At 31.8% G+C, this 72089-nt stretch overlaps 4 protein-coding genes across 5 annotated transcripts; 3 read left to right on the top strand and 1 right to left on the bottom strand.

Moving 5' to 3' along the window:
- Window positions 1-16421: 16421 nt before the first annotated feature.
- On the top strand, window positions 16422-18270 carry LOC107950507 (transcription factor bHLH18). Its single transcript, XM_016885362.2, has 4 exons — window positions 16422-16577; window positions 16654-17139; window positions 17216-17593; window positions 17689-18270. Exons 1-4 carry the CDS (start codon window positions 16542-16544, stop codon window positions 17761-17763), a joined length of 975 nt encoding a protein of 324 aa, XP_016740851.2. The 5' UTR covers window positions 16422-16541; the 3' UTR covers window positions 17764-18270.
- Window positions 18271-33043: 14773 nt separating this feature from the next.
- On the top strand, window positions 33044-36803 carry LOC107950510 (leucine-rich repeat receptor-like serine/threonine-protein kinase BAM1). The gene is given in 3 exon segments (XM_016885365.2): window positions 33044-35882; window positions 36196-36522; window positions 36525-36803. Coding segments are annotated over 3 exon segments (3045 nt in total). The 5' UTR covers window positions 33044-33277; the 3' UTR covers window positions 36638-36803.
- A 10801-nt stretch (window positions 36804-47604) lies between these two features.
- Window positions 47605-51421, top strand: LOC107950508 (leucine-rich repeat receptor-like serine/threonine-protein kinase BAM1). Of its 2 annotated transcripts, XM_016885364.2 has the most exons (3): window positions 47725-50488; window positions 50798-51277; window positions 51370-51421. In XM_016885364.2, the coding sequence occupies exons 1-2, from the start codon at window positions 47887-47889 to the stop codon at window positions 51274-51276; spliced, it is 3081 nt and encodes a 1026-aa protein (XP_016740853.2). In that variant the 5' UTR covers window positions 47725-47886; the 3' UTR covers window position 51277; window positions 51370-51421. The 2 variants fall into 2 exon arrangements, with proteins under 2 accessions (XP_016740852.2, XP_016740853.2); XM_016885363.2 differs by having other exon boundaries at window positions 47605-50488; window positions 50798-51421.
- A 9914-nt stretch (window positions 51422-61335) lies between these two features.
- On the bottom strand, window positions 61336-64300 carry LOC107950511 (malate dehydrogenase, glyoxysomal). Its single transcript, XM_016885366.2, has 8 exons — window positions 63751-64300; window positions 63095-63409; window positions 62686-62775; window positions 62518-62601; window positions 62084-62119; window positions 61869-61958; window positions 61669-61763; window positions 61336-61594 (listed from the first exon to the last, which is right to left on the bottom strand). Exons 1-8 carry the CDS (start codon window positions 64045-64047, stop codon window positions 61522-61524), a joined length of 1080 nt encoding a protein of 359 aa, XP_016740855.1. The 5' UTR covers window positions 64048-64300; the 3' UTR covers window positions 61336-61521.
- Window positions 64301-72089: the final 7789 nt, after the last annotated feature.

The raw sequence follows: 72089 nt of genomic DNA, 5'->3' as shown, positions 1-72089 counted from the left end.
GTATCGAATTTATATATGAAGCTTGAATTGTGGTTCATATGTATACTTGATATTTTGATTTTAATTCAATTGTATACATTTAAGTAAACGAATACATACATTTATCTTCATATTGAATTAGTATAATTGTTTGTGTATACAAGTTCAAAAATTTTCACCCACATGTCATAATCTAATATATATTTAATGCTTAAAACAATCTGATTATCGTTAATGACACGCTATTTTCTTTGAATTTATGCCTAAAGTAGACCAAGTTTTGTCTTCATTAATATATTAATTAAATAATTAAGAAATGCAGATCTTCATAATCCCCACTAAGTCATTCCATGGCAGATTAATTAAGAGATGGACAAAGAAAGAGATTGTATTAATAAAGAAAATTTTAGAGCAAAAAAGTTATCATTTTCATTTAGGAGACAACTCACCTACATTAATATTTTATTTAATTTTCAGTGTCATTATTTTATGAAATATTGTTCTCCACTGCATTAACAATTTTAATACAAAATGATTTGTGTTCCTCGATTGTCCAATTAAATCAAGAAAAAAACAAGTTAAAGGCCCACTACTTCTTTCATTTTGATGTCACTGCTTAGCTTATAATCTTACAACATAAAAGCCGCCCGCCGTCAGATTATTCTCGGTATAATTTGGTAAATTCAAGTTTAATCTAATCGGTAGCAATAAAATTTTTTTGGTCAAATTCTGCTATTAGTCTCGAAATATGTATAAGTTGTAGATTTAGTTCATATTCTTCAATTTTAGATAGTCTCTCAGATTCTCTCAACCCTTTCCCTTCCCCTCCGGTCGAAGCCCAGAAACCGACGAAGAGGGCCATCGTGGCGCCGCCGTGTAAGGCAGCCAGACGCTGAGGTAAGCCCCGTTTTCTCTCTTTTTTATATATATTTAATATATTTAGTTTTTAGGCAAAAGAAAAAAAGAAAAAAATAATAAAAAAACTAAAATAAACAGTCTCGAAAAGAAAAAAAATAATCTCTGCCTATTCTTTTTGTTTTCTTGAATCTCTTTTTTTATTTCACCGGAAAGAAAAACCTCATTTACAATCAATTTATCATGGCTTTTATAGCCATTTTACAACGTTTTTTAATTAATTTGTTGTCACTTCTTGCAGGCAAGTGGGTGAAGCAGGTGGTGGCAGGTGCGGCGCAGCAGTGGTGGTGGCAGACGTGCGGCGGCCAGGGGTCAGAAGACCCTAGGTGCGGCGCACCTAGGGTTAGGTTTTCTTTTTTGTTTTTTTTTTTTTGAAAATGGGTTAGGGTTTTTGGGCTGCTGGTTTTTTACTTTTTTTGGGTCTGTTATTCTGGGTTTAGGACATTTGGTTTAGTTTGGCACTGGGCTCGGATAAAATTTGGCCACTACAGTTGCCCCTCTTTGCTCATTGTCATGTAACGAGAATAGAGCAAAGACTTTAAAAGGGTCAATTTTTTCTGGTCTTGCCGAGTCTCGACTTGTTTTGGTGTCTTTCTTCTTCAGGTAACTTCATTCCAATCCACTGCGTCTTGTTGCTTCGATCCACTTCACTGCAACTTCAGAGAGATACAACTTGTAGCTTCAATCTACTCCGTCGCAACTTCAGGGGACGAGATTTGTGGTTTTTAGTCTGCTCCACTACAACTTCAGGGAGATAAAACTTGTTATGGTAGATTTAATCCGACCTACTACAACTTTAGAGGTATAGGATTCATCGTTTTAATCCACTCCACTGCAACTTCAAGGAGATAGGATTAGTTGTCTTCAATTTGCTCCACTGTAACTTTAGAGAGATAAGACTTGTAATTTTAATAAGCTCCACTGCAACTTTAGGGAGATAAGATTGGTATATTCAACCTGCTCCACTGCAACTTCAAGGAGATAAGGTTTACTCTGATCTGCTCTACTACAACTTCAGAGAGATAAGGTTTGATATGATCTGCTCTACTACAACTTCAGAGAGATAATATCTGCAATTTATAGTTATAAGATCTGTAATTTGTAACCTGTTCTACTGCAACTTTAGAGAGATAAGGTTTGCGGCTTTAATCTGCTCCACTGCAACTTCAAGAAGATAAGATTTGTAGCCCGTCTTCAATCTGCCCCACTACAACTTCAAGAATATAAGATTTGTAGCTCCAACCTACTCCATTGCAACTTCAGGGAGATAAGGTTTGATATGATCTGCTCTACCGCAACTTCAGATAGATAAGATTTGTTATTTACAACTTCAATTTGTTCCACTATAACTTCAAGAAAATAAGATTCACTATCTTCAGTCTGCTCCACTATAACTTCACAGAGATAAGACTTGTATCTTCAACCTACTCCACTGTAACTTCAGGGAGATAAGGTTTGCTATGATAGATTTAATCCGACCTACTGCAACCTCAGAGGTAAAGGATTTATCATTTTAATCCGCTCCACTGCAACTTCAGGGAGATAGGATTAATAGCTTCAATCTGCGCCACTGCAACTTCAAGGATATAAGATTGGTATCTTTAACCTGTTCCACTGCAACTTCAGAAAGATAAAATTTTATATGATCTACACTATTGCAACTTCAGAGAGATAAGATATGTTATTTATAGCTTCAATCTATTCTACTGTAACTTCTGGGAAATAAGATTCGCTATCTTCAGTCTGCTCCACTACAACTTCAGGGAGATAAGACTAGTGGCTTCAAATTGCTCCACTACATCTTCAGGGAGATAAGATTCACTAGGATGACTTCAATTCATCCCACTACAACTTTAGGGGTATAAGATTAGTGGCTTCAATCTGCTTCACTGCAACTTCAGGGAGATAAGATTCGCCATGATAACTTCAATTCATCCCACTGCAACTTTAGGGGTATAGGATTTGTGGTTTTACTGACCTGTTCTCTAGGGAACATGACCTGTATAATCCATTTTATGGACCTATTTATGCCTAGTGATTAGGATGTCATGATTAGAATGAACCAAATGCTCCTAACTAGATTTGTATGAATAATATTTGCATGAATGCAAAATGTCATTTTTCAAGAATGATCCCTTTTTAGTGCTTAGGTTGTCATTGCTCGTTGTTCATCAAGGTTCTATCATTTATGTGTTACCATGCCTTCTTGTTCAGCTGGTATCTTTAATAGAAAATCTAAAGAAATAGTCACAATTTAGACTATTCTTTCTCAAATGTTTCAAACCCTTAAGTTTGGTTAGTTCTAAAAAATAGTCATGTTTCAAGTCCTTATACTATTTAGAAGCTTTCAAAGTAATGTGCAGAACTCCTTTTGCTTGAATATTATCAGTCCATTAATCATTATTTCAATGAAAAATACTTGAAAAAGATTATCACAATGGACAAGATAAAATTTTATTGAGAACAAAGCTCGAAATGAATAAATTAATCAAGATAGCAAATTTTGCTAAGATACAAAATGAATAAGATAAAAACAGGTGCCCCAGATATCGTACCATGATCTTCTCTACCCAAAACTTCTCGAGGACCCTTTGAACTTGATACGTGTTTAGAAGTCCTAGAAGACTTTGTTGATGCCCCAAGATGTAGCATTCTTCTTTCTTATTAATTCGGAGAGGACACGACTACCACGTGCCCCCACCTTTGATCGAAAATTTGAATTGTCTATTTCTAGGTTTTCAACTCAAAATTCATTTGGCCTCAAGGTGCCATTTGCAGGTTTTCACCTTGACCTCTCCTTTTTGTTTTTCTTTTTTTTTTTCTTTTTTTTATAAAATATTTTTTGATTGAATCTGACTAATAAGATTAGGCAAGTCCTTGTTATCCCTCCCGGTCAAAATTAACACTTTTTCAGATAAGACCTTCCACATAAGGTCCTTCCCAGTTTGGCATCCACTTTCTTCTGAAGTCTTTCTATATGGAAAGGATTTTCTTCGATACCAGGTCCCCTTCATGGAATTCTCTGGGGCGAACATTTTTGTCATAAGCTCGCATTATTCATTTTGGTACATTTAACCATGAGGATAATTTTCAACCTCTTTTCTTCAATCAGGTTTACTTGATCATATTGAGATTTGATCCATTTTACTTCATCCATCTTCAACTCATCTGACACACGGTGAGAAGGAATTTTAACTTCAACGGGCACAATTGCCTCCATTCTGTAAATCACTAAAAAAGGCATTACCCCAATGGGGGTCCTGACAAACATTTGATAAACATAGATGGTAATTTCTCATACCAATCTTTATGAGTCTTAATTATTTCTCCATGATTTTCTTCTTCTTCTTCTTATTTGCCTCTACTACACCGTTCATCTTGGGGTGATATAGCGTTTAACCTTGAACAGACTGCAAACTTTTGATATCGTGCTGTTGTTCAAATTTAATGCATTGTCAGATATAATCTTTTTTGGCATTCCATTCCGATATATGATTTCCTTTTTCAAGAGTTTACTGATTGTTAACTTTGTGATATTGACATATAAAACAACTTCTACCTACTTGGTGAAGTAATCGACGACCACAAAAATGAATCGATAACCGCAAAAAGCTTTTGGCAAGATCGGCCCAATGACATCCATGCCTCACATGGAGAAAAGTCATAGATTCCATTGATTCTTTGTAAGGTAGGATCTGTTTCTCATTTTATTATATCATCCTTAACAAATCAGAAGATAAGCTACAGTCTCGGTCATCTTTAAAGTCCTAAGGTTCCTCTAGACACATACCTTGTTTAAAAGGAGGTTTTGAGTTAATAGTAGTGTCGTTCATATGATTGATATTTGGAGACCTATTATAGGGACGAAGGAAGATCCAAAAATCAAAAGAATCTAAGAATATTTATTTGTATGGTATGATTATGAATGAAATAGAAACAATAAAAGAATATTTGCTCGAAGTGAGAAACAAAGATGCATTTTATTGAAATAAAGATGTTAGACATAAGCCTATCTCACAAACAGATTCTTATTGCTCCTAGGCTTAAAGTAATAAGCGAGTTTTGGACATTACTCTAAATTAGGTCTAAAAAGTTCAGAGATCTCTTCTACAGTCCAATTGTTCAGAACACTTCCAGGTTTATAAGAGCAAATGCCAGATAAATTTTTTTCCCTAATTCCTTCTTCGGATATGGCGTTGATGTTCAGATTTTCCACTATTATTTCCATGCCTCTAACCTCTTTAAAGAATTCCAACTCTTTTGATTAATTAGGGTATTTTGTGAAACTTAATGCATATGATGAAATGTAATGCAAATGAATGGAATGGATGCAAAAAAAGAGACAATTCTGATTCAATTCTATTAGAACAACTTTACTAGAAAAAAATCTATTTACATAAAGTGGATATATATATACGGCTCTGCCCTCATACTCCAAGCGAAGACATCGATCATTTTCTTCATATCCAGATGTTAAGATCAAATCTCACAAATTTTCCAATGGGTGCCTCTATTAGCTCCTTTTTGCTTGATCCAAGCCACGACCCATGGTTCACTTATCCTCGTCATGCTCTTTAGCTTCTTTAAGAAAGTTGGAACGTTGGCGGCTCTCGAATAATTCTTTGTCAGCTTGAATCCTCGAGCAACGAAACAAAGTCCTCATTCATCGGACTATCACCCTTCCCTCGTTACGTTTTCTCAGACCATATTCAGGCGAATCTCTCTATTTAGCAATTGAACGTGAATCAACACCTTTTTTCTATGATGAAAATACAATGCAATCATAACCAAAATAAAACTAACCACGTCAGTACAAAAAATATAAATAAATAACAACTAGAGCACTTATTCAAATAACCACTAGGGGTTTGGCGTGGTTCTACCTAGGGTAGGCTCTTAGGGCCCACTATATGCAGTTCGATTCTAAAGTAAAGGTACCTGAACCGACAGATTCCTCGATCCTCACCCATTATAAGTTTAGATGGACCGAGTTCAATTCAGGGGAATACATTTCTCTATGACTACACGGAGATGAAAATCTCATGAAGACATAGGTACGGATGTATCTCGAAAGCGATCCACCATCCTGTACGGAGGTGAAGAACTCACGAAAGAATAGTTTCTCACTCCCACTTAAAAGGGTATAATCGAACGGTCATGTAATGCAATATGCACATAAAAAATTCAAACCGGTAAAGTGATTAAAAACAAAAATGATGAAGATCATAACAAAAAATGAATGCGATGTAACAAAATGATCGTAATTTTAAACCAAGTTTTCAATTTTTGACAAAAAGACAAAAAGTAATCAACATGTGGCTTGACTCTCTTTTTTAGTCCCTAGTAGAGTCATCAAGCTGTCGAAACCATTTTTTGATAAAGGGGTCGACGTTAATTATGAAAACGAAAACGAATATAGGAGTCGCCACCAATCCTTTTTAATGAGGTGTGATCAGGTCACCTCGAAAAATAGGTATTTCAATAAATGATTTGATTTATTAAAACAATGATTTTGGTGTACAATATTCAGAAAGACAGGTTCAGAATTCGGTTACAAACGATGAAGGATTAGAACCCTTGTTATGCCCAAAATTGGTACCTAGTCAATTAATTAGTGTCTTAGTGTCGAATATTGAACAATTTAAAGAGATTTAAAATACGATCATTTGTTAAAATGTTGAAAATTTCTGAGAAATTGGCGCATTTCACGTTAATGGAGAAAGAGAATTACGTCCCGTAAGTTAGGACGCAATGTCTTGAATTCTCGATACGAGAATAAACACCGAAAAGTTTATTTATTGAAAGGTATTTGATCCTCTCGATTTTTGGAAGAAATCGTACTCCGTAAGTTAGAATACAATTCTTCCTAATTCCCAAGATTGTTTTAAAAGAAAAAATTTACTTTTAAAAACGTTCATTTATTTGGATTTATCGAGAAAATCGAAACTCCGTAAGTTAGGGTACGACCTTTTAGAATCAAAATATGAAGTTTTACTTATTTAAAATAGAAATTTTTTTGACATATCGGGTAAAAAGTAACACGATGTTGTAGTGAAAATGTAAAAAAATGGATTACGTCATTAATATGTACAACAGAATAAATGTAAATACATTAATATGAACAACAATATAAAGAACCGAAATGAAATAAAATAAGCAAGTCAAAAGTAAAAAGACAAATAATAAATATGACAAATTAACAATTTGAAATTAAAGAACTAATATTAAATAAATAAATAAGGTATAAAGCAATTTAAGAATAATGATATTAATAATGACGATTAATAATAATAATAGCAATTAACAATTTAAGATTTTAAAATTATAAAAGAATATATATGAAATAAAAGATAAAATAAAATAAATATATTTAAAGTATTTAGGTACAAAAATATAAAAATATAATAGAAATAATAATGTAAAAATTAATTAATTTAACAATGTGGTAATAATAATAATAAGTATGTAAATAAAGAGGGTAAAATAATAATAGTGATAACAAAAAAAAGGGACTAAATTGAGCTCAAAGACAAAATTTTGGGCAAATCGGTAACAAATAAAGAAAAAAGGACCAAATTGAACTTGCGGATAACGTGGAGGGATTAAAAGGGTAATTTTCCCTTCTCCTCTAAAATGATGTCGTTCAAATAGGGACCAAATTGAAAGTGCAATAAATTGTGGGGTAAAATTAGAAAACTAAAATACTTGATTGAAAAATCATTAAAAAGTAGAAGGGCTAAAAGTGCAATTAGACCTTCCATTAAAAACACGCGGATCCTAGCTACTGGGTCGGGTCAATTTTCGGGTTTGATGTAAAACGGCGTCGTTTTGGGCTTGGCGTCGTTTTGGCTATTGATGCTTAAGCCCAAAACGGCGCTGTATTAAACCCTATATAAATAGCAAAAATAAAACAAAAAAACATATCAACTCCATTTTTTCAAAAAGAATCTGAGAGTCTCTTAGATTCTCTCAACCCTTTCCATTCCCCTCCGGCCGAAGCCCAGAAATCGACGAAGAGGGCCACCGTGTACGGCGGCCAGACACCCAGGTAAGTCTCATTTTCTCTCTTTTTTATATATATATTTAATATATTTAGTTTTTAGGAAAAAGAAAAAAAGAATAATAATAATAATAAACAAAAATAAACAGTCTCGAAAAGAAAAAAAATAACCTCTACATGTTCTTTTTGTTTTCTTGAATCTCTTTTTTTATTTCACCGAAAAATAATCTCCCTTACAATCAATTTATCATGCCTTTTATAGCCATTTTACAAGGTTTTTTAATTCATTTGTTGTCAGTTCTTGCAGGCAAGGGGGTGAAGCATGTGGTGGCAGGTACGGCGCAGCAGTGGCAATGGCAGAAGTGCAGTGGCCAGGGTTCAGAAGACCCTAGGTGCGGTGCACCTAGGGTTAGGTTTTCTTTTTTGTTTTTTTTTTCTGAAAATAGGTTAGGGTTTTTGGGCTGCTAGTTTTTTACTTTTTTTGGGCCTGTTATTTTGGGTTTGGGACATTTGGTTTAATTTGGCACTGGGCCTGGGTAAAATTGGGCCACTACACCGGGGCTATTTACAACTAGCCAATTAAGAATTCTCAGATGGACTAGTACTAGCAAATGCCTCAAAGATGCAGTCATCGATTCTCCCGAGAGGCCACAATTACCGCGAGCAAACACATTAATTTAGTGACGAGGAGTGCATTTTTTCTATGCTACTAATACTTGTACTTGCTCTGTTATTCTACCCAAGCCTGGCTGAAGAAGAGTTATGGGGCATAAAACAAAAAAAATGCTTATTTTATTTGGTTTTGGCCGGTAATACTATATAAAATAGAAAATAGAAAAGTAAATATACGATAAATAATAAATAAAAGGCCACTCCATTTGAGCAAAAGACCCACGCCCAAGTTCCATAGCTTTGGGTCCGCTATCCCGATCATGATTTTCCTACCCCAGAGGGAAAGGTCCTTCCCTTATGGGCCGGTTGTAGGAGAGGAGGGATTCGAACCCCCAACATCGTGGTAATGCATTTCAACGCACTTGAACTTACGTCCTCCTGCACCGACTATAATGTCGATACCAATCGAGTTAAGACTCAATCGGCATTAATTTTTAAATATAAGGAAGCAACATTAAAAAAATAGATGATATGGTTACCAAAATTATTGGATACGATCTCGTTTAGTTTTTTTAATTTTAAAATGTTCTTTTTTTATTTTTTTTAGTCTAAGCGAATACAATGTTTTTATTTCACACAATAAAATAAAATATATATTAAGTTATAAATTTCAGTTCACTCAATCAAGTTATACTTATTTTAAAGTTAATGGAAGCATAATTAAACATTAAAATCCGAACTTGTAATGTTCGTAACTCAAGGCAACACATATTTTAACAAGGTATCAATTTTGAACTTCTACGAGAGTGCTATTATCTTTTGAAAAGAAATGTAATTTATTAGGTGGTCAATCACACCTCGTTAAAAAGATTGATAGCGACTTATATTGTTTTAAATAAAACTCGGTGTTTTAAATTTTACAGTTTTCATGTTTTCTCAAATATCATCAAGTTATCTTTATTTGAAAAATGATTTCGACAGCTTGACGACTCCATTGGAGACATTTTAAAGAGTCGAACCTAAAGTTAAATACGTGTTGCTTTTGATTTCGAATGACCAATTCAATTGATATTTATTTATGATCCTTTCATTTAGGGTGGGTTTGGATAAGCAGTGTGTTTACCTGCGATTAGTGTAAAAACAGTAGTGGTGGCGGGATTAGATATTGTAGCATAAGGAAAAAAGTAAGCTAAACGCATCGCACCGCACCCAATTGCTCATCCAATCCCACCCTTAAAAATTAAACTTGTTTTTCCTTCTTTTTTTTTTGTCATTCATGCATCATTTGTACTTTTCATGTTTCGTACTATAATGCATAAATTTTGCCCGGTCCTTAATGAATAAAAATAATAATAAAAGTCTCGTATTTTACAAAGTCCAAAACGAAATTAGTTGGCCCAGAAGGCAAGGCCCAAAATACAAAAACAGTGGCCCAAATACAGTGGCCCAAAATAGTGGCAAAAACCTTAGGGTTTTGAAAAGATCTTTGCGCCGCAACCATACCCTCCGAATCTCCGTGGATCTTCACTTGCACAGCAAACAAACGCAAAAAAGGAAATAAGATCAAAGATTGAAAATCAAGAAGAAATCAAGCAGATTTTTTTTCCTTTATATATTTTTTTATCATGGCTATAAAAAGGCCATTAAAACACTGTAATAGGGATCACAAAATCAATACAAGAAAAAGGGATATTATTTTCACAGCAAACAGAGAGCAAATCGATCAAAAGGTTGATATTTGCAATTTTATTTTTTTCTATTTCTTATATTTATTTTTTTTATTTTTTTATTCTACATACAAATAAAACACAAAAAAAATAAAAGAGAAAGAAACGACCTGTGTGGTGCCTAGAATTGCCGTGAACGGCCGGAAATTGAAAGGTTTCTCGGAGATTTGGTGTTCTTCCAGTGGTATTTTGAGGGTTTTGGCGCCAAAAATGGATTTAGGGGCTTCGGATGAGCCGGATCTGAAGTTTTCCCCTTTTTTGGCCACCGCAGACGGCGGTGTCGGCGTCGAAGATCGGCTGCCGGTAGGGTGGCCGATGATCAGCCGATGACTGGACTGGAGGCCGGACGAACAGAGCGGGGGGAGAGTTTTTTTGAAAGGTTTCTATTTCTTTTTTTAAAGAAAGGGAGAATGAATTTTTTGAGTTATTTTTGGCTTAAATAGCCTATTTGAAACGACGTCGTTTCAGTAGGCCTCCCCAGGCGCTAAAACGGTGTCGTTTTGGGGAGGCCGACCCGAATCCGACCCGACCCGGCCTAGGATCCGCGTGTTCTTGTACGGAGAGGTAAATTGCACTTTTAGCCCCTCCGCCTTTTAATGTTTTTACAATTGAGTTTGTTTTATTTTTTAAAAATCTGCCCGTTAAATTTATTTTTATTTCAATTCGGCCCAATTTGAACGGTGCCGTTTTAGAGGAGAAGGAAAAATTTCCCTTCCAGTCCCTCTGCATTGTTAGCGTGTTCAATAGGGTCCTTTAAACTTCATTTATTTGCGGATTTCTCCCCTGATTTCCATTTCCAGTTTAATTTAGTCCTTTTTATTTTTTATTTTTTAATTAATTAATTCTAATAATGTAATTACTATTTTTTATTTTTGTAACTTTTATATGTAATTATTTTTTTAAAATATATATATGTATATTTATTTTTTATGTACATAATTATTTTTTTTAAACTGATATTTTTTTCATATTTATATATATACACATATTTATTTTCAATAATGTATTTATTATTTTTAATCTATATATATTTTTTCCCCAACAAATATTCTTTTATATTTATATAAACACGTATATATCTATGTTTTTTTTATTTTCGAAAATGCTTAAATACCTACTTATTTTAACGTATATTTTATAATTTATATGTATATATATTTTCATACTTTTCTTTATTTTCACAAATGCATTATGTATTTTGTTTATATAAATTTTTATAATCTAAATTTTATATATAAATTCATGTGTATTCTTCATAGTTTTAATGTATATGTCATGTACTTTTTATTCTTTATATTTTTTGTTTATTTTTTATTTGTTTATTTATTTGTGTTTTCATTTATATATATATATTATCTTGCTCGTTTATTTGATACTTTGCATGTCATTGACTTTTTTTTTCCTTATGTATATTTGTTTCGTTTATTTGTTTGTTTATATTATTTCTATGCCATTATTATATTTATTATTGTTGTATTTGTTATTGTGACATTCATACATACAATATAACATTATGTCATCTTTTTACTCGAATTTAAAAATAGAACTTTTCAAAATAGAGATAATACTCGTATTTAGGATTTTCAAGAAAATTGAGCCCTAACGTATTGGGTTCCGATTTTCTTCGTTAAATCTAACAATCGAGAATTGCTCTTTGATCAAAAATAAAATGAAAAATCTTGTTGTCAGATTTTAATATGTTGTGTCCTAACACATTGGATGTGACGTATTGATTTCTCGAAACAAAGATTTTAAATATATACATATTAATAAAGGAAATATTCAATGTTTGAGATGTTGAGAAATTGTGCCCTAACGTATTGAGCTCTGGTTTCGTCATAAATCTTAAACAATTAAATAATCTCTTAAATTTTATCACACAAGTCTTTCGGACAAACTCATCTTGAAGAAATAAAATATCGTGCCCTAACGCATTGGGTGTAATGTTTTCTTTTTCAAAATGAGAGAGTCTTAATAAATAATTTAATTTAATTAAGGATTGCATTTTTTTTAACTCTCGACTCTAAGACATTAATTAATCAATTTGGTACTAATTTTTGGGCGTTACGAGGGTGCTAATCCTTTCTCGTACGTAACTGACTCCCGAATTCGTTTTTCTGAAACTCGTAGACCAAGGTCGTTTTTTAGGTGATCCAATCACACCTTAATAAAAGATTGGTGGCTACTCTAATTTTCATCGACAACTAATTTTTGGTTTTTTTCCAAAAATTAAAAATGGTTTCGACACCTACTATTTCAATAAAAGCTTTTGAGTTTTTATTTACACATTGTGCACTTGCATTTTACATACCATAAACTCTATACCTAGGCTCCGTCCATTCAAGTGAGAGCATAAAACGTTACACTTTCGTGAGTAAACTCAATTATCTGCACAGGATAGCGAAATACTTCTGAGATACATACTACTTATGCTTTCATGAGTAAACTCGATCCTCCACATAGGCATAAGAAATTATATCTCCTCGAATTATCTTTAATAACCTTTGTAATCATTCGTGAGGATAATTCAAGTAACCCTCTAAACACAAACCACATATAATGAACCATTTGAGCCTATTAGATCCATGATGAACCTTTGTGAAAATAAGTGCACAAAAGTATTGTTTATTTCATGCTTAATTGTCTATTTTTACATCCTTAATTATGTTTGGTTCGCTACTGACTTAGTCTTTTTTTTCTTTTTCTTTTTTTTGTGCATGCATCATATATGTTATATACTAGGAAAGTGTTGATTTGCGACTGGTTGCTGATATAAGACTTTCGTCACAGAGAAACGAACTTTTACCAAGCTAGAGGCAAGTCCTAGGAGAGGAGATTGATAAAACTTTTAAAAGAGATTAGGGTTTATCGTAATTTTCTGTAAACATAAATTTATTGAAAATAATTAATAATTTTCTATAATTAAATTTAAAATCAAAAACTGTTAAATTAATTTATTAAACCTAATTAATAATTTTAAAATTTATATTTATATTGATATAATTGAGATATATTTGCATATATAATCTATTAAAAATTAAAAAATTAGACTATAAATATATATACTAAAGATCCAATTGAACGATTTGAGCTTTCAATCCGAGTTAGTTTAACATTTACTTACGGAGTTAAGACTATGAAAACTAATTTTTTATTTAAATTTAATAGAAATTTATTTAAGTATAAAATAACTTATATAAGTAAAATGGATTAGAGAACTAACTCATGGACACTTTTAAACTAATTTGTGGATTTGGGAGATATATAGAGGGACCCTGCTCCAGCTAAGAAAAAAAAGTTTTATTAGCCAAATTAACTAATTTATTTGAGGGGCCTATCAATCCAACCATAAAAATACAAACTACAATATCTTACAATTAGATCCCAAATTACAGCAAAGAAAGGGAAATGATTGTCTCACAGTCCCTGAGTAGTCTAATTTAAGACTTAAAATTTCAGATTTTTTTATTTATTTAAGGTTTAGAGTTTTAGAATTTTATAAAAAAGTATTAAATTAATTTAAGAATTATATTAATTATAAAATATGTAAATTACAAGTGAAAAAATACTACCTTAGAAAATAAAACTTAAGAAATTGTGTTGGAGGCTTAGAATCTGTTAAATCAATTATTGAATATGTTGTTTTTATTTGGAAAAAAATTTCTCTTATTGAATATGTTGTTTTTATTTGAAAAAAAATTTCTCTTTCTTTAGTGTTAAAATCAGTTAAATTGGTTAAATAATAAATTCACGTTTCTCAATGCAAATTCTATGTAACCCTAGTTTAGACATGCCAATCAACAATGAGTTTTTTTTAGGACAACAAGATATAGTCGCATATGAAGTTTTGGTAAGATTTTATGAGAATTCTGTGAAACCCTTTTGTGAGAGCTTGGAGTGTAAGCTTTGTATTTGGGGCTTGGGTTTTGTATTCTCATTATACTCTAGTTTTGTTTGCTCCGTTAATGTTAAGCCAATGCCTCCTTTGTCCATGGTTTTTATCCTTTTCGAAGGAATTAAAAATTATAAATACAATCACAATTATAAATACAAACAATACACATCCAAATAAATATTACCAGGACTAATCATTACCAATACTATTAACATGATAAATAAAACATATTTTTTTGACATAATACCTAGAACTATCCATAGCCCCTCCTTAACCCATAAATAAGAGTATAATGCGCTTCAGCACACTCAAACTTATGTCCTCCTACATTGACAACAATGCTCATACCAATCAAACTAAAACTCAATCAATATAAATAAAACATATTTAAATATAAGTAAAAATAAATTTAAAGATTTAAATTAAATAAAATTTGAAGCAAAGAGTTGTATATAATTTGTTTTTCAAATTTCTTTGATCATTATGATTATGGAACATGTGATGTAATTAATAGGACAATAATTAAAGAAATGAAAGGAAGAATAATGGGTTTTGTTTTGCCGGTGTGGAAAGTTGAACCAGCTTTTGACCACTCCTCTGTCTTTTCGTTCCGCCATGGTCGAAGGAACCTTCCTTACCGGTTCTAATTTTTGCATGTGATGTTTGACCATGCTTGAATTTCAACCTTAAAATCTCACGAGTTGCTTATAGGTTTCTAAGCTTTTTAGACCCACAATAAGCATTTGAAATATTTTTTTTTTAACATCATTTTAACTTTTGTTGCGTTACAACACAGTTTACTTGAATTTTTGGTCAGTGTGTTGGGTTCCATTATTTCCAATTTGTAATGCTGGAGACCAATGACAAAACTACCATATTTCCCCCTCTTCTCTAACCATTGCTTGGATTTATATATGATGGTTTAATATATCATTTTGTATCTGCACTTGGTTTTAATGTTTAATTTGGTACTTGAATTTAATGTTCAATTTGGTACTCAAACCAAATGGCATTGTATGGTCCAATAAATGTTTGACACGTTGCTCTAATAAAAAATAACATAGGTACTTAATTGGCATAAAAAAAGCTCAGGTATCAAATTGAATATTAAAATCAAACTTTGGTACTTAATTGAGACAAAAAAAACTCGAGTATCAAATTTAATAAAAAAAATCATGTACCAAATTGGAACCAAAAAACTTAAAAAACCAAACCGAACATTGAAACCAAACTGGAATACCAAATAGTATATTAACCCTATTTGATGTTGCAGGAGTGCATAAATTTTAGGGTAAATTACACCAAATGTCACTAAACTATTAGTAAATTTACATTTTGGCCACTCAACTTCAAAAGGTTACAAAATGGCAACTGAACTATTCGAAGTTTTCATTTAAGTTACTGAACTATTTGAAAGTTTTTATTTAAACCACTGGGTTGTTAAGTTTTTTTTTTTAAAAAAGAAAGTTTGACTAGTAAGTTCTAAACAATGATTTAACGATCAATACAGTAGATTAGTAACCAATTGACGAGTAGAAAAATATTTCTTAGATCCAAGTTGATTGACAGTTAGTGTCGAAAATCAAAGAAGAAAATTATTTGGATGTTGGTTCGTAAATACATGATGTTCAAAGTTATTTCATGAAAAAAAATTATTTGAACTCATGCCCCACAACATATATAACAATTACTAGCAACTATACTACCACTCAAGCTAGTTGCAAGGCATGGACTCAAACTCTACCATGTGCAAATAGTTACATTTCCTTGGTAGGTGCATGATCTATCTTGGCAAAGCACTTCTATTTAGTTGAACCTATCGTCTTAGCCACTTAAGCACTCCATAGATTTATAAGATAACTTTAGTCAAGGATAATATCAATCTGTTAAGGGTTCTATTAGCTACTAGTAAACGATATTTTAAAATTTTCTCCGATTCAATTCCCTTGACAAGTAAAAACCCAATATAACTACCCATAAATTTTTTTTAAAAATCTTAAATTTCCTAACAAAAACAAAAAAAAAATTTATTCCATAACACAAAGAAACCAAGCTAAATATTAAACTAACTTATATGTGAAAAACCCATATGGACAACGGAAAAAGGAAAAAGAAAAAAGGTCAGATGTTGATATTAACATTAAAAAACACCCAAAAAAAAAGAGGAAAAATCCAGAAACAAACCCTCCAAATGAACAGTAAAGAAAACTATAAAACTTTCACACTTAGCAAGAACACCATATATACTACTTAGAACCGCGTACAATATGGTAACACCTGTATATATATAGCTTTCACAAATTAATTAGTTCCACCACTTCCACTCTCCAACTGGGAAACAAAAATAATTCCAGTTTTTAAAGTCATCTTTTCATTTTTCAACTCCAAAAGTTCCAAAAAAAAGGGTTCTTTAATGGAAATTATTTCAAACAAATGGATATCTGAAGTGGTAAAAAAGCGCACTCTTTTCTCTTTCTGCAATTCTTTGATTTTCCCAGATTTTCTTAAGTTGTTTGATTTTGCAGGAAATGGTGGAGGATCCCACGTTTTTCCCACAATTTACAATACCAAACATGGATTATTCATTTGATGATACCAATTTCCAGTCTTTTTCTTCTGAGAGTTATTCATCTTATCCAAATATAAACAATGGTTCCTCCAACATTCAAGCTTTTCATCAAGGGGTCGACGACAACGAGTTCAAAAGGCCAATGAAACAACTCAAGACAGACAATAACTGGAATTTTTCGATCAACGAAAACATCCCACCGCCGCCACCACCACCAAAAGCTTCTTCTTCTTCTTCCCCATCTTCTCATATAATCTCCTTCCATAACTCGAATCCATCACCGGCCGTATCTCAACAATACTATGAGATTACAAAAAAAGTGGGTTCTACGACAAGGACACCATTACATGCTCAAGACCATGTAATTGCCGAAAGGAAACGCCGTGAAAAGCTTAGCCAAAGGTTCATATCACTTTCAGCACTGATTCCAGGCTTGAAAAAGGTAACAAATTTCCATGATTTCATGTTCAAATTTTTGGGTTTTATCTTTTATGCTGAATTGTTGATGTAATATGCAGACAGACAAAGCTTCTGTCCTTGGAGATGCTATAAAGTACATGAAACAACTTCAAGAGGAAGTGGCAACACTTGAAGAACAAGCAGCTAAAAAAGCAACGGAATCAGTGATTTTAGTTAAAAAAAGCCAAATTTATGCAGACGATGAAACATCTTCATCTGATGAGAATTTTGATAGCAACCAAACAAACAACAAGCTGTTCCCTGAGATTGAAGCTAGAGTCTCAGACAAAGATGTGTTGATTCGAATCCATTGTGAGAAGAACAAAGGGTTCATTTCAAACATCATGAACGAAGTCGAAAAGCTTCATCTCTGTGTGTTGAATACTAATGTGTTGCCCTTTGGACAAGCTACTCTTGACATCACCATTGTTGCTCAGGTAATAATAATACTTAACCTCGTTACCGTCGTTCCTCCATTTTTTTTTTTAAAAAAAAAACCCTTGACTTATTTAGACTTTAAAATATTGTGCAGATGGAAGCTGAGTTTTCAATGACAGTGAAGGATCTGGTGAAAAGCTTACGACTGGCTTTGTTGAAGTTCATGTGATGAACAAGGTTGCCACATTGAATAAGGTCTATATAGAGAGTTCTTTTTATAGTTTTTTTTTTGGATCAGTGATGATGTTCTTGTTGGGTTTCTTTTTCCCTTCAAACCTTAAAAGAGAGAAAATACAATAGCCTGTAACCTGCCATTATCACACCATAGCTTGGAGGATCTAGATTTTGGAGCAAAGGGGGGTTTCCTTGTGTTTAATTACTATTTTTTTACGTGGTGTTGACTTATTGACCACGTTTAATTTTTCCCTACTTGGGCTGTATTTGGATTTCTCCATAGCTATTTTAGCTTGAAAAGGCTTTTTGAGGGGTTTTTTGACTGAGAAAGTTAAATAAGTCACCTCTTCTTCTTTCTCTCCATTAAAGTTGGAGACATTTACAGGCAGTTTGTCTTTCTTATTAGGTTTGGTTAAGGTTATGTTTTGAAATGTTGTGTAAACTCTCCTTGTAATACATATATGAAAAAAATACGATTAAACGTTGTTTTTATTATTATAAACTTCATTTATTGATATGAGCAACATTTATTTATATGTATATTTTATAGGGGGAGTAAGTTTTTGGGCACATAGCATTGTTAGTTTAATATGAATTGAACATATGAACACAGGAAATACATTCATACATGTTGGTGGAAGAGTTGAAGGCATTGGTTAAAATGGGACTTTATTTAGACTTATAATCCGTTTCGTTTTCTATTATATTAATTATAGAAAGATGTAAATAAAAAAGTAATTATTAAATGCATAAAAAATCAAAATACAGATATGATAATTTGAAGTATCTAATAAGACCCCACCAAAGATTGTAATCTAGAATTGTTTCTTGCTCTGCTTTGACTTTTTGCCTCTCCCTCATTGTCTCTATCCCTTTCATGTTAATTATTAATTAAGGCAAATATTGTTGATCTGTCTTCTCTTCGTGTTTTCGTAGATTCAAAACCATGCTTTTCGAAGCTTCTGAGGTTTAACAAAGATTAAAAGAAACATCAATGTTTTTGGGTTTTTGTTGATAAATTTAAGCAAGATGTTGAGGAGGTAGATGAAGCCTAAACCGACCAAAATGGAAATAATTTGTAGGCTTGTTGAAATGATAGGTTTTGGTCAAAGTGAGGCAACTAAGGAGGATTAGAGCTCTCCCCAATTTCATTTATGGTCGGTGCATGTTAATATCAAAGCTAAAATGGCAATATTTATTTCATATTAATTTTAAAATTCGACAACTTCTCTCAATTTAGTCCTCTACTCCAATAAATTTGGAGTTCCCCCTTCCCATTTATTCAACATGTCATATATATATATATATATATTTCGTGGCATATACTTATTTTTTATTTGAACTGTATTATAATATAAATTTTTTAAAATTATAATTGAACTATTTTTAATATATTCAATGTATAATATAGTTTTATTTTATGTAAATAATACAAAGTAACATTATTCAAAATAATAACTAATTAATATAATTAATTCTAATATTAATTAAGTGATAATTAAGATGCTTAGAATTCTATTCAGTTATAACTCTGTTTTACAACAATAAAATTAGTACAACGTCTTTAAAATAAAATTAGCACAATTTATTTTTTATGTCAATTTTTTTTAACTAATAAATATAATTATATTTAACTATTTTCCTTATATTTTGTGCTTAGATTTATATTTAGATAATAACTCTATTTTTAAAATTAGCACGACATTTTTAACTAATAATTATAAATTAAACTATAATTATTTTTAAATATGTAATTCTCACAACTTTGACTGCTAACAAATTATCATTATTTTTAAATGTATAATTATCACATCTTCTATTTTATTTTAACTTTTTTATTTCTAAATGTGAATTTAGCAATATAATGGAAAATAAAGATATTTTGGTCGTAAATTAAATTATAAATATTTTTAAATGTATAATTATCACAACTTTTATTTTACTTATTTTTTTATTTTTAAATGTGAATTTAGTAATATGGTAAAAAATAATATCCTTATTAACCAGTTCAAAAAAAATTTCAAATTCGTGTTTTTATATATGTTATAGATAATAAATATTATTATGATGGTGTTTTTGTTTGTTTTAATATGTTTTATATAACCTCTATAAAAATCAATTTAAACCCAAAATAGTTTTTCGTTATAGTGAAAAAACACTTTTGAGATGAGATAAAATAGTTTGTTTAATTTGATATTTAGGTTTTGTTCTTCGTTATAGTGAAAAAAACACTTTTGGGTTAAAAATATTTTTTATCACAAAAGCAACGAAGAACATTGGGTTTTTGCAGTAAAAAATGCGGTCAAAAAGTGTTTTTTCCAACCAAACACAAAAGCTGATATTTAGGTGTTTTTGGCTTTTGACTTTTGTATTTGGAAATAAAAAATATCGTTATTTATATTAACTATTTAAATATCATTTATCATTATATTAAATTATTTAAATCTTATTTATTATTATATTTTATTTTTTAAAAAAATATTTTATAGATCATCAATTTGACAAACAATTTATATTAATTACTTAAAAGGTATTTAAATTTTATATTTCATGTATCATTATATTAAATTATTTAAACATCATATAACTTAATTAATTTTTAAATTTCTACCATAATGTCTAAAAAGGACATTTTAACTTTCAACCGCATTTTTTAGCAATGATGGAGAACACAAACAAATTTTTTTCATGACATTTTCTTTAAAAAATACTTTTCAACCACTACAACAATGAAAATTAACCCTTACGAGGTAAATATAATAATTATTTACTCTACAACGCTCGTCCTACCATATAAAATTACCATTTACCGTTACGTATGTGTATGTTAAAATGTACAAATATGATAATAAAAAATCCCAAGTTATTAGGTTTAGAAGTTAGTATTTTAACTCAATGGTTTCTAGTTTCTAATATAAGAAAATTAAAAGAGAAATTAAATGCTTGAAAATTTTTAGTTCTCTTTTGTTTTTTAGTTTGGAGTTTTGCCTTAAAAAATAGTGTGTAAAAAATTAAAAAATTAATAAAAATTAAATTAAAGTAGATCGAGATAATAAAAATGTGTTAAATATCCATAAAAATAATAATAATGTTAAAGATCATACTTCTATGTTCGGATTAGCAAGTGATAGAGTAAAACATGTCAACTATAAAATAGTAATGAATTTGATAATATCTATTACCAAAAAGAAGTATACATACAAATATATCATGGGAATCCCTTAGTAGACATGGAACCCAAGATCCACATAAACCAAAAGAAAGGCCACCCAAGCCGAGCAGTTTAAGGCTCTATTTGGGCTTGGAATCCTACACTTAACTAAAACTGAGATCATCAACAAAAACAACATGGGTTATGGCTTGTACATAACTTCATACAAACATATTTTCTGAAGCTGGAACTTACGTTTAAAGTGAGATTTTATTATAACACAATCTCGTGAGATTCTTTTTAAGTCAATTATTATAGTTTAAAGATAAAAATGAGAAGATTGTAGTTGTTTGTTCGAGCCACGTCATAAATTAAGAAATTGTGCAGTGACTTAGAATCTATTGAACCGGTTATCGAATACACTACTTTATTCTAGAAATCAATTTCTTATTAAAACCATAGTAGTCAGTATCGTACCAATACTAGTTGCATCGGTTGGTACATATCGTTCTAGTCCAAAACTGGTACTAAATAGTCTATGTTTTGTTCTGGTCAAAATTTCGATGTGCTTCGGCCATTTCGATGCGTTTCAGCCCGTTTCGGTCAATACCGGTGCATACTGATACAAAAAATTGATATTTAATCATTTTAATTTTTCTATAATTATATTTAAAATTAAAAGCTACTAAATTGAATTATTGAACCTAATTAATAATTTTATATTTTATATTTACATATAAATATATTTATATGGATGTAATTGAGATATATCTGCATGCATGTATGTATAACGTATAATTTATTTTTTATCAAAATAATATATAATTTATCAAGAAACTAAAAATAAGAATATATATATAATATATAAAAGCATTGATAAACCTGAAACGGTACACCAAAACATGCCGGGATCAGTACCAAGACAAAAACAATACATCTATCGATACAGTACTGACTACCTTGATTAAAACCAATTGAGTTAGTTAAAAGATAAATAGTATACATATTTTTAAGTAACATAACTTATGTCAACCACGTATGATTTCCTTAAAACAAAGTGAGTAAAGGATTTTTATGGCATTGGTTTCCAGCTCCAATAGCTTTAAACATGGAGCTTTGAAACTTCAATCTCATACTCAATACCTATAACATTTCATGCCCTAATGTCTGATTATCATAAATGGAATGTAAAGAATGTATGAAAGATTGAGATCTTGTAAGGAAAAAAACAGGCAAACATAGCTGAAAAACCAGATCAAGAGAAATCATTATCAGTTTCTTTCTTGCTTTTTGAAGTGAAGTTGTCTGAATGTTTAAAAAAAAACAAACCATTGCAAACAAATACCCTGTCAAGAGCAACCAGGCAAAGAGATAATTCCAAACAATGCCTACATGGTAAAAAAAAAAAGACATCAAAGCCTGCAAAAACAACCTTTGTCTTGTCTTTTGTCAACTTCTTACAACATTAATGCAATAGTCCCCCCCCCCCCGCCCCAACTGTTCCAGAAACAGCAGAGACAAAACCCAGTAAACAACATTAGTGCATTCAAAAACAAAAAAAGTGAATCTCTTAATAAACCTGAAATTATGAACCCCCTAAAAAAACCTGTTTATTTTGCACTATCTTTAGTGGTTTTCCAATTCAATTTTGAAGCACATGTTTTCACAGTATTTAGGTCAGAATGCTCCTTTGTAAGCCCACAGGCTTCGTGTTGGGGTAATACTGCAAGTGGATAAGACATGCCCTCTCACTGGCCCATGGTCCCCCTATTAATGTGTCCCTCCAAGTTGTCTATGGAGTCATGTATGGACCACCCTTACCTGTCTTCATTTTTCTATTTTTCTACATACAAAATACGAGTAGAGGTGAAATCAGAAAAATGAAAACGCAATTTTATTTTTATATTAATAAGTAATTTTATGATTTTAAAAGAAAACTAAATTTACAATTCTGTCATTCTGAGAATCAAAGTTCGTACCTGTCTTCTTAGATCCCAAAGTTCTCTCAATTACATCATTTTACATCAATGGCGGAATGTGACATTGAGTTTTAAAGGGATAATTAAAATTTTTAAAAAAATCAATATTTAATAGTAAAAAAAATTTAAAGATCGACACCAAAACAACCTTTTCAAAACAGTTGCATGTTATCAAGGGGCTATAGTCTTGTAATAAGTAGAAATATCTGAGATCTCATGTCTTGTCCATTTCATCACTTATTATTACAATTAGCAACTATTTGTTAGGAAGAAAAAATCTCTTGTGACAATGAGACATAAACTGCTAATCAAATAATTTTTTGAGTTAAGCTTCTTCCATCAGACACAAATGGAATCTTTTCATTGTATTTGGTTTTTGTATGAAGGCACACATTAATATTCAATTTGGTACTTCAAGTTTATTTTGTTCCATTTAAGTATTTAAATTTGTTTTTTGATTTAAATTAACATCTAAACTTGTCTTAATATGTCAAAATAGTTCAAACAACTAAGTACTAATTTGGACCGATAAGCCAAGTACAAGTACAAGTATCTAATTAAACAAAAAAAAACTTTAGATATAATTTTAAACCCCAGAATCAAATTTAAGTATCAAAATGTATATTTACTCAAAAATTTAGAAAGCAAAATTGAATTATGAATTTGGGGAGGCTAAAAGGTAATTTTCTATTATATTAATTTATAATTTTATGATTTTTCAAGAGATTTAAAAATAATTTTTCTATTTTAAGAGGCCAAAATTACTATCTACCCCTTAAAATCGCATACAAATAATAACCTTTCAAATAACTCTCATCGAACTTAATTATTACAAATTATGATTAAACTAATAATTTAAATACATTCAAACTTAAAAGACTAAATCTACACTAAAAAGTAGTGATTAATCAAGCTAAATATCCCAAAAAAAACTCAGTTTTTAACTGAAAAGGACTGCAAAAACCTTTGTTAAAAGCAGAGATTCTTGATGATGACCAAGCAATTAATTATTATAATTATTATCATTAAATGACTCTAATGTATACAAGTTATAAGTAACAGTCAATGGACATGCAGCTTTTGGGTTTTGACTTCCATTGGGTAAGAGAAACTTTAGACAGAAGATCAAAAAATAAACCAAAATGTCAGATACCCTTTATTCATAATTAGTGGTATGTATAAACTTGGATTAAAGTCTTACTTTTCCCACTTCTTTTCAAATTAATGAAGCTTGCATTGGCAAATGATTTTGGTCATTGACTATTTTTCTCACTTTTGATATATATTGTAACATGGCATTATGTGATTGTACTGTATTAAGAATTTACTTTTTTGTGTCACATTATCACGTTGATTAATATTGAAAAAGATTGTCAAGTTTAGGAACTAAATTAAGAGAGTTGTGAAGTTCAGGGATTATATGTTGTTTTATCCCATTTGAAAAGGAAATTTCACAAATGTGAATAGGGCAAAACAAGTAGAATCTCGAACATTTGGACCAAGTTTGAATCTTAAAATCATCATTTCGGGAGAGTTTGTTAAGGAGTCGAAATTTATAATTATAAATCTTTTTAGGTCAAAGTGTAATTTTATGTTGTATTAGCTTATAATTTCATCATTTTTAAGGAATTTAATAAAAATCTTTTCATTTTTTGATATGAAAGTATAATTTTATCATTTATTAAAAGGTCAAAAAGACAACTTTTTCATTTTGATACCAAGGCTACTACATGCCTTCTCTAGATTCTCCTCTGAATGTAAATATATAATATAATTGAATACCAATTCATGTTTGATTCAATTGATTTATAAAATATTTTAAAATATATTAGTTATAAAATTTCAATTTCAATTCTTTTTTATTTTCAAATAATGTTTTTTAATTGAAAAAAAATTAAATAAGCCTAAAAATGAAACTTTACCTTACAAGCAACCTATCTCTCCTAAATCACTCCAAAAAAATCAAAAGCAAAAAATTGAAAGATGATGAGAAATGATACTCCACTAATCACTTTATGTCACATTTTGTTAGGAAGTGTAATCAAAACATTTTTATTTTTATTTTTATTTTGTTTATAATCAAATAATAGTTTTTTATTAAATTATCAAAAAAATCATTTTTTAAATTACGGAATAGGTTAATTTTTTGAAAATTTACGGTAATGGGCTGATTTTGGTAAAACGCTTCCAACTGGCCAACTGGAAATAAAACTTACAAAACATGCCTTTATATGGACTTAAAATCTCATTTACCTTATTTTCTTAAGCAATGTGAGATGTGAGATATGAGATATGTGTATATATAGACTTATAAATAGGTTTGCAGCTTGTTTCTAAACAGTATGAGATTACTTCCTTAAATTGTGATATATATACACAAAAATCGACCCATTCCCATAAATTTTTAAAAAATCAACGTATTTCTGCAATTTAAAAAAAATACTCTTTTTTTATAATTTAATTTTTTTATTGTCTCGATTCTTGAACCAATGTGAATATTATTATTTGGATAGAAAAATGAAGGGTATTAAATTATTAATTAGGTGGGGAATAGGAAAGACACTTCACTTAGTAGCAACAAATATCTCACACTCAAAAATATTTTTTAAAAAAAGTGAAAGAGATTTTTAAAGTATTGGTTAAAATAATATTTATTAAAAAATAATTAATTTATTAATGAATTTTAAATTAAGTAAAAAATAATATATTAAATATAGAAAATTAAAATTTTAATTAGTTCTCATAAACTTGCATTTCTGTTTGTAGCTAATATAAGTACGATGGACAATATTTTAAGAATTTTTTGAAAAAAATAAATATTTTGTACAATGCATTAGAATTAAGGGAAAAAAAACATTAAATTAATTGGTTTTTAACACCATCCTATGTCCACGTCATTTTGTACACACCACCCACATTCCCACCAAACCCAACAATATTTATTTAATAATAAATAGGCTTTGTTGCCATGGAAATGGATAAAGCAAGCATGAGATTATTTTTATTTGTACTATTTTTAGGGGATTAATTATAGAGGTTAATTTGATTAGTGTGAGTATTATTGTCAATGTAAGAGGATGTAAATTCGAGTGTATTTAAGCCCATTATCTTCTTATTTCTGGGTTCGGAGGAGCCTGGGTAGTCCTAAATATTGTATTTAAAAAAGAAAAAATTATTAAAATTTATAACAAAATTGTTTAGAAAATAAAAAATTATGGGTAGATCAAAAATTTAAGCTGGATTAATACTTAAAATATAAATCAAGAGTTTTTTAAAGTATTATGTGAAAACAACAAATTAACTTAATATTATACATATGATAATATATTTAACGCGTAAAAAAGTAAAATTGTTAAAACATCAATCAAAACTGAACTTTTAAAATTTGAAAGAATAAAATCTAAAGTTGAAAGAAAAAGTAGAATATAATAACTAAATAATAGTTAAAAATAATAATAAATAAAATATAGAGGAAGTTAAAGCAACGTGTTCCATAGGGCGAGGGGACAAAAAGAACAGTCTTCAAGGCAATAAAGAAAACAGGGATAAGATTGGTTTTGGGTAAACAACGTGTTTTATGGGTTGGAAAAAGCTTTGGGCTCTGTGTTTTTTATGGTAAAAAATCTTTTCAGTCCCTCTTAATTTTAATTTTGAGTAGATCGATACATTTAAAAAAATTGAAAACTTTAATCTCGTCACTTTCTGAAATGAGTATATAATTAATTACAATATTAATATTTTTCGTCAATTTTACTTTTTGTTTAATTGGTAAAACAATAAATTTAGCTTTCAAAATTTACTCATTTCGCTTATTTTTATATATACATTTTTTCATCAGTACTAAAGTGATGTAAGATGTAAAAATTGGTGAAAACCACTAATTATTTTTAGTTGTTCGTTTTTAAAATTGATAAGGATTAAATTATTTTAAATTTTTTGAGAAGGAACAATTTAGTCAATATCAAAATTGAGAGGGACTAAAGAAGTGTTTTTACCCTCTCTTTTATTAATTACTATCTTAGCCCAAAGTTTTATAGTACTCCGTGAAAGGTTGTTTGAAAAGGAAGCACATAAAATGATAAAATCAACGAATCTCCCCCCCACTATGCAACTATTTTCAATGTTTTTATTTTTTTGATAATTTCGAAGTTTTATTTATTTAAAAAATACAGAAGATTGTGGAAATGATTCATTAAAATGGCAAGGCTGCAATTTTTATTTTATTTTATTGTGCAGTTTACTAGAAGAAACTGCAGTGGGCAGTGTTGCCATGAAGCTTTAGCATGAACATTGGGTGCCTTAAAACATCATTAGTTTTTGGATTCTATTTTTGAATCTTTGAACAACGAGGATGGAAGTTTGAAGATGTAAACAACATGGCAATAAAGAGAAAATCTGGGTTCCTCTTTTTAAATATGATTATAATGTAAGATTTGAGTGCTTCAAATGGGTTTTAATGTAAAATTTTGGGATATGATTGTAATGTTTGGATTTTAAATATTTTCTTGATGCGGTAATTTTAATTTCTTAAGAGTGTTAATATTCGAAAATAAAAGAGTTAATCTCAATACCGGTTTTTTCTTTAGTAATATTATTTGTTGAGAAAATAAATATTTAATGTTTTAAAACATAAAATATATTTCACATAATGATAAATATTAATTTTATTAAAAATATATTTTTATTATATAATTTGTAATAATTATTTGATTTTATAAACAAAAGAGTTATTGATTAAAAGGATGAATTAAAAATGAAAAAAAAACTTAAAAACAATATATTTATTAATTAAAATTATTAATTTAAAAAAAAACATTGAAGCAACATGAAATAAAAAGTACTTAGAAGAGGACTCGAACCTGAGTCTCAATGATAAAATCATTATTATTTAACCATCTAACTAAAAAAACTAATATGTTAAAAATAAAAGTAAAGCTTGAAACAACATGAAATAAAAATACAAATGTGAGCAGGAGAGGAGTTGAACCTGAGACTCAAAAATAAAACTATTAACATTTAACCACCTAACAAAAAAAAGTTGATGTGCCAAAAGAGTCAAAAAGTGCACCCTGTGGGACGTGTTTTCTGTTTCTCTGTTAAAAGTTGGTTCAATTGAATTCATATGTTAAAATGAAGTTCTAATAAAAATGAATTTCATTAGTTATCATAATTTAATAGGAATTTTGAGACTAAAAAAATATTAAATGAACTAACCAATGGCAGTTTAGTAAAATATACTTTAAATAATCTTAAATTTTGTCAACCAAACACGAAAATCTTACATCTCAATCAAATGAATCTGGGTAATGTGAGATGCTCAGTAATATATTGAACATCTTATATTTCAATAATGCTATTACTAAAATTATTTTTACATTCTTTGAACCAGAAATTCCTTTGAATATAAAAAAATAATTGTATAATTGAGATTAAGATTTAACTTTTATAATAATCAAGTGGATAAATATATTAAAAATGATAACTTGAAATATTAATCAAACAGTAATTGTAAAGTTAAAATGAAATATTTTTTCATGATGATAAATTGATAGTAATAGTGTAATTGTAAGTATTCAATCTCTCACTGATGATCAGTTGTGTTGGCACAACTGAGGTTTCAGGTCGTGGATATTTGTATTTGAGTTTTATCATGCGCAATGATTATGTGTGAGTTCTTTTTCAAGTTTATTTTTAGTTTAATCCATGATGCATGCATAAGCATTGTATGGATATATTCCAGGTTTTAGTCTGATTATGTTTTGTATTTGTTATAATTATTGTAACATATATTATTTGTAATTTTATTATACATGTAGGAATGATAAAACTCAAACTGTTTCTCTGAGTGAAGTAAATTTTCTTTTTGAAAAATAAATAAAGATCAGGATGGATTTATTTTGGATAATGGACTTGGAAGTTTATTTTGAAAAATTAAATTTACTTACTTTAAGACAGATTTAAAATATTAAATAATTATTAAAAATCAAGCTAAAATTAAGTTGGGCGAAGTTAAACAAAAATGAATATATCCAACATTTATAAAAATAGTAAGAACTTTCAATATTAAATATCCATAATGAAGCAAAATGAATAATAAAGTAATACATACCTATAAATTTGATAATATCCGTCCCGTCCCACTATATTAATCCTCGTGTCTTGACTCAACAAAAATTGACCAAACTTTTTATTTAATTACCTCCACAATCTCCAGCAAAATTATTACTGCCCTCTCCCTGCTCCTACCTTTTTCCCCATCCTCGTGGGAACTGCCAAAAGCAAATTCAAGCAATTTGGGGGGAGAATTTGATGTTGGTGGGATAAAACCAAGGGTTAATTCCTTTAGATATCCTTGAACTATGATTTAAACTTTAAATCCATCCTCATCCTCGCCATTAATTTAAACATTAAATGACAACTTAAACTTAACGTTCCTAATGCATTACTTGTTTAGATCAGATGTGCTAAAGAAAAAATATTCCTCTTAAATTTTAGTAACATTTTTTTTAACACATCAAATTCTAGTTGCCCATATAATAAGTAATATGTTTATAATTTGATTCACGTACTTTTAAAAATACATCATGCTATGTTCGAATAGTGATGTTCATGGGCTGGACTAGACCTAGGCCCGATTAAAAAAATTCAAGCCTAGGTATACTCGTTTAAATGACACATTTCACTGTTTATAAAATAATAAAAAAATTATTTAAAATTTAATCACAAAAATATATCGAATAGGCTAACTCAAGGTTAAAGAAATTAAACCCAAAGTAAGTCGGGCCAACTGCTCAGCCTATGAACATATCTATATTCAAACTAACATTTAACCCTTAAATTGATAGCGAGATTAATGGAAGGACCTGATTAAATCCAAGTTTTAAAATATTCAAATTGAGTCCTTGGAAACATATTGCGCAATTAACCCCGAGAATAAATAATGATTTACGATGTGTTACTATCATTGTTACAAGGGTCATATAAATACGGTCCAAATGTAATCTTAAATTATATCACTAATCCATATGGTTTTTGCTTATCATTGATTCAGCACTGTAATTGATCCAGAACTTTGACCCTGGAACAAGTTGCACTGAGCCCTCCCATTGATCTAAGTTCTTAAATTTGGTTGTTCTGAATATGCTAAATTTTAAAAAATAAAAATCAGAATTATTCCTAAAAATTAGTAAAATCCTTAATAAACAACAAATTTAGAAATTTAAACTATGAATTTAATAAATTATATTTTTCGAAAAAAGAATGAGATACTACTTAATATGGGATAATTAATAGAACAATAAATGCCCTAATAATTACAAAAGGGTCAACCTCCACAGCTACTCTACCTGTAATTTTGCCTTTTCCAAAGAAAATACAAAAACCAGTCTTCCAATAATTGCCAAAATCTTTCTTACCATCAATGCTACTGCTACTATGAATCTTCATGTTTAAAAACAAAATACACTTAATAATAATATGATGATGATAATTGCTTTAAAATTTAAATAATTTAATTTCTTAATTTAACTTAGATTTAAATTTTTCGATATAACTGAATCATTTAATTTAATTAATTATACGAAAACCTAATCGATTTGATCTCCGATTCAAAACAATTTTATAATTAAACTCTATTTATACACCATATAATAATAAATGGATCACCAAACAAACTTTTCCAAATTTAAGTTAATTGAGAACCCTTTTAAAATCCCATCCTCTCTCCCTTTAATCTCTCAAGTTTTGGTCACCAATTTTTTTATTTTATTAAATAGATTGTAAATTTTTATATAATAAATCTATTTATTTTTTCTTATATTATCCGTTTTACAGTTTATGTTTGAGATTCGTGATTATCCCTCCCAATAATATTATCTCCAAGATTTAAGCCTACGTTCTTCCCTTAAGAGTACAATATGCTTTACTATTGCACTCAATCACTTATGGGTCAAAAACCCATTTATTCAAACTTGGAGCTAATTTAATTTATCAACTTTGCCTTAAGTCTCATTGTTCTAATATTTGCTTCTTCTTTTTTACAATTCATGTTTGAGGTTCCTGACTACTCCTTCTAATAATGTTGTCTCTATAATTTGAATTCACATTCTCCCATTAAAAATGCAATGTATCTTACCATTATACCCAACAAATTACACGTGAGAAACCAATTTATTTAAACTTGGAGCTATTTTTTTTACCAACTTTGGCTTAAGCCTCATTGTTCTAATATTTGCTTATTTTTCTCTTTGATTAATGATTTGAACTTTGGTAGCTGGCTGGCTGACTAAAATAGTAAAAAGAGTGCTATTAATAATTTTTTTATTCTATTTTGGGTCAAATAATTGGAAAATTTTCAACAAGTTTGGAAATTTTAGCTTTGCTTAGATTTAGTACCTTCAAACCAAAATTCATTTTCACTTTGTTTCCCTAAAAAGAAAAAAAAGAGAGAGTAATTTCAAAAGTTAAAATATTCTCTAAGTACTTATATTTTTCTTATATTTAGAATTTAATTTTTTTTAATTCAGATTTTTTTATTTTTTAGATTTAAAAATTCATTTCAAATTATTAACATCATTAAAATTATTCTATTAATTTTGCAACATTTTAAAATAAATAAATCATTGGGTAGCTATATAGAAAAAAAAATTATAATGAACCAAAATTTAAGTATAAAATTTTAATGACATTAATAATTAGAGTTGTATTTTTAAATCTGAATATTGGAGAGGGACTAAAGATTAAAGTTTAAATATATCCAATTCTAAATAAATTCCTTAATTCCCGTGTGTTTTTTTTAAATTTATATTTAATTAAATATTATCTATATATATTATATTAATAATCAATAACATTATATTATTTATTTAAAATATAATTATATATTTAATTTTGAGAATTTTATTTGTTTTGGAGTTGATTGCATTAAGCATTCCTAAATTATTACTTTCATGTTAAATTGATCCTCAAACTTTAAAATATTTTAATTACGTCCTTAAACTAATGATGTTAAATCAATATCATTACCAAAATTATTAAATGAAATGACAGATCTTATGTGACATAATTTAAAAAGAAAAAAATTTAAAAAAATAATACTATAAAAATGAATGTTGTAAAAACATTGATTTTGAGGTTTTGGAAGCATTTATAAAACTATTGTCCCCCTCTATCTCTCTTCACTTTTACTTTACTTTTAGTTTTTAATTTTAAAATTTATGCATCAACATTTCACTTTTTATTAAAATTTTAGTTTTGAATCTTGTGACATAAGATTTTATGTGACATTTAATGGTTAAATTGATGATTTCAATAATGGAAGGACCTGATTGATATGAAATTGATAGTTTAGACATGTAATCAACACATTTTGAAGTTTGAGAACCAAATTAAAATGAGTGCTATAATTTAGGGATTTCAGGTGCAATTAAATCTTTATTTTATGACATCATATCATATTTCCATTCATCTTTGATCAATATATATAAACTTATGCACTGATAACACACCAAAGCATAAATTTATAAAATTAACTTAAAATGTTTCGATTTCAAGCAACCTCATCCCCCTAAAAATCAAAACTTAAAATAAATATTTTTTTGAGAGCTTACAAGTACAGTCACGTTTAGAACTAAATAGCACATTCAAATAATTATAATCAAAATATAAATCATTACAAAATACAATTAAATTGATAATCAAAACATATTCAAACATAAATCCTAAAATCTAAATCATTGTCAAGAAAATAAACAATTTTTTCCCATTTGAAGGAGAAACAAATACCATTAATTGTCTATGTTGTGGAAATCGGACTTAACCAGCTGATCAATAAATTGGGATAAAAATTGATTGGTTGATGATTGAACTAGATTTTATAAATTTATAAAATTTTAACAAGTTATTTAATCGAAAATAGATTGAATCGATCGAACTAAGAATCGATGATAGTGACCAGTTTGATCATCAATTTAAGTATAAAACATTTATCATTGTTCAAAATTCAGTTTTATCGTTAAACTAAAATAATAAAACAAGATTTTTGAAATTGAATCGGAGGTATAGATTTAGAAAATTAGATTGAACTGGTTGATTTGTGAACTAATATAAATGGAATAAATTGTACCAAAAATGGATTGAATTAGAATTAAGAAGTGGACCTAATTTTTTTAAAAAATTTATTCCGACAGGATTATAAAAAGATAAATGTTTTTTTTTAAGAAAAAAAAAAACTAATAAAATGGCATCTCTTCCTACCTGCTTCACTAACCTTTACCTCACTCTCTTTTTCTCGACTTCAATTTCCATCTACACACACTTTCCCTTTCCCTCCCAATATCCATCGCAGGGAGAGAAGAGAAAGGACATCTGAACCCAAAAAAATGAGGTTGCTCCTCCTCCTCCTCCTCCTCCTCCTCCTCCACATTTCGCACTCCTATGCCGCCGGCGCCGCCGCAAGAGCCGTCACGGAGCTTCACGCACTTATCGCTGTTAAATCCTCCATTACCGACGACCCTCAATCTTACCTCTCAAACTGGAATGCAACCACTCCCCTTTGTTCATTCGCCGGAGTCACGTGTGATTTAACCGGTCGTCACGTGACATCCATCGATTTAACTAACGTCACCCTGGCCGGAACCCTTTCCCCCTCGCTTGCCCACCTCCGTTTCCTCCAAAACCTCTCCGTCGCCGCCAACGATCTTTCCGGTCCTATCCCGACGGAGCTCGCCGTCCTATCCAATCTCCGTTACCTAAACCTTTCCAACAATGTTTTCAATGGTTCCTTTCCTACCCAGCTTTCCCAGCTGAAAAATCTTGAGATACTCGATTTATACAACAATAACATGACGGGGGAGTTGCCGTTTTCCGTCACGGAGCTTCCCAATTTGCGTCACTTGCATTTGGGAGGGAACTATTTCAGCGGTCAGATCCCGTCAAGTTACGGCCGTTGGGAGCATCTAGAATATTTAGCCGTTTCGGGTAACGAACTCAGCGGTAAAATCCCACCCGAAATCGGCAACTTAACGAAGCTGAAGCAGTTGTACATTGGTTACTTCAATAGTTTCGAAGGTGGTTTGCCGCCGGAGATCGGGAACTTGTCGGAACTCGTTCGTTTTGACGCCGCTAACTGCATGTTATCCGGTGAAATACCGCCGGAGATCGGTAAGTTGCAGAAGCTCGACACGTTGTTCCTCCAGGTGAATGCACTGTCTGGCTCCTTAACTCCCGAGCTGGGAACCTTAAACAGCTTGAAATCCATGGATTTATCGAACAACATGTTTACCGGTGAGATTCCCGCGAGTTTCGCTCAGCTCAAAAACTTGACTCTTCTCAATCTTTTCAGAAACAAGCTCCACGGACGGATTCCTGACTTCATTGGTGAGTTGCCCGAGTTGGAGGTCTTACAGCTCTGGGAAAATAACTTCACCGGAAGCATTCCTCAGAAGTTGGGCAGTAACAAAAAGCTTCAAGTTCTAGATCTTTCGTCGAACAAGTTAACGGGGACTTTGCCGCCGGACATGTGCTCCGGCAACACGTTGCAAACGTTGATTACTTTGGGTAACTTCTTGCTTGGTCCAATCCCAGAATCGCTGGGGAAATGTGAGTCACTCAGTCGGATTCGTATGGGTGAAAATTATCTCAACGGGTCCATCCCTAAAGGCCTTTTGGGATTACCACAGCTTACACAAGTTGAGTTACAGGATAACTATCTAACAGGGGAGTTCCCGGTCACCGATTCTTCCATTTCCGCTAATCTCGGCCAAATCAGCTTATCCAACAACCAACTTTCCGGGGCTTTACCGGCTAGCGTCGGTAACTTTTCCGGTGTTCAAAAGCTTCTTCTAGATGGCAACAAGTTTTCGGGTCCAATCCCAGCTGAGATTGGAAAGTTGCAGCAACTTTCAAAGATTGATTTCAGTCATAACAAGTTTTCAGGATTGATCCCACCAGAAATTTGCAAATGCAAGCTGTTAACCTTTGTTGATCTTAGTGGAAACGAGCTTTCAGGTCGAATTCCGACTGAGATCACAAGTATGAGGATATTAAACTACCTGAATCTGTCGAGAAATCATCTCCTGGGTAGCATCCCTTCTTCAATATCCACTATGCAAAGCTTAACTTCAGTCGATTTCTCTTATAACAATCTCTCCGGTTTGGTTCCTGGCAGTGGTCAGTTTAGTTACTTCAACTACACCTCATTTTTGGGGAACCCTGAGCTGTGTGGTCCTTATTTGGGGCCTTGCAAAGATGGGGTTGCTAAAGGAACTCATGAAACTCATATTAAAGGTGGACTCTCTGCATCTTTGAAACTTTTGCTCGTTATAGGCCTGCTTGTCTTCTCCATCTTGTTTGCAGTTGTGGCTATAATCAAAGCACGGTCCTTGAAGAAAGCGAGTGATTCTCGGGCTTGGAAGTTAACCGCGTTCCAGCGCTTGGATTTTACTTGTGATGATGTTTTGGATTGTTTGAAGGAGGATAATATTATAGGCAAAGGAGGTGCTGGGATTGTGTACAAGGGATCCATGCCTAGTGGTGACCATGTTGCCGTTAAAAGGTTACCGGCAATGAGCCGAGGGTCTTCCCATGATCACGGATTCAATGCTGAGATACAAACTCTGGGGAGGATTAGGCACAGGCATATTGTGAGATTGTTGGGTTTTTGCTCAAACCATGAAACCAATCTCTTGGTTTATGAGTATATGCCTAATGGGAGTTTAGGAGAGGTTCTTCATGGCAAGAAAGGGGGTCATTTGCACTGGGATACCAGATACAAGATCGCTGTAGAGGCTGCTAAGGGACTATGCTACCTTCATCATGATTGTTCCCCTTTGATAGTCCACCGGGACGTGAAATCGAACAATATTCTCCTCAACTCAGATTTTGAAGCTCACGTTGCTGATTTCGGCCTTGCTAAATTCCTGCAAGATTCAGGCACTTCCGAATGCATGTCCGCCATAGCCGGTTCATACGGATACATTGCTCCAGGTATATACTATTCTTTTTAACAGAAGGGTTCAAAGAACTTGCTTGATGTTTCATTTGACTTTTTTAATGATTTGGGATTGGATCACGGATTATGCATTAATACTACCAATAATTTTTACTGTACTTTGGTTTTGACTGTGTGTTACCATGATTTGGTGCTATTGAAGTTCATATTTTCTTCATTTCAATCAATATATGCAGGTTTCAAAGTACATCAATTTAGTTATAGTTTGACCAACCAAAATTGGTGGTTCTAACTGTCCAGTACTAATTTCCCTTAGAATTTCATATAATTCCTCTGTATTTTTCGCAGAATATGCCTACACGCTGAAGGTAGACGAGAAGAGTGATGTGTATAGCTTTGGTGTAGTCCTGTTAGAACTCGTCTGTGGCAGAAAACCAGTAGGTGAGTTCGGTGACGGTGTCGACATTGTTCAATGGGTTCGAAAGATGACAGATTCAAACAAAGAAGGCGTCCTCAAAGTCCTCGATCCCAGACTCCCATCGGTTCCTCTCCACGAAGTGATGCATGTTTTCTACGTTGCGATGCTCTGTGTTGAAGAACAGGCCGTAGAGAGACCGACAATGAGGGAAGTGGTTCAAATCCTAACTGAACTCCCAAAACCACCAAACTCAGAGTCCCAACATCACCGGCACCGTGCACAACCCTAGACCCACCTACAACAACAATCACAAAAGACCAGCAACAGCCACCAGCACGTAAATCAACACCACCTGATCTTCTTAGCATTTAAGGATGTTAATGTTCCAAAGGGATGGTAGTTTTATTACTACTTAGTGTTCTTTTTGCTCTAACTTTAAGGTGTTTAAACGTTTGGTGTTTTTTTTTTCCTTTTCTTGTGTATAGTAGGATTGGTGGGGGTATTTTGTTATAAAAAGGAAGAAGCTCGTCTTTCATCATGCTGTACTGCTAGTTTTCTTCCCTTTCTGTTTGAGTTTATGAAACAGCTGTTTTATCGAAAATCAAAGTGAAATATTTAATGGATAAGCACATAAACAGTCACATTACATGTATGAATTATCATCATAATCTATGGATACTTAATTGCTCGAGGGGACATAAAGAACTGCTTTCAAGGCAATATAAAAAAACAGTGATAGATTGGTTTTAGGTACAAGAACGTCGTGTTTTCTGGGTTGGAAAAAGCTTTGGGCTCAGTGTTTCTTTTTAAGGCTTAACATTTCACCCCTGAATTTGATATTTTTTTAAGTTGGTACTTATTCTTTTTTGTTGTCCCAATTTTTTTTATCTATTATAGTTCTTTTCCAACACATAAATAGGAGGATAATGTATTTTATTGCACTCAAATCTATGTCTTCTTGCATTAACAATAATGCCCATACCAATCGAATTAAGATTCAATTGACTTAGTTTTAGATAATGTGTTTGTTTACTTCTCTTCATCTCTTTCTACTCTCCTTCCATCAAAGATCATTCATGCAACCTTGACTTTCTTTTTCCTAGATTTCCAATTCCATGCCTTCAAACCCTCCTTTTTCTATTGGAATAAAAATCCAGTAAAAAGAAAGTTGATCTTCAACTCCCTACTGCCTACCCCTAGAATTCTTCACCAAATTCCACCCTTCCAAAACTTTCATGGTTATAGAATTGATTTTCTGGGTTGCTACTATACAAAATTAGAAAATCAAATTACTAAGGTCATTTTTTTTGCATTGTTATAAAAAAAAATCGGATAAAATAAAAAATAAACCAATTCTAATAGGATAAAATAAAACAATTCAAATAATCAAATCGTGTAGTTCATTGGTTTTCCAATTTACAACTTTGTGGGGGTTTTTTTTTTATAATTCTTTTTGGAAAATAAATCCAAATTGATTTATGAGAGTAGGGATAGTGAGGGTGGATGGTTGGTTAAATTAAATTGTGAGGGTGAAGGCTCTTAGCTTTAGAATTTTTTAACTAAATTGAATAAGAAGATGATGGTGGAAAGAAGATAATTGTTGAAAATTTTTTTTGAGGGGTTGATATTTATGGGTTTAGAGATGCTTTTTAGATTTTTTTTAATTTATATATATTTAGAAATTTAAAATTTAGATGTATATATTTATTTTTGGAATTTTTATTTATATATTTTTTAAAATTTCCATATTTTTTAATTTTTATAGTTTTCGAATGATGATATCATTATGATGTCATCACTATAATATGTGGTGTCCTTTGTTTTAGATTTAATAGCATTACAAAAATGTACCGGAGTTATGGACGAAAAAATATTTTGGGTATCAAGTTGAGATAAAAAATCATAATACCAATTTGAGAGAAAATGTCAAATTGAAGGATCAAATGTATATTTAAGCAGGGGCGTAATCAAGGGGGGGCTGACAGAGGTCCTGACCCCCTTAAAATGAAATTTTTTTTCACTAGGCCCCTTTAAAATGTATAAAAAATTTAAATTAACAAAGGTAAAATTACACTCTGGCCCCCTTAAAATGATAAAAATTTGATTTAATTTTTTAAAAATTATAAAGATATTGATATTAAAATGATGAAATTTCATTTTTACTATCGTAAAAATATACAATTTAATTTCATTTCCCTAAAATTTTTTTCTGATTTCACCATTGTATTTAAGTTTTATACTACTATAGGAAAAGGTTGTTTGAAAAGAAAACATATAAAATGATAAAATCAATGAATCTCCCACTATACAAATATTTTTTAAGTTTTTTTTTCTTTTGGGTTCGATATTTTTTTAAGTTTATTATTTAAAAAATGCATAAGATAATGAAAGTGATAAAATTAGTTCTCAAGGTTTACAATTTTTGTTAATTTGATTGTCACTTTTTTTTAGCTAAATTTGACTATTAACATATAAAAAAAAAGTCAAATTGTTGCTCTTTAGTGGAAATATTGACTAGAATATTAATCTAATAACGATGTTGGCATGATGTCACATACTCAACTTTGTTCCCTCGGTTGCAAGCCGACGAGGCACTTGGATGGATGCTTCCACTAAAGTTAACCAACAATCTCGATAGTTTGTTAAGACAAGCATGCCACAAGTTAGCCTCAAGCCACAATTCAGCCCTATGGGGCATAGCGGATGCCCTCACATTACCTCACATTTTCCAAAAGGAAAAAATGGGTTTATTATATTAAAAACATTACAACGAGTTATAAAAGGGTCCACTTACCCACACCATCGATGGGTCGTAGGGGCAAACCCTCAATGGTGACCAAGCACATACCTTAACTAGTGGCTTAACCCAACAATTGTTGACTGTCCATCCCCTACAAAGGTGCTAAAATGTTTTATAGGAACACTACCAGGAAACGTAAAGATGTTTGCAATAAAGACATTTTCCTAAATACAAAAAATCTACCCTTTGCCATGGCCTCTATACATAGGTGGACCTTTAGCATTCTACCTTGTCATGAACTTACAAGGTTGGATCATGACACCCTCTCCACTTAATCTGTCGACGTCTTTATTGACTTTGTTGTGAGGAAGTCTATCAATCATGATATTATAGTGGAATGACTTCGTGACTACATGAGTTGAATTAAGTTATAAAGTGTTGAGTTAAAAGTTTAGGAAACACATATAATTGAACCCAATACAAAAGAGACTTGAATCCCCATCATAATACATATAAGAGGAGACAAACCTAATTAGTCGCCCCTCTCTCCTAGTTCAACTAGGGGATTGGTTTTTTTCTTCTTCTATTAAATAGGCATTAAATGCATTCTACTAATTTAACTAAGGTTTCACTTCCTCTCCCTATAAATAGTTGGAACCAGTGAAAATAGTGAATTTATTTCTAAGTATAAATTATATTTTTTAAGAATAACAATTCTACCAGTTTCTATAAGAGAGAAATTTACTTTTCTACTGAAAGTACAAAAATTATTTATGGTTCTGTGTTTGATTCGTAATTTATGAGCCGACATTCAAAGTAGTTCATGGTACGAGAATAGTAGAGAATACCATTTTTGAACCAGATTTTTTCTAATACAAATACCAATCACAAATGCCTCAAATGTTCCTCCAACGAAAGACTATAGACTATTATATCATCGAGATAAATGACCACGAACTTGTCCAAGTAATCATGAATTACTTGGTTCATTAATGTACAAAATGTAGCAGGAGCATTGGATAGTCCAAATGGCATAATAAGAAATTTGAAAGCTCTATACCATGTTACACATGCTGTCTTTGGCTCATCTTCCTCCGTAATTCTGACTTGATGGTAGCCCGATCTAAGATCAAGTTTTGTGAAATACTTGGCATGGCTCAACTGATCAAATAAGTCGACAATCAAAGGGATTAAGTACTTGTTCTTCACAGTCACTTTGTATAAGGCTCAGTAGTCAATATAATCTCAAACTCCCATCATACTTCTTTTGGAATAGAACAAGGGCTTCATAGGATGCCTTCCAAGGGCGAATGAAACCTGCTTAAAGCAGCTCATCCAATTGCTTCATCAACTTAGCTAATTCTTGTGGAGTTATCCCATATGAGCATCTTGCTGGTGGCTTCACCCTTAAAATTAACTAAATCTTACCGTTCATAGTTCTCCTTGGTGGTAATACTTTCGAGAACGGATCTGGTATCATGTTTTTGAAATCTTTCAATACCTTTTCCACTACACTTGGAAAGGAAGTCACTTCAATTCCCGCTTTAGAGATTGTCAAGAAAATGAAAGTTCATCTATTCTTACACATTTCTTAAACTGACAAGTTCTTCCCACTTATTAGAAGAATTGTAGCAGACCCTACATATGTGCGTTTCTCCAAGAACATCAAGCATATTGTAGTGGGGATCGAGATCACCTGTGTAGTAACCATGTAATCCAATCCTAAGACAACATTAAAATCATCTCATAAGGGAAATTGTAAAGTTCACGCCTTATTCCCATGACTCTAATTTCATTATCAGATTCTCAGAGCTTCTATAAATCATTAAAGAAATAGAGTAAAAACCACTTTCATTTGCCCAAAGTCCTTAGTGACCTTCAACCTACATCTTTTTGCCTTATCAAACGTAATAAAACTATCGGCTACACCTGTGTCCACCATGGCTTTTGTTGCTTTACCATTCAATATCACATCCACAAACATGAGGCCCCTCCCTGGTTCCTTCTTTAACTTCTTCAATTATGAATGTAAGGTATTGAAGAATTGTATCGAGCCCATCCTGGTCAACTTAAGCTCATTGTCATCATTGGATTGATTTTCTTGAGTTCTATCTTGGGAGGAAGCCACTAAGGCATTCAAATCACCCCTATACGGATATTCAACCACTCGATAAGGTCCTTGACATAAGAAACAAGCAATAAGTTGTCTTAGTTTGGCATTAGGGGCATTGTTGGATCTCAATTTGGTGGAATATTTATAAGGTGGTCTTATATCTTTGCCTCTATTTGAAGGGCAATGAGTTTTTGCCACCTTCCCCATATTGCCCTAACTCGAACTACTACCACTAGAATAGGGCGTCTTGCATTTCGAAGAGTCGTCCCTATAATCATTAAGACGCTCAATTACAACCATTGTGGCAGCCCCATCTTGCACCTTCTGCCTTTGTATTTATGTTCTAGCCCAATGATTGAACCCCTCAAGAAAGTAAAAATCTTGTCCATCTCTAACATTTTCTTGATATCTAGCATCAAGATGGAAAAACTTTTCACATAGTCTCACACATTCCTCATTTGAGCCAGCTCTTTAAGCTGCTACCTAGCCATGTATTCCATATTTTTAAGGAAGAATTGACTCTTCAGTTCTTGTCTTAAACTATTCCATGTTTTGATGAGCACTTACCATCGATAAATTTAGAACACCATTACAACTTGGCATCTATCGTTAGATGCATCGTAACCATTACTACCTTGTATTCCTTCAAGTTAGTGCACGTCACCTTGAAGTATTATTCCATATCAAACAGGAAGTTCTCAAGCTCTTTGGCAGCCCGCGCTCCCTCAAACCAATGCGATTCTAGACCATTGGCCTTTTTTTCCTCTATCAGTGGAGCAACAACCTACTAAGCTCACAATCATCTGAATTACATTCACTTGGGCCTTGAGTTCATTGAACTCCTGTTTGACGGCCCCAATAGTATCTCTTGTATTATTGCCAAGATTTTTTATTGATTCCTCAAATCGCTACTTTATTGCATTCAAAACATCAATCGCTTCCTTACTAAAGGTGTTCACCGTATCAGATTGCTTCCGCTAGGCTATCTCAATCTCTCATGCTCGATTACTCATGACCATATGGGCTTTTAAGGTGGCCACCATGGCCTCAAATTCCTCAATTCTGTGGTGGTCATTCGAGCCACTTGTATGGGGATCTTTTAACACATTGCCTAGTGCCATCAGCATTTTTTAGTTCTCAACGATGTGATTTTGCTAGCTTGGATACCACATATCATAGACTCAACTTTGTTCATACGGTTGCAAGCCTACGAGGCACTTGGATGGACGCTTCTACTCAAGTCAGCCAATAATCTCAATAGTTTATAAAGACAAGCATGCCACAAGTTAGTCTCAAGCCATAATTCTATTCCGTGGGGCATAACAAATGCCCTCACATTACCTCACATTTCCCTGGAGGGAAAAATGGGTTTATTATATTAAAAACATTACAAGGGGTTATAAAAGGACTCACTTACCCACACCATTAGTGGGTCGTAGGAGTAGCCCTCGATGGTGATACCTTAACTTGTAGCTCAGTCCAACAACTGTTGACTGTCTACCCCCAACAAAGATGCTAAAATGTTTTTATAGAAATGCCTACCAGGAAACATAAAAATGTTTGAAATGAAGACACTTTCCTAAATACAAAAGATCTACCCTTTCTCAAGTTCCTCTACATGGGTGGCTTGGCATCCTATGCTGTAATGGCCCTACAAGGTTGTATCATGGCACATGGCAACTTGCATGACAATTGATGTATATTTCATGTTGACATTACACTATTTGTTTTATATGATATATCAACATATAACTTAAAAATCATAAAAATATTCAAAAAAAAGTTTTAAAAAATAAAAAAGCATAATGTACACGATCAATTACAATGTGAGCGACCGTGTATAAAATTATTATTGTTAATAATTAAAATGTAAAGGTTAATAATTAAAATTTTCGTTATGAATTTAAAAAATGCAGAAGAGCTCCCTGTATTAAGCCAAAAGATAATTAATATCATCGCAAAAGTTAAAGTGATTCTACTCAAAATTTTATTAGTATTTAGAAAAAAACTATAACAAGGATAATTTAGGTTTTTGCGTACCCATATTTAAGCCCCACCATGCATAATTACTTATAACTTCTCTCTTAAAATTACTTTGAATTTAAGTCCACTATGTGTAGGCATTGTGGGGATATATTCTAGATTTCAGTATGATCATGTTTTGTATTTGTTTCATTCTAATTATAATTACTAGAACGTATATCATTTGTAATTGCATTATACATGGAAGAATAATAAAACTCGAACCACCCAATGAATTTCGAATCAATCTTTTTAATGGAGCAGATTTTGGGGGGGGGGAGTGAAGTGAAATGAGGGATGGGGATGGAGGGTTTATTTTGTCTGTTATTAAAATTATCATTTTATATTTATATATAATTAATTATTAAAAGTATTTGATAAAAATCAAATTAAAATTTGATGAGATAAGACGAGAATTGATATATTTAATATCTATAAAAATAATAACGATTTTTAATATAATACATTCATAATGAAATGAGACGAATGATAAAATAAGAGGTATTAAATTATGGAAAACAATAACGAATTTGACATCTCCCTCAAAGTTTAGTATGTCCAGAAACATCAATTATAGTGTCTTGAGAGACAACAAAAATTGACCAAACTTTTTATTTAGTTACCACCACAATCTCCACCAAAATTATTAATGTTCAATAACTATCCTAATCATATTTCCCTCTGCCAGCTCCTCTCATTTTCCCTGCTTTTATGAATTGCCAAAAACAAATTCAAGCAATTTGGTGGAAAAATTTGATATTGGTGGGCTAAAGTGAAGGGTTAATTCCTGTAGATATCCTCGAACTATGATTCAAATTTTAAATAGATCCTCACTATTCATTTGAGTGTTAGATGACAGCTTAAATTTGATGTTGAACATATTTAAAATACATGTATCAAATTGTAAACACGTGTGTATTTAATGGCGGAGCTAGAAATTTTTTTTGGGGGGCGAAATTAAATTGTATATTTTTACGATAGTAAAAATGTAATTTCATCATTTTAATAGCGTATATCTTTATAATTTTTAAAATGCTAAATCAAACTTTTATCATTTTGGGGTGTCAAAATGTAATTTTATCATTACTAATTTAAAATTTTATAAATTATAAAAGACCTAAATTAAAAATTTACCATTTTATGGGGGTATGGCCCCTTGGGTCTCTACTAAGCTCTACCACTGTGTGTATCTACTACAGAATTTGTTTGAATCTCACGTGTTAAAGAAAAAAAATAAAGGAAATAACTTTCTTAAATTTTAATGCCATTTTCTGGGTTTTTTTTAACAAGTTAATTAGTAAGTAATATATTTACACTTTGATTTATGCGTTTTTAAAAATACATCATGTCATGTTCGAATAATTTCTAGACCGAAGCTCGACCCCTCCAAATGATCCATTTCACAATTTAAAAAATTAAAATATATTTTTCAGTTTTTTATATATTAAAAATTTTTGAAGTTAGATTAAAGAAACTAAACTCAAGCCTAACCTAATCGTGGATTAAGCCAATCGAGCCAAGAAGGCTGCTCAACTCATGAACAATTCTATGTTTGAACTAGCATTTAACCCTTAAATCAATAGGAAGACCGATGAAAAGATCTAATTGATATCAAATGATACTTTGAAGACTCAATTAGAACATTTTAAAGTTTTGACAATAGTTTAAGGATTTTTTTGCAATTAACCCATAAAATAAATGATGATTTATGATGTGTTATAATCATTATTATATTTCTATATAAGGTTCATATAGATACGGTCCAAATATAATATAAGTAAATAATGTTATCGTTTCCTTCCATTAGTTATATCATTAATCCATATGATTTTTAGACTAAATTATTAAATAAAATTATTTTTTATAATTACGGAAATAGGTCGATTTTTTAAAAGTTACGGGAATGAGTCATTTTTTATAAAACACTTCTAGCTAAAAGCACTTTTCCCCTCTAACCAGTAGAACGCTTCCAGCTGGAAGCGTTAATGAAAAACGCGTCTAGCTCAACGCGTTTCCCCCCGACGGTCACTTCCAACGACTATTTAAAATAATCGTTGCCCCCTCCCCCCAGGGTAAAAAAAAAAGCTATAAACCCCACACTTGCCAATTTCTCACATTTCTTTCTTAAATTTCTCGAATTCTCTCTTAAATTTTTACTAAAATTCTACTTCTATCTAAATTCTATTTTTTATTAATATTTTCCGGCTAGAAGTGTTTGTTTGAGTTTTCCTTAAAAACGACTCCAACTAGAAGCGTTTTATCAAAAACGACCCATTCCAATAATTTTTCAAAAATTCGACATATTTCTGTAATTTAAAAAAAACAGCTTTATTTGATAATTTAATCTGATTTTCTATTACCATTGATGCAGAACTTTGACCATAGATCAAGTTGCATTGAGCCTCTCACACATAAAATATATATATTTTTTAAATCAAAAGTTTTTTTTTACCAAAATTTGATTTTTAGATAGTATGATTTTTGTTATGCTCACAACTCTAAATTTTTATTGTTGTTTTTAAATATGCTAAATTAAAAAAATGGAAATATTATTAAAAATTAGAAAAAATCCGAAAAAAAATTAACATAAAATGAATTCAATTTCAATGTATCATTAAATTAAAAGAAAGTCAAGAATTGTTTAGAGTCGTGATTAAAATTTAAAGATTTTGTACGATAAATAAAACAAACTCAAAACATTATAATCGATTTTGATTTTTTGTATTTATATTTATTTCAATGGGATTTTGTTAATTTTCCAATTGAGTTTCATTCAACCAATTGATTTAATTTTAATAACACTAATTTTATGCATTTTTGTATTAATCTTGAAATTAGAAGTTAATAATTAGATATTTTTAGGTTTAAAAAAATAAAAGAATGAGATAATATTTAATATGTGATGACATGTGAGAATAAAAGAAAGTTTACTTTGGTTTATGGAATGAATAGAACAATAAATGCCCTAATAATTGTAAAAGGGTCAACCTCCACAACTGCTCTACATATATTTCTGCCTTTTCCAAAGAAAATACAAAAATCAGTCTTCCCATAATTACCAAAATCTTCCTTACCATCAATGCTGCTACCATCATAATTCTATTTTCATAAAATTTTTTGAAATCAGGGTACTCTATAGTTGGTAGCAGTGATTGATCCCCTCGTCATGGGTGTTTTTTGAATAGGTAAATGATTGGTTATGAAATGTGTTTTATTCTCATAGACAAAGATCGAACTCCCGACTTCATAGTTAAGGAATTAGGGAAGCAATCACCACACCTCATCTCATGATTAATTGTACTAAACATTCCCAAACTATGACATTCGTTCTAAATTAGTCCCCAAATTTCAAAATGTTCTAATTATATCCTGAACTATCAATGTTATTAGGTCCTTCCATTATTGAAACTATTAATTTAACTTTAAATGACATGTGAAAACTTATGTGACATATTTTAAAATGAAAGTTTTAAAGAAAGGTAAAATGTTATCGTATAACTTTTGATTAAAAACTAAAAATAAAGTAAAATTGAAAAAATAGAGTGAATGATAATTTCTGTAAAAACTTTGAAAACTTTTTCAATATTCATGTTTCACATAAGATTTAACATCTCATTTAACGGTTAAATTAACGATTTTAATAGCAGAATGTTTTAAAGTTTAAGGATAAATTTAGAATAAGAATAATGATTTAGGGATGGTTAGTACAATTAAGTCTTTATAAAACATCAACAATTTTTTGATATTGAACCAATTGAACTAAGAATCAATTGTTTTGACACATAAAAAATCGAATCATTTATTAATTATTACTTACAACATTTTAGTAATTATTACTGCATCTTCACAACGATTAAATCAAAATTCAATCGATTCAATCTTTCCAACCAAAATAGGATGTGAAACACTATTTATAACCATATAAACTACTCAATCACATCAATAATAATAAAAATAATAAATGGGTGACCAAATAAACTTTTTCAAATTTAAGTTGATTTATAAACCCTTATAAAATCCCACCCCCTCTACCTTTAATTTCTCAAGTTTTGGTCACCAATTTATTTATTTTATTAAATAAATTGTATATTCAAACTTGTACCTAATTTCCTTTTACCAACTTTGGCTTAAGCCTCATTGTTCTAATATTTGCTCTCCTTTTTTTCTTGTGTTTAATGATTTGAACTTTGATAGCTGGCTGGCTGACTAAAATAGTAAAAAGAGTGCTATTAATAATTTTTTTGATTCTATTTTGGGTCAAATAATTGGAATAATTTCAACAAGTTTGGAAATTTTAGCTTTGCTTAGATTTAGTACCTTCAAACCAAAATTCTCCTTCAATCATGCTTTACCTTTTAACATTTCCCATCTTCACCCTTCTTCTAAATAGAACAAAAAAAGGGTCTAATTATAAGGGTTAAAATACGCTTCAACTCCATGTATTCTTCATATATTTAGAATTCAGTCCATTTACTTTTATGTCTAGTAATTTAATTTAATTATTTTTAAAATTTTTAAATTTGTTAACATTTTATAAATTAAATCTTTTTGGAATAATGGAATTTGTCCAATGATTGTTAAAAAATACAGATATACCATTAAATTATAATTACAAATAAAGATAATATTAAAAAAAAACACATAATAAAATGACATCTCTGCTTACTTGCTTCACTCTTTTTATTCACTTTCTTTTCCATTTCCGTTTACACTTTCCCTTCCCTCCCAATTTCCATCACAGGGAAAATGAGGTTACTCCTCCTCCTCCTCTTCCTCCTTCTTCACATTTCCCACTCCTATGCCGCCGGCGCCGCCGCAAGAGCCGTTACGGAGCTTCGCGCACTTATCGCTGTTAAATCCTCCATTACCGACGACCCTCAATCTTACCTCTCCAACTGGAATGCAACCACTCCCCTTTGTTCATTCGCCGGAGTCACGTGCGATTTAACCGGTCGTCACGTGACATCCATCGATTTAACTAACTTCACTCTGTCCGGAACTCTTTCCCCCTCGCTTGCCCACCTCCGTTTCCTCCAAAACCTCTCCGTCGCCGCCAACGATCTTTACGGTCCTATCCCGACGGAGCTCGCCGTCCTATCCAATCTCCGTTACCTAAACCTTTCCAACAATGTTTTCAATGGTTCCTTTCCTACCCAGCTTTCCCAGCTGAAAAATCTACAGGTACTCGATTTATACAACAATAACATGACGGGGGAGTTGCCGGTTTCCGTCACGGAGCTTCCCAATTTGCGTCACTTGCATTTGGGAGGGAACTATTTCAGCGGTCAGATCCCGTCAAGTTACGGCCGTTGGGAGCATCTTGAATATTTAGCCGTTTCGGGTAACGAACTCAGCGGTAAAATCCCACCCGAAATCGGCAACCTAACGAAGCTGAAGCAGTTGTACATTGGCTACTTCAATAGTTTCGAAGGTGGTTTGCCGCCGGAGGTCGGGAACTTGTCGGAACTTGTTCGTTTTGACGCCGCTAACTGCATGTTATCCGGTGAAATACCGCCGGAGATCGGTAAGTTGCAGAGGCTCGACACTTTGTTCCTCCAGGTGAATGCACTGTCTGGCTCCTTAACTCCCGAGCTGGGAACCTTAAACAGCTTGAAATCCATGGATTTATCGAACAATATGTTTACCGGTGAGATTCCGGCGAGTTTCGCTCAGCTCAAAAACTTGACTCTTCTCAATCTTTTCAGAAACAAGCTCCACGGACAGATTCCTGACTTCATTGGTGAGTTGCCTGAGTTGGAGGTCTTACAGCTGTGGGAAAATAACTTCACCGGAAGCATTCCTCAGAAGTTGGGCAGTAACAAAAAGCTTCAAGTTCTAGATCTTTCGTCGAACAAGTTAACGGGGACTTTGCCGCCGGACATGTGCTCCGGCAACACGTTGCAAACGTTGATTACTTTGGGTAACTTCTTGCTTGGTCCAATCCCAGAATCGCTGGGGAAATGTGAGTCACTCAGTCGGATTCGTATGGGTGAAAATTATCTCAACGGGTCCATCCCTAAAGGCCTTTTGGGATTACCACAGCTTACACAAGTTGAGTTACAGGATAACTATCTAACAGGGGAGTTCCCGGTCACTGATTCTTCCATTTCCGTGAATCTCGGCCAAATCAGCTTATCCAACAACCAACTTTCTGGGGCTTTACCGGCTAGCGTCGGTAACTTTTCCGGTGTTCAAAAGCTTCTTCTCGATGGCAACAAGTTTTGGGGTCGAATCCCAGCTGAGATTGGGAAGTTGCAGCAACTTTCAAAGATTGATTTCAGTCATAACAAGTTTTCAGGATTGATCCCACCAGAAATTTGCAAATGCAAGCTGTTAACCTTTGTTGATCTTAGTCGAAACGAGCTTTCCGGTCAAATTCCGACTGAGATCACAAGTATGAGGATATTAAACTACCTGAATCTGTCGAGAAATCATCTCCTGGGTAGTATCCCTTCTTCAATATCCACTATGCAAAGCTTAACTTCCGTCGATTTCTCGTATAACAATCTCTCCGGTTTGGTTCCTGGCAGTGGTCAGTTTAGTTACTTCAACTACACCTCATTTTTGGGGAACCCGGAGCTGTGTGGTCCTTATTTGGGGCCTTGCAAAGATGGGGTTGCTAAAGGAACTCATGAAACTCATGTTAAAGGTGGACTCTCTGCATCTTTGAAGCTTTTGCTTGTAATAGGCCTGCTTGTCTTCTCCATCTTGTTCGCAGTCGCAGCTATAATCAAAGCACGGTCCTTGAAGAAAGCGAGCGATGCTCGGGCTTGGAAGTTAACCGCGTTCCAGCGCTTGGATTTCACTTGTGATGATGTTTTGGATTGTTTGAAGGAGGATAACATTATAGGCAAAGGAGGTGCTGGGATTGTGTACAAGGGATCCATGCCTAGTGGTGACCAGGTCGCCGTTAAAAGGTTACCGGCAATGAGCCGAGGGTCTTCCCATGATCATGGATTCAATGCTGAGATACAAACTCTGGGGAGGATTAGGCACAGGCATATTGTGAGACTGTTGGGTTTTTGCTCAAATCATGAAACCAATCTCTTGGTTTATGAATATATGCCTAATGGGAGTTTAGGAGAGGTTCTTCATGGGAAGAAAGGGGGTCATTTGCACTGGGATACCAGATACAAGATCGCGGTCGAGGCGGCTAAGGGACTATGCTACCTTCATCATGATTGTTCCCCTTTGATAGTCCACCGGGATGTGAAATCGAACAATATCCTCCTCGACTCGGAGTTTGAAGCTCATGTTGCTGATTTTGGCCTTGCTAAATTCTTGCAAGATTCTGGCACTTCCGAATGCATGTCCGCCGTAGCTGGTTCATACGGTTACATAGCTCCAGGTATATACCTTCTTTTTAACAAAAGGGTTCAAAGAACTTGATGTTTCATTTGACTTAAACATTTGCGATTGGATCATGCATGAAGCATTAATACCTACCAATAATTTCCTCTGGACTTCGGTTTTGACTTTGTTTTACCATGATTTGGTGCTATTGAAGTTCATATTTTCATCATTTCAATCAATATATGCAGCTTTCCAAGTACATCAATTTAGTTATAGTTTGACCAACCGGATTTCGGTGGTTCCAACTGTCCAGTAGTAATTTCCCTTAGAATTTCATGTAATTCCTCTGTACTTTTTTTTGCAGAATACGCCTACACACTGAAGGTAGACGAGAAGAGTGACGTGTATAGCTTTGGTGTAGTCCTGTTAGAACTAGTCTGTGGCAGAAAACCAGTAGGGGAGTTCGGTGACGGAGTCGATATCGTTCAATGGGTTCGAAAAATGACAGACTCAAGCAAAGAAAGTGTCCTCAAAGTCCTTGATCCCAGATTCCCATCAGTTCCTCTCCAGGAAGTGATGCACGTATTCTACGTCGCCATGCTTTGTGTCGAAGAACAAGCTGTAGAGCGACCGACGATGAGGGAAGTGGTTCAAATCCTAACCGAACTCCCAAAACCACCAAACTCGAAACAGGGAGACACCACAATCAATGAGCCCCCAACATCACCATCACCAGACACAACTCTAGACTCACCTACAACAACAATCACAAAGGACCCAAAAGACGAGCAACAACAGCCCCCAGCACCTAAATCAACACCACCTGATCTTCTTAGCATTTAAGGTTGGGTTGTAGTTTTATTACTACTTTCTGTTCTTTTGCTCTAACTTTAAGGTGTTTAAATGTTTGATGCTTTTTTGTTTTGTTTTGTACAGTAGGATTGGTGGGCAGGTATTTTGTTTTATAAAAAAAGCTATTTTTCTTTCATCATGCTGTACTGCGGTCTGCAAATGCTCTGCTGCTGCTTTTTTTTTTCCCTTCTGTTTTATCAGTTTATGAAACAGCTGTTTTAAATGTTAAAAGCTCTATATAAAAAAATTCAAGCTCCCCTGTCAAATATCCAGGGAAATGTGCCAATGGTTTTAAGGAATTTTTGGAAGCAGCAGTGTGAAAATATTGAGATGAGACCCAATTGGAATTTTTGGGGTTTATCGAAAACTAAAGTGAAATATTAATGGCTTTTATTTAAAGGGTTATGTTAGGTATAATGTAAAATTTGGTCTTCAACGTTTATATTTTTTATCAATTTAACCCATATTTTATTTTGACAGTGAACTTTTCAAAAAGAATCAAATTATTATTTTTAACGGAAATGCTGATAAAAACTTTAAATATTTAAACATGGCAACATGTGTTCCACATATACTTCATAATATTTTTTTTTATGATTTTTAAATTATTTGTTGACATAAATATAAGGTAAATAGTGTCTTACCAGCATAAAATACACGTGGGCTGCTACGCTAACATCATTAAAATATTAATATTTTAGTTAGTATTTCTGTCTAAAAAAAAACATTTTGATTTTTTTCTTGAACAATCTCTTTAGAGGTTCTGATAATATCTGGCTATTTTTTAACACAATGCCTAGAACGTCCCTCCTCAACCCGTAAATAGGAGGATAATGCGCTTCAGTGTACTCGAATCCACGTCCTACTATATTAGCTACAATGCCTATGCCAATCGAGCTAAAGACTCAATCGACAAATTTTGATTTTTTTTAAATGCAGTCAAATAAGAATTTACGTTAAAAATAATTTTGTTCTGTAAATAGTACCACAAAACTGTCTATTTTTTTGTAGTTGGGTATTCACACATCACACATGGCACATGTCATGCAACTTCTAAATCGCATGCAAATGCTTTGTTTTATCTTTATTTTTAGTTTGTATTGTAACCTATTTTGCTGTATTGTCGTTTTTGTTGTTTGCTGCACAAATGATTTTTAAATATATTGGATAATGACATTATATTTTTATTTTATATAAATTTTTTGAAAAAAAAATACTGAACAAGATAATTAAGTATATAATTAATTTTCACGTATCGTCAAAATTGTTAAGTTGATATTATTTAAAATAATATAAAATGTTATATTAATAAAATTAATGGTAAGAAAGAAATTAAAAATAAAATTAAGTGAATTTAATTTAATTTTTTTGATAATGCGCCATCATCTAATTCATTGATAATACATAAAATTATACATTATCGAGACATCAAATATAAATCTTATGTTAAATCCTTAACCAATATCTCGTAGACTCTAATTAATCGGATCATTAATCGAATTGCCACATACCTAAAATTAAAAGAGTGAAGCTAATTTAGTTAATTTTGATTCGGATTTGAAAGCTAAACTTAATTAATTCATTTCCAAAACTAATTTGATTTTATCATAAGAAATTAATAATTCGAAATTTTCAATTCAAAACAACATATAATTAGAACTAGAAATTACTTAAAACCGAAATGACCAAAACAAATAAAAAAACCCGAAAAAAGTTGACTGAAAATCTTGAGTGACTTAAATTTGAGACAATCCAAATTAAAATCCAATTTAACCTAAGCCGAATTAACTTGACCCTAAACCAACTCAACCCATTGCCTTCATAACATTCATCTTTTTGTTCTGAGTTAATTGCACCAGGCATCTTTAAACTATGACTTTCACTTTAATTGATCTTTAAATTTTAAAATATTTTAATTACATCCTTAAACTATCAATATTATATTAATTAAGTCCTTTCGTTATTAAAAGCATTAATATAATTGTTAAATAATACTTCAAATCTTATATAGCTAAAGTTAAAATGAATAATTCAAAGAAAACTAGAACCTTGTTGCATAAAATTTAAAAGTAAAAGTGGGGAAAAGAAATAGTGAATGGTAAAGCTTCTGTGAAAGTTTTGAAAACCTCTAAACTAAGATTTTCAAAGCATCCATTTTCAGAATATTTTTTTTCTTAAGTTTTAAGGTATCATTTAACAGTTAAATTAATGATTTTCATAACAAAAGAACCTAATCGATCTAACCTCAACAGTTTAAGAATATAATTAGAATGATTTGAAATCTAAGAGCCAATTTAGAATAAGTGTCATAATTGAAAGATGTTTGGGGCAATTAACCCTTTTGTTTTAAATGACTCCAATTAATGAAGAAAATTGATGTTATCTCACAATAATTGGACTTTCTAACTATTGTTTGCTATTGATTTTCTTAAAATGGATATTTGAAAAAATTATTATACTTGGTAACCTTAATTTTTAAATAGGAGGAAAATATACATTTAAATAAGTTTGAACTCATAATTCTTTTATTCTTTTATTGCTACAATTATAATGAAATCTCTCGAGTTAAGATTCAATTAACAGTTTAATAATAATTAAATTATCCATATATATATTTCACACATGATGAAATTTAATTCATAATAAAATTTAAATTAAAAATTCGTACATACGTATAATAAAATTCGAATTTAAACATTCAAAATCTTACTATTCGGATCTAACATTGCGAAAACTTGTGATTAATTAATTAATTACATAGGTTTTTTAATAAAATTATTATATAGTTGTTGATTGTATTGTATGTATATATTAGTCGCATGGAAGGTCAAATCTAGGTAATAAACATGGAGAAGATTGGATTGGAATGGCATTTTTCGTTTTTTGGAATCTCAAAAGATTTTGATTGATGGGATTAATTAATTTGATGGGTTTTATCTTCTTTCAATTAAGCATTCTTAACCCAAATTTTCGCAATGGCATTTTCCAAATTCAACAATGGAAATGATGGATTAGTAGCCGTAAATGAGTAGAATAATATATTTTAGATTTAAGTTGGTATGATGGTTAATGTCGAAGATCAAAGAAGAAAGATATTTGAATTTTAATTTGTAAATTTATGACATTCAAAGTTATTTTATTAAAAAAAACTAAACTAGAGAAAAAAAAGAAGAAAAAAAGATATTTCAATTGGTGTAGACGATGTTAATAGAGAAAACCATAGAACGACGAATTTAACAGTCCGGTAACTTAAATAAAAACTTTCGAATAATTTAGTGATCATTTTGTAACTTTTGAAGTTGAGTGACGAAAACGTAACTTACTAATAGTTATTCTTTTTAACACTTCAACTTATTAATAGAACTTACTAATAGTTTAGTGACATTTAATTTACTCTAATATAAATTCAATATTTATTTATGGTTGAATTTTGCAACCCGTGTTTTTTTTTAATAAAATTGAATCTCTCTATTTTTAACTTTAAAAAAATAGTTCATTTATTATTCAATAGCTGAAGTTCAAATAATAACACAATTAATAAGTTTTGTGGTATTTTTTTAAAATAAAAAACAAAAGTATCGACTTTTACTATGCTTCTTAGAAACATTACTAAAGAATTTTATAACCTCAACTTTTGAAACAAAAATCCTATAACCCTAGATTTAACCTTTTTATTTGCTTATTAACTTTCCATGCGTGTAATATCGACCACGTGAGTAATTTTTTTCATTTTGAAAATACCAAATAATCTAATTCAAATGATTGTATTATCGATATTCAATTTGATCTCAATTATTAAATCAAAAGAGAAAAAACACTAAATTCTCGAGGATTAAAAAGCAAATGGACTAAATTTCAAAAGTGCGGAAGTAGAAAAATTTTGAACAGAATTAAACATTTATCTGAACTATATTAAAATAATCAATTGGTATAATGCACAATCAATAAATTTACTTAAAAAGTTTCACAAAAATTATATTTAAAAAACAATGTAATGTATTTTAAAATTTTAAAAATATTTTTTTTTCACGTAAAATAATTTATTCTATTTTCGACCATGCATTATTGTTTGAAATTTTAAATCCAAAGCATGTCAATATGTTGTCGGACATTCTGATTGACAATTTTTTAAAGAAAATAATTTGACATTATATTGTTTTTTAATTAGGAAGTACCTTTCTTTCTTTCTTTATTTTTTTTTTTTTGCTTTCATCATTCATATTTCTTTTTTAATTTCCTTTTCCTTTCCTTTCTATGAGGGAAGTTGTGATCGGAATAGTAAAGTTAAGGGTGAGTTTGGATACACGGTGCATTTACTTGTAGTTAATATAAAAATAACAGTGATGGTGAAATTAAATATTGTAGTTTGAGACAAAAAGTAAATTAAACACACTATACCGTTTATCCAAACCTGCACTAAAACTAATAATAAAATATATATTTAGTTAATAAAAAAATGAAAAATTGAAACTATCATTAAAATTTTTATGAAATATAAAAAAAATGTGAAAACTATGCATATTATTATTTATGTTTTGTTTGTTATTATTAATGAATGTCCACTCCAACATAATAATATTAAGCTATATACCTATAATATTGTCCAAAATCCAAAGGGCAGGATGACCCTATTTTTGTAACATTGGAGACCCACCCAATGACTTGAAGTTGAAGGACTTCAATTTTAATTTCATAGTAGTGGCATGATACTACCTCATATGCCCCATTCAAAGAGGAAAGCTAACATTTAATAAAGCCTTCACCATTTGTGGCAAAGTTGGTGGGATTTTGCTATATAATCTATCCAAATCAACATTTTAATTGAAACAGCTAAACATGATTTAACTACTTGGATTAATTAATGATAAACTAAATTTGAGCATAATAAAAGAACCAAAATCATAATTTGACCATTTACTACGCAAATAAGGAGACAGAGTTATCATATATGCTTAAACTCGAATTTTAGGCATTAGATTTTTTTTTTTAAAGTGATTGCACGAAATATCAAAAAATAAACTCGAAATTCATCTCCCACTTCCTTTCATACATGTGCTTTTGCATGTTTTGTCAATTTTGTGATTCAAAATTTCTCTGGTTTCCCCTTCTGATGTTGCATAAATGTGAGCATATGGTCCCTTCTCATTTAGGGTTCTTGACAGGTGAAGGGAAAATACAACAAGAAGGACAAAAAAGAAAAGCCCTCAAATAATAAATTATATCACTAATCGGTCCTTCCATAGATCTTCTTATATGTTAAAGGTACAAAGTTGTAATTTTTTTGGGGGGTCCTTAGATATCTATTCAAGGATCTTATACTGTCGGTTTGGGTCTGAATTAGGCAATTTAGCACATTGAATGTAGGGTTAACCACTAAATAATTGGCAACTTAATGAGTGGACATCAATGTTCAAAACCTAATACAACCTACTCAACATGTCACTTTAAACCAACATTATCTTCACCTTCCATTTTTCATTCTTTTATCTACATTCACAATTAACATACCTTTCATTTTATTATTTTACTTAGAGCTCCAAAAATATCAAGAACGAGCCTGCAATGTATAAATAAAAAAATTGATAATCGAAATATATATCCACGCCTAAACCAAAACAAATCTGAATAGACCTGCACATATTTATTCAAGAGAATTGAAATGTATATGTATATATATATATAAAGAGATTATTAACTACATAAATATTTTTTTTATAAAATTTATTTCTTTTTTCTTGTGAAGGGAATGTTCAATGATTGCGGTCGAATAGTAGAAACCTTAACAAAGAAGAAAAATTCAAAAGAAAATAGATTTTATTATTATTGCTCAATGATTGATGAGGAAGTGAGAAAATATTAAATGAAAAAGAGAAAAAAAAACAAATAGAAAGGACAAAATATATGGAATGGAGAGCAGAAAAATGAGGTAAATATGATAAGGTGGAATAATATGGGATGCATGTGTTTCAGGATTCTTGTGAATAGGGATTTTAATTGCATACTATCAACAATCAATTGCATTAAATAAATATAAATTTCAAAAAGAAATATCATTCAAATTTTAATTTAATTAATTCATATATGTTCTTTTCAAAAATAATATTCGATAACTCAAATACTTGAAAGTTAATAAAGACATAAGTAAAATTGCACCTTTAATTTTGCTCGTAAGGATTGATATCTGTAACCCATTTTCTTTCTCGTAACGTAAATTAAGTCGAAATAATTTTCATGTGCATGCATCCGACAGGGGTGGGGGCACCCAACCCAGCAAAGGGACTGGTTTTTTTCTTAGCAACTTCGATCTTGTCTTTATTTTCTTACATTGGGATCCAGTACTGCATCCTTCTAAGACTATAGATTATAGATTAAAATTCAAACGATGATAAAAAAAAAGAATTAGAAAAAATAATTATTTTGTTGTGATATTTTAAGACTAAATGATGTAAGATGAAAGCTGTGAAAAAATCCATGTGTGTTGTCTCCATCTTCCTTTTCTTTTTTGCCTTCCAATACTATCTTTAGCAATGGTGAGCACTCATCAGATTAAAAATGAATTGGGACACCATAATTTCCCACTAATATATGCCATTCTTCAATTATGGGGATCCAATGTTTATTTTGATTTGCCCCTATCTTATCCAATTATTAGGATATATATTTCTCTCTTTTTCTTTTTTTACTCATCATTTTTTTTACTTAGAGAACAAAAAAAATTTAGGGTTATGTTTTTAAAGTTGTAACTTTTTAAAATTTAGTGAATAAACGTAAAAAAAGGGTTTGTATTTGATACTTTGGTAATGAGTAAATTTATATACTATCAACAAGAGCTTAGCTAGGGACAGATAAAAGCCTCAACCCCTTGATTAAATGAAATAATAGCAGTTTTGATCCTCCCAATTATTAATAATTCGATTTAAAATATTTTAAAATAAAACTTTGAACTTCCTCCCTCAAAATTCCTAATCTTATTTCAGCCCTCTCAATACCAAATTCAACCATATTAACATACATCATCAGTAAATACTTGTTATGTTTTTATAAAAATAATTGAGGTACAAACAAATTAAAAATGAGAGCAACTAGGGTTTATGTATATATATGTATGTAGTCCATGTTAGGGGCTATAGAGAATTAAGAGGCAAAGAACTATATTGGTTTTGGAATGAAAAAATTGGTACAAACTGCAATAAAAGCTGAAATTAGGGGAAGAAAAAGCTAAAGTCCACAATGTAGGTAAAGGACTTGATTAATACAACAAACATAGATGTTTGTGGGAACCCATGTTTTTTTTTTCAGCATCTGGCTTTAAATTTTGTGACATTGAAGTTAGGGTTTTCTGACATCTTTAGCCTCATTTAAGAATTTATGATATAAAATTTCATTTAATTCTTTTTTTCATCAATTAATTTGGGGTACCATTCTAGGCCAATGCCCACATGCCTTCATTTATTGCTATTATTTTGTTCTTTCATCATTTGTGGTTCTCTTGGTTACTTCCCCAACTTTTTAGGTACAATAAATATACCATTCCTTAAGCTAATTTATTGTGCTTATCCATATTCTCACCTATATCTTAATATATCTTAAATAACATAAATAAAATTTTTATTTGAGCTTAAATTTAGCACGTTTAAATTTGAACGAGATCTTTAAAAGTTTGAAATCGTTAAATAAAGATCATAATTGATATTAATACATGAATTGGTACTGAAGTTTGATATCTTTTGTCTAATGTGGTACTCATCATTTTTTGATCCAATGTGGTACCCACATTTGAAAAAAGTTATACATTTTGATACCTGAAAGTAACAACATTAATTTTGTGTTTAATTCGAGTTTCATAGCTGATTTGATGAAAATTTAAAATTAGCTAATAATATTAGCAATTAGCATTTATCACATCAACCCTAAAATTCGAGATAAATCACATGCACATTCACAATTAATACTAAACTTATTCTATTAACAAAATCATGAAAAATTCAAACCTAATAATAATACTAATTACCTTTCATCAAATCAACCCTAAAACCTAAATTGAACACTAATAAATTACACCATTATCTTTAAGTACCAAAATATTTATCAAATACAAATAATAGATTAAAAAAGAAAAACACAAGTACCAAATTATATATTGCTCCTTTTTATAACAATATTCTCTCCATGAATTTGTAATGTACAAGTACTTTAACTTACCTACAAGATTGAAATCATAAGGTCTTTGATATCTATGTTCAAGTAGTAAATTCTCAACAGTGCATTATAGTGATTAGTTTTACTGATAATTATTCAAAATGCGCTAATTTACTTGTACTTATTAAAGAAACACACATATGCATGGATAGATTGATTGCTGGCCTCCCCTAAAAATAACCACTCCCACTTTCCATCCAATAATTAAGACACTGTTTCACTGCAAATCACACACACACACACATAAAAGAAAAGAAAAACAAAAGGATAGACATGACAAGACCTTTCACGTTCATAACTTTTGAAAAATCAACAAAGAGAAAAGTGGAACCCTACTCTAGTGAACAAAATAGACTGTAAAAGGAGAATGAAAAAGGAAAGAAAGAAAATTGCATTAAGTGGACTTTAGCTCAAACCTGTCTAGCATATCTAGAAAACAAAGTTTGGCCTATAGTGCAATATTAAGAAGCATATGCATGTGTTTAGGAATTAGAAATAAGATTAATATAAGATTATGGAAAATTAAATAATGTGATAATTTGTGGACAATATCATATAAAGAATAACTTAGTGTGTCTAAAAAGGATGTGGGGGCAGGGGGGAAATACTTTATCTTCAATATAGTTCATATATTACATGGATGATATTCCATTAAAGAAACTTTTAAACCTTAAGTCCACTCCACTAGTTTAATTTATATATAGTATTTCAAACCTGCTCCCCTCGTACTTTTCAGTAAAAAGATCGAAAAAGGTAAATTTCATAAAAAAAAATATACATTAACAGATAATGTAACAGATATTTTCATGGAAAAACTTGTGGGGTAGAAAAAAGAATACCTTTTGGCAGTGAATTTGAAAAAGGAATAAACTTGATGAAACAAATTAAAAAATAAAAAGAACAATGTAATGTTTCATGGGGCCATCTTTATAGATTCCTATTAATTACTTCAACTTAATCTTTGGTTCTTACAATATAATTAGAAGCATTATCTTGTTAAAATGGTATCAAACAATTACAATCATACTAAATAGAGACATGACAATCTTAAGAATTCACTATGAAAATTGAGGAAAGAAATTTATATTAATAATATATTCGTAGAAACCATTAGAATCAAAGCTTCAAAAATAAATAAAGTAGCACTAAATGCAAATAGCTATCATGTGAGCTTTTATATGGCACCCTACTAGGAAAGGCAGAGCAATTTCTGGCACTCACGTAGCCCTTATTCTCTTTTTTCTTTTGTCTTCTTTTCTTAGATAAAGAACTGAAGAAAAGGGGCTTTTTACATTTGCTTTGCAAAAGAGGTAATCATTTATGTTTGGTTAAGCTTGTAAATTTAGAATCTTTCTCAGCTTTTTAATTAAAAAAAGGATTAAAAGAAAGTAAAAAATGAAACATGCAAGTAAACTCTTAGTTTACATATGGGCCAAAAAATGTGCCAAAAATTGGACAGAATACCCCCATTTGATTGGTTCATTTATGTTTTAGAAATTTCAGGCCCAAAGCATATAGGATGTTGACTCACCCCAGTTACTTCTTGGCTTGGCTATGTAGAGCAGTAAAGGACCAAGATTTTTCACCAAGGTGAAAGGGCAGTAACGGCTGGAGTTTACTGCTGAAGAATAATCCAAGCAGACAGGCTGTTTACATTTAGAACCAAAGGATTTAAGCACCCCTTGATTTGATGAGAGCATAACTATCAATTGAGTAACACGGAATAGGTTTGAGTATTTCAGGAGAGACTCAACCAACTAACATTCCGTGCTCCGAGTGTAAGGGACGCTTTGCTCGATTTAACTTATTCTGTTTGATTATATTAGAATAAGAAATGAAATAAATGAAAAGTTTACAAACCATTTCTTCTATTTATTACATGAATCTTTTACCATGGTCCATATTTGCCATGTTGGGTCACATCTAGGAACCCCATGACTAAGGGTTTATGTAGAACAAAAGAGGAGAGTTACCCCTTATTCTTACAAACTTTGGTTATCAGAGAAAAGGTAGATTTGGGGGTATTGGAGTACCTATTCATTTCTTGACAAAGGCAACCCCCTTCTCAATGCTAGTTTCTAGTTCTTTCTTCGCCTTCTCCAAGCCAACCCTGTTGATTATCATTTATGTTAAATTTAGATAGGGACAAATTATATATATTGCATGTTAGTTCGAAACGCATACCTCTCATACTCATTTAGTGGGCCAAGAGGGTATATTTCCTCAACTCCGCAACGACCGAGTCTTACCTTGGATGCGAAGAAGGGCAATTCAGTCACCTAGAAGGAAGTGTATTAGTCGTTACTATAAGCTTAAAAGAAAGAATAAGGAAGGGGGACGGCGCAACAGGGAGAGCTTTTACTGTAAAGACACAGATAACATACATGAGAAGCCACAAATGCACATCGAACAATGTCAGCATCTCCTCTTAAGCCCCGAAGACATGCATCGGCAAATTGAACCGCAGCATATGCCTGCACTTTTGTTTATGTGTTTCAATATGCATTCAGAACCAGCCTATAGCCTAAAACCATGTCTTACATAGGAACAAACAAAATCAGTACTTAGTGGTGGAGAGAGAGAGAGAGAAGTAACTAACCATCGATAATGTTGCAGACCCAGCACCAGCCTTTGCCTGCAAGAAGTTACAAATTATGATTACTCACCAGCCGTCCAGCATGTAAACACCATGACGGTAACAATATGCAAGAACATATCAAATAAGTTTTCAAGAACCAAGGAATGATGGTGCATTCTAACATGAACAACAAGTGAATATGTTGGTAAAACTAAGGGAACCGTGCAGCATAGTCAGCTTGATTATTTATTAAACTTAACTAACATGAGTCCCATGGATCATAGTGTACTTTTGAGGTATATTAGCCAGATGTGCTCTACAGGTGCAAAATTGTGATTTGCTCAACATTTTGTCTGAACTAACATAAGTCCCATAGATTTGATTACTTTTAGTTCACCATAAGGTTTCCAGCTATCGGAGTTTTCAGTCTAGAAATCAAAACATAAATGCTTTACCTCAACGACTTCTGTACCACCATTCTGAATGCGGTTTGTCAGATAATCGATTTCTTTTTGGGTGAAAGAGCATGGAGGCTTAACCTGTATAAAGGGAACGGTGAGCTCTTACATAGAATGTTCTTTTTAATACAAAATTGTTTGAATTGAAAACAAGTACTTTTCAACCTGAGATAGAAGAGGTAAAATAGTAATCCCTGCATGTCCCCCAATAACTGGAACATCAACCTCCCGCGGATCAAGACCCATGACTTCCGCCTATAAAGAAACCAAACTAATGAGGGCAAAAATTACAAGAGAACATCAGAAATGAACATTAGTAACAGTTTATCCCACCATAGATTATACAGTTTCCATTATAGGCATATACGATACATATACTATTTTGGAAAAAAACAGATCCATCAATGTCTATCAGAATCCAGATTTGGTTCATTACCAGTGAAGAAGAAAATACATTAAAGGCAAGCATTATGATTACCATACAAAGGAAACCTATTCAACGTTGTGTGGGAAAATCCAGAGTTGGCTAATTAACAACAAAGAATGATAAACCAATGGCAAGTTTTGTAGTTACCACAAACGTATTGGCTCTCACAACATCAAGCATTGTGACTCCCAGAAGTCGGTTTGGATCAAAGGTGCCAGCTTTCTTGAAAACTTCTGCGGCGATCGGAACGGTGGAATTAACAGGATTACTAATCAAATTGATAATAGCATTGGGACAGCACTTAGCTATTCCCTCACACAGTGTCTTAACAATTCCAGCATTGATGTTGAAAAGATCATCCCTTGTCATTCCAGGTTTCCTAGGAACTCCAGCTGGAATAATTACAAGGTCCATTCCTGTTAGAGCCTCCTCCAATTGCTGTTGCCCCAGAAATCCACGAACCTAAAAAATTCAACAACATTACTAAGAAAAACCATAATTCTTATATATGGATTATATTAATCAAGCATAAAACTTGTGGGGTAAAGTTGTCAGCTTCATTGCCTATTGGTTTCAAGGTTGAATTTTGATGCTTTGTTATCTTAACTACAGCTTGATCATAATTCTATCTTGATTCCCATTCAACAACATGAAATTCAACTCAACAAGCAAGAACAACCCAGAAATACTCTTAAGTCTACCAATTCCATTTCCACCACTAATTAGAACTTATATATGGATTTCAATTTTCAATCAATAAAGAAATTCTTACGTAAAAGGGAACTTGAAAAACACTAGCATACCACAGCTCCAGTATCCATGTGGCTAATATCAGCAGTAACACCAGGAGTGTTAACCACATCATAAAGATGAAGAACAGAAACCAAAGGGTTCATCTTCATCAACAATGATAACGGTTGCCCTATCCCACCTGCCGCTCCCAAAATCGCCACCTTGAAACCAGTTGACCCACCTTCGGCTCGGCAGTCAGCTCGACCCAAACCCGAACTACCCTCCATGTGGGAAAAACTGGGTGGGTTGAGATGAGCCGAGATTGTTGCAATTCGTTGGTTGACTCGAGAATTATTGGTCTCCTGCATATTGAATGCCCTGTTTTTAAAAGGATTGGAGGTGAAATGAGTGATGGGATTTCTTCAAATTGCTTCGAGTTTATAAATTGATGGAGTGTTTTGTGTTTTTGGTTGCAGAAATGGATTGCTGAATTGGGAAACGTGTAAAGCTATCTTATCTTGAACTGCACATTCCCAGAAAAAAATTAAAAATTTTGGTTTTGGAAGCAGTGGGAATTCTGTTAGAACTTTCCCCACTTCTACGAATCTCTTCTTATGTCAAATCTCAAATCATCCACCGATTTATTTCTTATGAACTCGTTAGGCCCGATTTAGACAAGGAATGCATGTACTTCTCGAAGCCCAAGAAAACCCTTTAGGGCTTCAGGCTCAAATTTCTTCTTTTTGATAGCGGTGGAAGGGGTCATGGTTATCTAAATCCAATCAATCCATCGGATCAATAATTAAAAAATTAATTTTTAAGAACTTTTGTGATATAATTTAAACTTGCACCACTTAAGAGTTTGATGAGAGTTTTAGTTAATGCTTCATATGAGTTAAGATAGTTCAATTTTTTCTAAAATGTTATTTGAAGTTAATTACACCAGATATCCCTAGACTATGACTCTTGTTTTAAATTAGTCCCTAAACTTTAATATGTTCTCATTACATTCCTAAACTATTGATATTATATCAACTAGGTCCTTTCGCTATTAAAATTATTAAATTAACCGATAAATGATACATCAAATCTTATATAGCTAAATTTAAAATGAATAAATAGAACGTTGTTGAATAACTTTTAAAAGTAAAAATTAAAAATAAAGTAAACTGAAAAAATAGTACATGGTAAAATTTTTGTAAAAGTTTTGAATACCATAAAATTAAGATTTTCAAACATCTATTTTTGCAATATTCATTTTTCTTAAAATTTTCATTTTAAATTATGTTAGATAAATTCTGACGTGTCATTTAACAGTTAAATTAACAAATTTAATAATGAAGGGACCTAATTGATATAACATCAATAGTTTAGAGATGTAGTTAGAATATTTTGAAGTTTAAGACTAATTTAAAAATAATTCTATTTTTTTATGTATTGATTTCTCATATTAATTTTAAATATATGTTTTTAAAAACAAGTGGTCAGGAAAAAGTAGTAGTAGACTTCTTTCCCAATTATTCGGACTGAGTTCAAATCTTAGAATCATCACTAGTTTGAACAAAATTAAACTTAGACCGTAAAACTGGTAAAAATACATGTAATTATACAAAAATAAATAAATAAAATTGTTATATCATTATATATATAAGCAACTTGCATCTTAAAGAGCGATGAAATTCAAGATATCCGATGACCAAGTATTACTAGCTAAAGAGAATCAAACATTAAAGACCCAAATATATTAGAAATTATATCACACGAGTATACATATAGAAATAACATATTTAAAACATGTGTAACATGCAAATAATGTGGGTGAAACAATGTGTAATGACATTGAAATGTATAAAAATATTAAAATAAAGCTTTAGTTAAAACGATAAAGACAAGATTTTATAGATGTTACAAATATTAATATTTGCAACTTTTTTATTAGGTTTTTTCCTTAATAATAATATGCTTTATTTAAAATATGAAATGATATTTTAATAATTTTATTAATTGAATTGGTGTTGAATTAATTTATAATATCAACCCAGTCATACACTTAAACAACATCTCCATAAACCTCCGAGTTTTTACACCTACAACTCTCGCTTATTTTCAAAATTTCGTCCTCTTAAAACACAAATTCCGACACATCTACCTCACTGAAATTCTAATCAACCAAACCCAATCTTATCATCTCAAAGTGGATCAACAAAAGCAAATTCTAATAAATAATCCACCTTCTTCCTCTTAGCATTTCTTAAAACTTAAGTAATTTGAATATCGGTATGATATTTGATGTCCTTATAAATAATTCCACCATTTCCATAAACTCATCCAATTTGGTCATTGGTAATACATCAACAACACTGTTGCCTTTTTCCCACCTATACAATCAACATAGACGAAACGTCGACGTTCTGGTCCCAAGCTTTAACAGTCACAGAAGAAGAGTGAAAAGGGTTTCTAATTATATAATTTTGTTATTAAATTTGTTAGTGTGTTATTTTGATTAAAAAAAATCACTTAGTATTAATGTAACTAAAAATATGAAGTTGGGATGAACTTGAATTTAACAAATTAATTATAATTGTATTAACAGTTGACCTATTCATGGGCTGAGTTACCTATCCAGGCTCAAAGGCTTACCTAAAATTTGGGAGGGTTTAGACAAAAATATTAGGCTCGAAAAATGAGTCTAGGTAAAAAAAGGCCCGTTTAAAATATGGGACAGGCTTGAACATTCAAGGCCCAAGCTCAGCCCGACCCGACCCATTTTTAAATTTATAATACTTTATATTATGTTATTTTTATATATTATGTAATTTAGAACACATTAAAAAAAGAAACTTATATTAAATATATAATACTACTCTAATGTAAACATTAAAATAATGTTAATATGACTATATAAAAATTTTCAATAAATAAAAAAGGAATAAAATTATTAAATATTAAAATTAAATAAAATAAATATTTTTTTTAAATAATATGGGTGGACCTAAAATGGACTTGACTTAGTTTTTTTACAAATATGAACGGATTTGGGCAAAGTTTAATCCCATATTTTGAGTTGGGATGGGCTTAAGCAACTATAAAGTATGTTAATATCATGCTTAGGCCCGACCTAACTAGTCCCATGAGCACCTCTAGTTAACAGTTGGATTTGAATTTTAAAATCTAAAAAGTAAAAAGGCTAAATTTCTAAAAGTAAAACTACAGTAACTAAATTCCAAATTTAAAAGAATATAAAGACTTAGCATATTTGAACATATTTTATCTATTGGGTCAAAATATATATTAGATTATGGTATATTCATAATTATCTAATATAAATTTTAAAAAAATTAATATAAATATTAAATAAGATTTTAATTGAATAATAAAGTATAAATGTTTGTTAAAAAATGTTAAAACTATAAATTATGGTAAATCTAAAAGCCTTCTCATAATTTTCAATACTTTTTAATTTACAGTTAATTAATGTTGAAAAAAACAATTATTTTTGACAAGTCAAAGGGAAATTAATTGGTTCTAATTTTTATAGGGTTTTTTTTTTTTGTACATAGGAGCGGTCCAAGACCTCTTTAAGTAATAATGGCCCTAGGCCTAGTTACACCAATAATGTCCTCTTGGATATCCTTGGTAAGATTCTTGGAGGGTGAACCAGCTTAATTACACCAAAGGCCCTTGAAATGCCCAGCTCGCCAAAAAAATCCACACACATATTACCTTCACGATAAATATGATCAAGACTACAAGTCCAATTGCATTGACGCAGCTCACAAATCTGGATCATTAAGGAGAGAGGATCATGTTGTTGCAAAGGGGTCAAATATTGTTAATAGCCACAAGTTAGTCTGACTCGATAACAAGATTCCTTATGCCATGTTCCCATGCCAGACGAAGACCATTATATATAGCATAAAACTCAACTTTGGTGTTGTGCCCATATCCTAACTTCCCAGTAAATCCAAATAGTCAAGATCCAACATTATCTCGACATACACCTCCCATGACTAAATCTCCAGGATTCAAAGTAGTCGCAACATCCACATACATTTTTATAGGGTTTTTTTAACTTTGCCTTCGCTTTTATAATCTAAGCTACTAATTAATTATAGTCTTTGTTATGGCAATAAATTATTTTAAAAGTATGCAAAGGTAAGAGTTCCCTTAAGATACAAGGATAAAATTTTTCGCTTCAAAGCTATTAGCTTATTCATTTACTTTTATCTCTCGATTTATCTTTTGATTTAACAATTACACTTTAATGAAGACTAAAATTTTAAATTTTAAAAAATACAAAGATTAAAAATGACTAAATAAAAATACAAAGATTTAATTTATAGCTTTTAACAAGTATAGGGTAACAGCCAAATTTAAACCAATATCAACTATAACACCAATAGCAAACAATGGCATCTCACTTCTCGATTGAGTCTTAATTCAATTGACACAATTACAATTATAACAATTAAGGAGAATATGAATTCAAACACATTTAAGTGCGTCTTTTCCTTCAATTTAAAAGTAGGAAGGGGTTAAGGATAGAACTAAATTTTGTATAAAATATATTCAAATATTCATCCACAAGTATCGTATAAGTATAAATATATGTCCAAGCAACCACCAAACGTATAATCAAACTATTACGAACTAATCAGACTAAAACTCACACATAACAATTGCTCATGGTGAAACTCAAAGACCCACGGATTTAATTGTGCATGGTGAGTCTTAAACTTAGATACTCAAGATCCAAGGCCTTGCCTTTGCTAACTATACCAAGCCTTCCTTGACTATCCAAATGGTTAAAGCACTTAGGAGGTCCCTGTATTATAGAGATCACATCAAATTAGTCCATTTATTATCAAATGGATTGATTTAATCCTCATATTATAAAAAAGAACCAAATAAGTCTAAATTGTAAAAAGGTTAACATTTACCGTATAAAAAATATCTTGAAACTTATTTTTTTTCAATTGCAGTTAAATTCTAAACAAAACATTTTATTTATAGAACCATAAAAACTTTAAAAATATTATATTCGTTAAATAATAAATGATATTTTTAACAGTAAATGCTAACTCCATTTCACTTTATTTAATTTTATAATAATATATGGATTAAATTGTTCCATTTAACATTAAGATAATTTTAAACAAAGTGAAGTATCTATTCAAAATTTTTGTGCTTCCCTTGGATGTTGCCTATGTTCTATGGACATGTTTTATAGTATGTCTCCTTTAGCACCAAGATAATTAACTTATGCCGATTGAGTCATAGCTCGACTGGTATAAATATTGTTGTCAATGTAGAAGTGTCACGGGCCGCAGTTTAAAGCCCGTGACCATCGCACCAAATGCATCCAATGGAGGTCTATTGCTTAGATGGGGATCATTTGGCCTACGAGAACTGGCCCGATTCAAAGAGCTATTGGACAAGCCTGTCAGATTGAAGCCTAGTTGGCCTGATAATGAAGAGATGGAAACTTAGGCTAATATGGTAACTAATCTTAGAAGATAGAGGGAATCATATCTTGTAAATATTAGATTAGATTTGATAAGGCTTATCTTGTAAATCCCTAAAATTAAGGGATATGGTTAAATCTCATCCGTCGATGTAAATGTATCTTGACCATCGGTTTTGGGGGAGCTCAACTATAAATAGAGAGCCTCCCCCTCATTTGTACTCATTCCTGAATTGTTTCATTATTCTTTGTGAATAAGAGAATTGAGAGCATTTACTCAAACACTTTGCGAGCGCTCTTTCTGTTGTTCTCTTGTAGCTTCTTTTGGCACAATCGCTTCCGCTATACAAATTGGTGCCTTGGAGGAGTTCTAAGGAATCCTCACTTTTGGGCGTAAAGGCTGACTTAGGCGAGTTTGGAGCAAACGGATTGCCTAAGGCCACACGGTTTACGAGACGAAAGGTCTAGCCCCGTGACAAGTGGTATCCGAGCCAAGTTTTGAACCAAGTGATATTCGAGTTGGTTCGAAGGCACCGTTGGGATGTCGAGAGAAGAGTTCGAACAAATGTGGGCGAGGAAGTCTTTGAGGGAGATGTTGTCGGCTGTTGAGGAACGCTTGGGTAAACTTGAGGAGTCCATGGAGGACGCAAAAGAGTCGGGCAATGCGCTTGGGGAAAGCATTGATGACTTGAGGGAGCAGTCCAGAGAATTTGTTACCACGTGTCTCACTTCCCAAAGGGATAACGTGCATGAGTTGCTAGATTTCCAAAGGAAGAAACTGACGGAGAGAAACGATGCTCTCGAGGCCATGATTATGGCTTTGAAAGAGGAAATAATGGCCACGACGAGGGCTTTGAGCACAAGAATAGAGGAGCTCGAGGGAGAGCTGGCCTTGTGCCGAGCAGCCGCGGGGAATGGAGTGTCAAGTGCAGCACTCAGTAACGAGGATGTCCCAAAGCCGAAAGAGTTTGTAGGGACAAGGTCTGCATGCGATGTGGACAATTTATTGTGGAGGATAGAACACTACTTCCGTACCAAAGGCATCGTGGATGATGCGGATAAGGTAAATACTGCTTCAATGTTTCTTACTGACATTGCGCTTTTATGGTGGCGAGGTAGGACCACAGATAAAAGGCAAAGTGAGATTGGAAAGTGGCAAGAGTTCCAATGCGAGTTGAAGGGACAGTTTTACCCAGAGTTTGCCGAGGAATAAGCTCGGGCAAAGTTGCAAGGAATAACGCAACGGGGCACAGTGGGGGAGTATGTTCAAGAGTTTAAGGAACTCATGCTCCAATTTTCAGAGGTGACCGAAAGAGAGGCATTGCTTGCTTTTTAGAATGGATTGAAGCCGTGGGTCAGACAGAAGGTGGAACAAAGAGGTGACCAAAAGCTGTCGGAAGCCATGACGGTAGTTGAGTCCGTGGTCAAGCTTGGTCTAGGGAAAGACAAGCTTGGGTCTTCCAAGTCTGAGGAAAGGGACGTATGTGAAATGGATCACAAGGAAGATATCGTTGATGGCAATGGCAACGGCGACAATGGTGGTAATGGGAAACCACGAGTTGGGAAGAAGAAACCCAACAGGAAAAGGGACAAGCTGAAATGCTTTCTTTGCGACGGTCCACACATGTTAAAGAAATGTCCGAAGAAATCCGCGCTTAAGGAGAAGTCGGTGGGTAAGGCCTTGGTACTTGGTTTGAGTGCAAGGGGTGTCGAAGGCAAGGAGGCCGAAAGCGAGAAAAAGCCAGTGGAGTGCTTCTTGTGTCGTGGTCCGCATAGGTTGTGGAAGTGTCCGAGGAAGTCTGTCATCGAGGGAAACGAGGGAGCAGACAAGGAGCCCAAGAAGTTTGGTTCAAGCAAGGGAAAAGCCGAAGCCAAGAGGGCAAAGAGGAGCAAAAAGAAGCGAGTAAAGTGCTTCTTGTGCCGTGGTCTGCATGAGTTGTGAAACTGTCCAAAGTAAGCCGGAGTCAAAAGAAAGGCAATGTATGAGCTTGTTGAGTCATCGGAGGGGCTTCCACCAAAGGAAGAGGTGAGTTTGTCATCGGACATAAAGGGAAAAGTTGCGATGAAAACAGTGAAGCTAGAACTAATGAGGCTCAAGTTGAGTGAAGCATCAGAGTTGGTAGAGTCATCGACAAGGCTTCCACCTATGGGAGAGGTGGGTGGTGCATCAGACTTCAAGGAAAAGGAAATGATGCATGTGGGATAGTGGACCAGAGTAAATGTAGCGAGTAGGATGGCTTGAGTTAAGAAGCGACGTATGCCGAGGCAAAAGTCCCGAAAGAAGGGAAAGGCTAAGGCGTCGAGACGAGACCGAGGCGAATCAAGTCAGTGCCATTCAGAAGTCGCAACGAGGGCGTTGCGAGAATGGGTGGGGGAGAATGTCACGGGTTGCAGTTTAAAACCCGTGACCATCACACCAAATTCATCCAATGGAGGTCTATTACTTAGATCGGGATCATTTGGCCTATGAGAACTGGCCCGATTCAATGAGCTATTGGATAAGCCTGTCAGATTGAAGCCTAGTTGGCCCGATAATGAAGAGATGGCAACTTAGGCTAATATGGTAACTAATCTTAGAAGATAGAGGGAATCATATCTTGTAAATATTAGATTAGATTTGATAAGGCTTATCTTGTAAATCCCTAAAATTAAGGGATATGGTTAAATCTCATCCGTCGATGTAAATGTATCTTGACCGTCGGTTTTGGGGGAGCTCAACTATAAATAGAGAGCCTCCCCCTCATTTTTACTCACTCCTGAATTGTTTCATTATTCTTTGTGAATAAGAGAATTGAGAGCATTTACTCAAACACTTTGTGAATGCTCTTTCTGTTGTTCTCTTGTAGCTTCTTTTGGCACAATCACTTTCGCTATACAAATTGGTGCCTTGGAGGAGTTCTAAAGAATCCTCACTTTTGGGCGTAAAGGCTGACTTAGGAGAGTTTG

Source organism: Gossypium hirsutum, chromosome D03, assembly GCF_007990345.1.
Source record: "Gossypium hirsutum isolate 1008001.06 chromosome D03, Gossypium_hirsutum_v2.1, whole genome shotgun sequence".
Lineage (NCBI taxonomy): Eukaryota > Viridiplantae > Streptophyta > Magnoliopsida > Malvales > Malvaceae > Gossypium > Gossypium hirsutum.
The sequence above is the reverse complement of the archived record's forward strand: the minus strand, read 5'-3'. Positions and strand labels throughout refer to the sequence as shown.

What these genes read in the sequence shown, in the direction of transcription:
- LOC107950507 (XM_016885362.2), top strand. Translation starts at nt 16,542, where the DNA reads ATGGAAATTATTTCAAACAAATGGATATCTGAAGTG. An exon ending in ACAAATGGATATCTGAAGTG is followed by an intron (nt 16,578 to 16,653) that starts GTAAAAAAGCGC and finishes TTGATTTTGCAG; the next exon opens with GAAATGGTGGAGGATCCCAC. An exon ending in ACATCACCATTGTTGCTCAG is followed by an intron (nt 17,594 to 17,688) that starts GTAATAATAATA and finishes AATATTGTGCAG; the next exon opens with ATGGAAGCTGAGTTTTCAAT.
- LOC107950511 (XM_016885366.2), bottom strand. Translation starts at nt 64,047, where the DNA reads ATGCAGGAGACCAATAATTCTCGAGTCAACCAACGAATTGCAACAATC. An exon ending in ACATGGATACTGGAGCTGTG is followed by an intron (nt 63,410 to 63,750) that starts GTATGCTAGTGT and finishes TGAATTTTTTAG; the next exon opens with GTTCGTGGATTTCTGGGGCA. An exon ending in GTGGTACAGAAGTCGTTGAG is followed by an intron (nt 62,120 to 62,517) that starts GTAAAGCATTTA and finishes AACTTCTTGCAG; the next exon opens with GCAAAGGCTGGTGCTGGGTC.
- LOC107950508 (XM_016885363.2), top strand. Translation starts at nt 47,887, where the DNA reads ATGAGGTTACTCCTCCTCCTCCTCTTCCTCCTTCTTCACATTTCCCAC. An exon ending in ATACGGTTACATAGCTCCAG is followed by an intron (nt 50,489 to 50,797) that starts GTATATACCTTC and finishes TTTTTTTTGCAG; the next exon opens with AATACGCCTACACACTGAAG.